Source organism: Equus caballus, chromosome 7 (assembly GCF_041296265.1).
Source record: "Equus caballus isolate H_3958 breed thoroughbred chromosome 7, TB-T2T, whole genome shotgun sequence".
Taxonomy (NCBI): domain Eukaryota; kingdom Metazoa; phylum Chordata; class Mammalia; order Perissodactyla; family Equidae; genus Equus; species Equus caballus.
In genome coordinates, this window is record NC_091690.1 from 77,370,369 (window position 1) to 77,442,457 (window position 72,089).

General features: G+C 35.5%; 3 protein-coding genes and 4 pseudogenes across 3 annotated transcripts; all 7 read left to right on the forward strand.

The window, feature by feature from the left end:
• Nucleotides 1-4,082: 4,082 nt before the first annotated feature.
• OR56A3 (olfactory receptor family 56 subfamily A member 3) lies at nucleotides 4,083-5,030 on the forward strand. Its single transcript, NM_001390917.1, is given in 1 exon segment — nucleotides 4,083-5,030. A coding segment is annotated over 1 exon segment (948 nt).
• Nucleotides 9,523-10,475, forward strand: OR56B2OP (olfactory receptor family 56 subfamily B member 2O, pseudogene; annotated as a pseudogene).
• Nucleotides 19,172-20,105, forward strand: OR56B51P (olfactory receptor family 56 subfamily B member 51, pseudogene; annotated as a pseudogene).
• Nucleotides 26,201-30,402, forward strand: OR56B2 (olfactory receptor family 56 subfamily B member 2). Its single transcript, XM_001504522.2, has 2 exons — nucleotides 26,201-26,208; nucleotides 29,442-30,402. Exons 1-2 carry the CDS (start codon nucleotides 26,201-26,203, stop codon nucleotides 30,400-30,402), a joined length of 969 nt encoding a protein of 322 aa, XP_001504572.2.
• On the forward strand, nucleotides 36,846-37,788 carry OR56B47P (olfactory receptor family 56 subfamily B member 47, pseudogene; annotated as a pseudogene).
• OR56A4F (olfactory receptor family 56 subfamily A member 4F) lies at nucleotides 48,413-49,369 on the forward strand. Its single transcript, NM_001391420.1, has one exon. It carries the CDS (start codon nucleotides 48,413-48,415, stop codon nucleotides 49,367-49,369), a length of 957 nt encoding a protein of 318 aa, NP_001378349.1.
• On the forward strand, nucleotides 58,352-59,290 carry OR52E64P (olfactory receptor family 52 subfamily E member 64, pseudogene; annotated as a pseudogene).

Here is a 72,089-nt window from a genome sequence, read left to right on the forward strand (position 1 = left end):
CTAATTCTTAAAACAGGGTTTACACACTGCTATGCTGTGAGCCTATCCTGTAGACTGGGAAAATATTTGGACTGCAGGATCTTTGCTTTAATCATTGACCTTCAACTTCCATGGTTTCTTCATTCTGTCCCTATCTGGAACCAGCAGGCTTTAGCTCTAGGTCCTCAGCCTTAGTGATGCCATTTGCAAGCTCTGATTGCAAACTGGGATTGAAAAATGAGAGGGGAAGAAGGACAAATGTGTTCTCAGATGCTTTACTTTTAGGGCTGAGTAGGTACTGCAATGTTTATTGAATGAGTTATGGATTGAAGAGTATGTAGGAACATTCCAGAGAAAAGAGGAGAAAGGAAGAGTCAGTGAGTGAAGGAAAGAGGTAAAATATTACTTTTATGCTGTCCTCAGAAATTGCATCTTCATGCTGGAAATAATTATCCCCAAGCTCTTCAGGAAACAAAAAAATAGGCTTCTTCCTCTAGACTTCCCCATGTATACTTGTGTTTGAATCACCAGTTCTTCTATTTGAAATCTTCATTTCAAGATTTTCTTGCTTCCATCCTGGGAACACTTAATTCTCTCCAGGAGTACTTTGAAATCCCTGGAGGGACAAAGCTTCTTGGAGATGGTGAGATTTGTGTCTGTGACATATAAGGGTTAATTGTAAAAATTTTGCAGCGAGTAAGATGAAAGGATGCATGAGCAAAGATTAATGACAAAGCCTAGATAATGAAAGTGGTTTTTAGGGGAGATATTTGGAATTTGGCAACCTGAGGTTAAACGTGCTGTGAAGACAAGCAAAGTTAATAGCGGTTGGGTTGTTCTGACAAGTTCTTGGTTTAGGAGTTGCTGTTAGCTTATGCCTCAAACTTACAAGTGAATGTGTCCAAAGAGAAAGGGAGAGAAAGCCAGAGTTAAATGAACATGGTGCCCAGGACATGGAGAAGGTCCTTTAGTCACCACCTCAGATTGGATGTTATTTTCCTATGGGTTATTATCTTAAAGACATCCTACACTTCCAGCATCTCTTACTCTGTGGGCCCCTCCACCAAGGCAAAGCACTGAACTACTAGACAAGAGAAACTGAGTTGTGGTGGAAGATAAGGGGTTGTAAAGAAATCGAAAAATAAAGAATATGGCTATGGAAATTATTTTAAAATCTTTATCGAATCTTAGGGGGTTGCCACTTGGAGGACAAACCCAGGTGAACAATAATAAGAGACACAATACAAAAGCAGGCTAAGAAGACAATTGGACCCTCTGAGCAGTGGATGCAGGAGTCAGAGATGCAAGTGGAAGGAAAATCAAGTTTCCAGACTGCTATAAAATTGTCATTAGGACTGTGTGGGAATGTGGGGTGGGAGTAGACAAGAGGAACCTAAAAACATGTAAAACAAAATGCCAAATAAGATATGCATTTCTACATCACTGTGGTGTCACAGGATACAGTCGTATTCGTATACAGTCATGTGTCGCTTAACAAAGGGGAAATGTTCTGATAAATGTGTCATTAGATGATTTCGGCAGTGTGTGAACATCAGAGAGTACACTCACACAAACCAAGATGGTAGAGCCTACTGCATACCTAGACTATATGGTACTAATCTAATGGGACTACCATCGTATGTGCAGCCCATTGTTGTCTAAAATATCATTATGTGGCGCATGACTGTATTCATTGGCTTTGGACCTGACCTTTTCTTCCACATTGGAATCCTACTAGTTAAACTGTAGAAAAGACATATAATACCACGAATTCTCAATTTGCCCATCCGAAGAGATAAATTGTCAAAATAGTTAACTTATCCTACCTTCTTTAGAATATCGTGTCACAAATGAAATATGTTTAAAATTCATTCCCAAATTGCCAAAGTCACTACAAATGTTCTATTATTAGCAAGAGAAATAAAACTGGAAGGTCATCTAAATCTCTTCTACATAGAGATGGGAAGGCCATGCCTGGCAGTAACCAGCTGGACAGAACCCATTCCTAAGGAGGCAGAGAATCAGGAAGAGTGAAGAGGGCAGGCTTGAGAAGAAATGCCTCTCCTCTCTCCTCTCTCTTCTGAGAGCAAGCCCCAGTTACTAACAGGGTCCCTCTGATGAGGAGAATCTGAGAGGAGCCAGCTGAGAATGATCGGTACTGCAGTTGGGTAATAGAAAATCATAACTGAAAACAAAAGTACTATTTGAATCACTACCCCCCATCCAAAAATTATGTTTCTAATAGTATGAAAATATTGTTCAATTCTGAGTTCACAGTTTTATTAAAACTTCTTTCACCTTACCACTCTGCCCACTCTCTGAAACTATTTTTCTTATATTAGAGTCCACTTTCAAAACTATTAGTTTTATCATGAGTGAAGTTTGCTTTCTTTTTTATAGAATCGATGGGGCAAGTACATTATCATAGAATTATTTATTAGGTCCAGAGGGATCCTAGAAACTATTCCAATGCAACCCACTGTATTAGGCAGAATTAGAATTAACATAACACAATGTGGGTAGCTAAGATTTTGAGATATCCGTCTCCTTGTTTATAATGTGATAATAAAACATACCTCATAGGATGTTGAATGATTAAATGGGATAAAGCCCTAGAATATTTGAGTGCAGTTCTCAGCAGTGGTAAGAGTTCCAAAATTAACTAATATATAATTTTATGTTATATTAATGAGCCTAATGAGTAATGAACAGGGCAGTTTTAAACTCCTGATGAAAAAGAATTTCTAAACCCATCAAATAACACCTTAAAAGAGACCTCTGTCTGAGCAGACAGATTTAGGTACAATGGACTGCATGATTTGAAGGACACCAGAAAGACGTAACATACAAAACTTTTGCCAAGCAGCAGCCTTCTTTGAACTCTCTTTCAGAATTCAGAGGGAGGAGAACCTTAGAGTCTCTTATCTTTAATGTAAATGAGGGCACCACATCACTTTATTTACAATTCTTTTTCTCCAGCCTACTCCTCATGTCAGAGTTAGTCAGGCCTCCTCTACGCTTCCTGCTAGTTTGTGCAAGACTCTGTCATTGCTCATACCATTTGTTATTACCATCCATTATCACCAAGAGAGTTTTAATTTTACCTCCTTGAGGGTAAGGACAGTTTTTTATTCAATTTTATAACCCTCGTACCTAACAGAATGCTTGGGGAAAGGTTAAACGATAAGAGAACAATAATAACATTGAACTTGTGGCCAGAATAGGGGATTGTGTACCTGGATCATTACACTGAAAATGGAAAAAGGAAATAGAAATAAAATGGACGAGTTTTCAAGATGGGCTTTATCAACCTTATACCACTACAATCAGAAGAATCAATTTTCTTCTTGTTTAATGACACATATTGGTCTCGCATAGCTATGTGGCATTTCTCATTCTCCTTTGAAGCTTGTTTCTTCCAGAAGTTAGGAATCCTACAAATATAAAGATCTAAGAAATAGACAGAAAAAAGTATTTAGCAGGATCCATACCTACCAAATTAAAATGACTTTTTAGATCAAATGTAAATTAATTTTCTTTTCAGTGTATAATTTTTAAATTCTCTAAAGCAAAATAAAAACAACTGAAAAGTCAGAATAGGAGTAGCATGGAGGACTAGGGACATTTATCTAAGTCCCTACTTTGTGCCAGGCTCTGCTACTTATTTTGATGTATTGTTATAGCTAAATTGTAGACATGGTAGTCTACGGGGTTATTAAAATAAAAAGAAGAGGAAACTTACAAGTACAAATTTAGAGACTCATCTGTCACAAAATAGTTTTCTAAGTAATTTTCTCATTATCTTTAGTTGCTGTAAAAACATAACAATTCTATTAAAAATAAATCTGGAACAAATCAAACATGTATAAATAAATCATATTACCTCAGTCTTCTATACTGTGTAAAATGATAGGAATATTCCAATAGCGTTACACAAAGGATAAACAGATAACTTCACTTGGCTCTGGATAACCTGCTAGGATCCACAAGTTTCACATAAGTAAAGCAATTGTTCTACCTTCATATATCTTGAGTCAGTAGCTAATTTTTATCCTAATTTCACAGGTCACTAAAAGAAAGCTGTCAAAATACATGGAAAAAATATGACGGCACACCAAAATGCCACTATCTCCATTGAGGTTTCAGATTTCCTCTTGAACTGTTTTGTCAGGTCCCCCAACTGGCAGCTCTGGCTGTCTCTGCCCCTCAGCCTCCTCTTCCTCCTGGCCATGGGGGCCAATGGCATTCTCCTCATCACCATCCAGCTGGAGGCCTCCCTGCATGAGCCCATGTACTACCTGCTCAGCCTTCTTTCCCTATTAGACATGGTGCTCTGCCTCACCGTCATCCCCAAGGTCCTGACCATCTTCTGGTTTGACTTCAAGTCCATCAGCTTCTATGCCTGCTTCCTTCAGATGTACATCATGAATTGCTTCCTTGCCATGGAGTCTTGTACATTCATGGTCATGGCCTATGACCGCTATATAGCCATCTGCCATCCACTGAGGTACTCATCCATCATCACTGATCAATTTATAGCTAAGGCTGCCATTTTTATTTTGGCCAGGAATGTCCTTTTTACAGTTCCCATCCCCATTCTCTCAGCACAACTCTCTTATTGTGGGAGAAATGTCATTGAGAACTGCATCTGCGCCAATATGTCTGTCTCCAGGCTCTCCTGTGATGACAACACCATCAATCGTCTCTACCAATTTGCTGCAGGCTGGACTCTGCTAGGATCTGACCTCATTCTCATCTTCCTCTCCTACACCCTCATACTGCGAGCTGTGCTGAGACTCAAGGCAGAGGGTGCTGTGGCCAAGGCCCTAAGCACATGTGGCTCCCACTTCATCCTTATCCTCTTCTTCAGTACCATCCTTCTGGTCTTCATCCTCACTCATGTGGCAAAGAAGAAGGTTTCCCCTTATGTGCCAGTCTTGCTCAATGTCCTCCACCATGTCATCCCTGCAGCCATTAACCCCATTGTTTATGGAGTGCGAACCCAGGAGATCAAGCAAGGAATCCAGAGGCTACTGAAGAAAGGGTGGTAATAGGGACAAACGGATCTCTGAATTCCTAAAATAAGATGACTTTGGATCAATAATGGGTGAGCGGGCTGAAATTCATACCTATGCTTTATAATCTCATACTGGGTAAACTAGATTTTGTATCTTCTTTAATAAAACTTCAGTTTCATTTTGTTTCCCTTTATCTCACTCCTCTTTCAAGAATCTCCTTGACAATTTCTCCTTTTTCCCCACACATATAATCCTGTTTTGTCTAAAATACTGAGATTCCTTGGAGCAGATTCTAAATTGAGAAATTTATGTTCCTAATTATACAGCTGTTAATATGTCATGACTTTTATATTCTTGAATTTACAATTGGGGATATTTTGTAGGTAGTGTCATATAATGTGTAATGTTTCTTATTCCCACAGAAGGGAAAATATTGGAGAGGAAATCATAAGAGTGAAATTTCAGTCCTGAGTGATAGAAGGTTGCTGTTGCTCTGGGATTTGGCCCCTTTCTCTCAGCCTTCAACTACATCATCATCTTTCTTTGTCTCTCAGTTTTTGCCTCTGTCTCTCTCTCTTTCTCTCCTTCTCTAGCAGACAAGGTGATGTTTTGTAACATTCATTGCAAAATGATAGGGTTCTTGCATAGATTGCTCATGTGAGTAAAAATTATCAATGAGTTTCATTAGATTTAAGAGACTCCTAAATTCTCCTTCCCAGTGGGTCTGTGCTTTGGACACATCTTTTGGATTCAGGATGTCACAGTTCATGATATGCAAACATAGCTCTGCCAATGAGTTAAAGGGTTATAATATATGTTCCAACAGTAATACTGAAATATAAAAGACTATCTGGGGGCCAGCTTGGTGGTGTAGCAGTCAAGTTCACGCACTCTGCTTCAGCAGACCCAAGGTTCACTGACCCGAATCCCAGGAGTGAACCTACACAACTCTTATCAAGCCATGCTGTGACAGGTGTCCCACATGTAAAATGGAGGAGGATGGGCATATATGTTAGTTCAGGGACAATCTTCCTCAGCAAAAATTGGAGAATGGATGACAGATGTTAGCTTAGGGCTGATCTTCCACAAAAAAACAAAAAAAAGATTTTGTAAAAAAAAAAAATAGACTATCTGAACATTGTTTTCTTATTAATTGAAGTTTACAAGCACACTTTGTATCCTGGAAATTCTGCTGCCTATTAAATTACAAAAGTAAATAGAAAATTGTTGTTGCTTTCAGGAGCTCTTTTTTTTTTTTTTTTTTTTGAGGAAGATTAGCCCTGAGCTAACATCTGCTGCCAATCCTCCTCTTTTCCTCAGGAAGACTGGCCCTGAGCTAACATCCATGCACATCTTCCTCTATTTTATATGTGGGATGCCTACCACAACATGGCTTGCCAAGTGGTGCCATGTCCACACGCAGGACCAGAAATGGTGAACCCCAGGCTGCTGAAGTGGAACGTGCACACTTAACCGCTGTGCCACCAGGCCACCCCAGGAGCTCAAATTTTGGTTAAGAGGAATATAAATTAGAGTTCCAGAAATATATTTTTCTCAACTGGAAAGGGTACCAATGGAATAAGGTACCTGTGTGATACTTGGCAACATGAGGAAGCACAAGATAGAGAGTTAGAAGGTCTCAGTTGTAAGCCTTGAACAACCACAAAAAAAAGTAGAGTCCCTGGGAACAAATGGGGTTGTCTCACTGCGTTTCACGTTAGTCATCTACTACCTGAGAATAGTGAACAATTTGTTTTAGAAGATCCTTTCTAGATATAAGCCTTTATGCCTCAATGAAAACTTATAAGTGTGTTACTTTGTTTTGACCATGGAAGGAAAATTTCTAAATAGTCCAATACCAGTACTGTCTCCAAAATCCGGGACTTTCAGTCTTAACTGAAAGCACCTGGGATATGTCATTGGCCTGCTTAAACTTTCATTCTGCAAAGCTCCGCCCATTTCTTTTTCTTCTTTATCTTGCAGTGAAGAACAGTAAATTTGCATTTCATTTCTCTGCTCCAGAATAACACCATGAGCTACTATTTGAAAAATGAACATGCATTCACATAATAAAAAGCAATAACTAAAAGCATGTAATCAACACTTTAATTGGGAATAATGCATTTCTCAAAAGTAAAAAACAATCTCTCAAGATCCAGCTAGGTTCACACCATAGATAACCTTTTTCTTTGTTACTTGAAGAAAAAATCTCAAAAGTCTCATTCTCTCAAACATTTCAGCATAAGAAGTATGACTTGGTTTAAAATGTGCATTACTGGATACCAACAAGAGGGTCTTACAAATATAAAGACACAATATGCTTCTAAGGTAAATTTAAGCTACTATCCCCTAGGAATAATAAAGGTCTACCAGTTTAAACAGTATATTAAGTATATTAACATCTACTCATGAAGGGATGATAAATAGAGGTTAACCCCCTAAAACTTTGGGGATTAATCTGTACCAGGGGCACATTGTTTGTATAATAAAGCCAGATCTCTCCAATAATCTATTATAAAAGAACATTCAATGAAAGAAAAGGGCTACATTGTGGGATTTAGAGCAATATCACCCCAGGATTGAGAAAATTTTACATAAACCTTTCCAAAATAGACTGGTAAGATCTTTATATTTAAAAACTACGTTTCAAAGATTTGTGTTGTTTTGTTTATATGCAGCGTTTACATGTTTGTGGTCCATACCAAAACAATATGACAGATTCATTTGATAAACAAGGTGAACAGACTAACAATGGCTTTATTTCACTAAAATATTTGATAGTAATGAGGATTTCATCTAGAACAGGGCTGTTCAATGTGAGCTATATATTTAATTTTAAACATTTTAGTAGCCAAATTAAAAAAATAAAAAGAAAAAGTTAAATTAATTTTACTAATGATTTGGTCCAATATATCTAAAATATTATCATTTCAAGAGAATTTAATAATAAGATATTTTACATTATTTTTTCTGTGTGCCTGGTCTTTAAAATTCAATATGTATTTTACATTTGCAGCATATTTCATTGGGAATACTCACACTTTGAGTGCTTAGTAGCCACATGCGGCTAGTGGCTACTATATTGATCAGTGCAGCACTAGAAATTTGGCTTTAAAAGGCAAATGAAAAATGGATAGGAGATCAACCCAATTGGAGAAAAATGTCTCCTTCTTGGAAAAGAGTTACAGCTATATTCTTTCTTCTTTGCTGTGATTTTTCTCTCTTTTTTATGTTTTGCCAAATGGAGTAATGGAAACCAGGATTTGAGAGGATGAGTGATGACATCTTTGTCTTAAAATGCTGCATGACATGAGCACTAAATCCTAGAGACCAAAGTGAGAAGATTAAAATAAGAGAAGTTTCATTGATTGGCATATCAAAGTCACGGCTCAAGAAAATGCCCCAAGAAAAGGGAAACCGGAGGCATATAGTCAGGAGAAAGGGCCGTCTAAAGTTTGGAGCTAGCCATCTTGGTCTCTGGTTGGCTGTTTTTTTGTCTAATAGGCAATTTCGGAACCATATTTGTTGATGCAACTTGTAGAGGAGATGTGGGTTGTGCTGATAGTTAGATTTGTGGTGGAGCTTGCTCCCCATGCCTCATGGGGCTTGGTTGTTTGTTTGCCATGTGAGTCTCTGTCCTGTTTTCTGACCTAATCTCTAATATTCTAGAACACCCACCACTATTGCTTGACTTCTGGCTCACTTCTTGATCAAAGAATGTATGTTGAAAGCAATAGACCTGCCTGGCTACTCCTAATTCACTGACTAACCACCAGTTTGATTTTCTCATGGCCCCCTCCTTCTCTTAGTATCAGACATTTCTCAGTCTGAATCCATATTTTTTTATAGCAATGCTTTCTTTGCACCTTTTGAGCTTCCATTCTTCCGTAATTCCATCATGGTTACCTTTCATCTTTGGAGTTCCCCCATTTTCTTTCTGTTTCATCAGTGGCTCTCCATTTGTTCGTTTGTTTTTTATCATGTTATAGATTGATTTACTATTGAATATCTTGTCAGTATTGCTAATCGCTTATTTTTCCTTTTTGTGTATTTCTACATTCTAATTTTTTTACAAGAGTACCTGAGTTGTATCATACAAATCTTGAAGTTCACGTTTTAGAATCACATGTATATTCAAGTGAACTTCATTGTTAATCCAGGTTATTTTTTAAAGGTTCTCTTCAATGTGTGTGGTAAACCACTTGTTAAGTCAAAGGAAGTATGATAGAATAGTAATATTGACCATTCGCTTGCTCACATTATTCCTCAATTATGAGAGGTAGAAATAATGTGACCTACCTTATGTAGTTTTTGTGATGACTAACTGAATGAATGCATAGAGTGTGACACCACAGTTCCCGTTCCATTAGGAATGTCCAATAATGTTAATGATGGGATGACAATAATAATGATGAATCCCTCCCTTCAATATCATGAAACTGGGAAACTCTTTTTCAATACTGTCGGAGAGATTAGTAAGATTAGGACTCTTGAATACTTTTCCTCTTAGTGGAGGATGTTCCAAGATCTTACAGATTCCAACAGTTCTAAGTTCCAGGTCTCTGAGTTCATTCTGATGGGATTCCCAGGTATTCACAGTTGGCAGCACTGGTTCTCCCTGCCCCTGACTCTGCTCTGCTTCTTAGCTCTCAGTGCCAACATCCTTGTCCTGATCATCATAAATCAAGAAGCAACCTTGCACCAGCTCATGTACCATTTCCTAGGCATTTTGGCTATGGCGGACATGGGCCTAGCTACTACCATCATGCCCATGATTTTAGCTATCTTATGGCTTAATGCTGAAGCCATCAGTCTCCCTGAGTGCTTTGCTCTTATGTATATCATACATTGTTTTGTGGGCATGAAATCAGGCATTTTTGTCTGCATGGCTATAGATGGATATATAACCATGTGCTGACCCATACATTATCTATCAATAGTTACTGAATCATTTGTGGTCAAAGCAACTGTGTTCATAGCACTCAGAAACAGCCTAACTACCACCCGAGTGCCTGTATTTGCTACTCAGAGACAATACTGCTCCCAGAACGAAATTGGGCTCTGTCTTTGCTCTAATGTTGGAGTCACTAGCCTATCCTGTGATGATGACAGGACAGTCAAGAGTATCTATCTGTTTCTTCTGGCCTGGACACTCATGGGAAATGACCTAGGTTTGATTATTTGGTCATATATTTTGATACTTTACTCTGTGCTTAAGCTGGCCTCAGCAGAAGCTGCATCCCAGGCCCTAAGTACCTGCAATTCCCACCTCATCCTAATCCTTTTCTTCTACACAGTCATCATGGTCATTTCTATCACACACAGTAGAGCAATTGCAGTTCCTCTCGACATGTTCTATTCAATGTTGTACCCAATGTCATTCTTCCTGTCCTCAACCGCATGGTACACGCACTCAAGAACAAGGAGCTCAGTCAGTGCTTATATAAACTTCTTAAGCTGGACATCAAGGGCAGATAATATGGAGAAGGTGTTTGCTTTGTTGTATTATTATGGTGAGAACATTAAAGTTCTATTCTTACAGTAACTTTCAAGTATACAATACAGTATTAACTATTGTCACCGTGCTGTACATTAGATCCCCAGAACTCATTCATATTTATAATTGCAGGTTTTTACCCTTTGACTGACATGTCCCAATTTTCTCCACCTCTTGACTCCTGACGACTACCATTCTAATCTCTGTGTATATGAGTCTGATGTTTTTAGATTCCATGTGTAAGTGATATCATACAGTATTTGTTTTTCTCTGTCTGACTTAAACTCATTTAGCATACTGCCCTCAAGATCCATTAATGTTTTTACAAATGAGAGGATTTCCTTCTTCCTCATGGCTGAATAACATTCCATTGTACGTATATGCCACATTTTCTTTATCCATTCATCCATCAGCAGACACTTCAGTTGTTTCCATATCCTGGCCTATTGTGAACAGTGCTGCAATGAACATGGAGTGTAGATTTCTCTTTGAGGTAGTAATTTCATCTCCTTTGGATCTATACCCAGAAGTAAAACTTCCAGATCATGTGGTAGTTGTGTTTTTAATTTTTTGAAGAATCTCCACATTGTTTTCCATAGTGACTGTACCAGTTTACATTCCCACTAACAGTGCACCAGGGTTCCCTTTTGTCCCCATTCTCACCAGAACTTGCAATCTATTGTGTTTTTTTTGAAAAATAGTCATTCTAACAGGTTTTAGGTGATACCTCATTGTAGATTTCATTTGCATTTCCCCATTGATTAATGATACTGAGCACTTTCCAGGTACTTGTTGGCTATTTGTATGTCTTCTTTGAAAAATATCTATTCAAGTCCTCTGCATATTATTAATAAAATGGTTAGATTTTTTGCTAGAATAGTATGAGATGCTTGTATATTTTGGATATTAACCCCTTATCAGATATATGGTTTGAAAATATCTTTTCCCAGTCTGATACTTGCCTTTTCATTTTGTTGATTGCTGCACAGAAATTTTTAATTTGATGTAGTCCCACTTGATTTTTGTTTTTGCTCTGGTACCTTTGGTGTCATATTCAAAAAAAATCATTGCCAAGACCCATATCAAGGAGCTTTTTCCCCTATGTTTTCTTCTAGGAGTTTTATGGTTTCAGATCTTACATTCAAACCTATAATCCATTTTGAGTTAATTTTTGTGAGTGGTGTAAGATAGGGGTCTATTTTCAGTCTTTTGCATGTGGATATCCAGTTTTCCTGGAACCACTTATTGAAAAGACTATCCTTTCTTCATCGAGTATTTTTGACTCCCTTGTCAAATATTAGTTGACCATATATACATGGGTTTATTCATGGGCTCTTGATTCTGTTCCATTGGTCTATGTGTCTGTTTTTATGCCAATGACATACTGTTTTTATTACTATAGCTTTGTAATATAGTTTGAAATCAGGAAGTGTGATGCCTTCAGCTTTGTTCTTTCTAATAATTGCTTTGGCTATTTGGGGTCATTTGTGGTTCCACACAAATTTTAGCATTATTTTATTCTATTTCTGTGAAAAATCCCATTGGAATTTTGATAGAGATTGCATTGAATCTACAGAAGAACTTGGGTGGTACAGATATTTTAACAAAATTCACTCTTCTGATCCATGAGCATGGAATATCTCTCCATTTATTTGTGTTTTCTTCAAATTCTTTTATCAATGTCTAATAATTTTGGTGTATATATCTTCTCTTCCTTGGTTAAATTTATTCCTAAGTTTTTACCGTTTCTGACACTATTGTAAATTTGAATGTTTTCTTTATTTCTCTTTCAGATAGTTAATTGTTAGTATATAGAAACACAACTGGTTTTTGTATGCTGATGTTGTATCCTGAAACTTTTCTGAATTTGTTTATGATATCTAACTGTTTTTTGGTGGAGTCCAGAGGATTTTCAAGCTACAAGGTCTTGTTATCAGCAAACAGAGATAATTTTCTTTTCCAATTTTGATGTCTTTTATTTCCTTTTCTTGCTTAATTGCTCTGGATAAGACTTTCTGCATTATGTTAAATAAGAGGGGTGAAAGTGGGCATCCAAGTCTTGTTCCTGATCTTAGAATGAAAGCTTTTGGCCTTTCACTGTTGAATAATGTGTGGCTATATATGGGTTTGTCATATATGACCTGTATTATGTTCACATACATTCCTTCTATACCCACCTTGTTAGGAGTTTTTATCACAAAAGGATGTTGAATTTTGTCGATGCTTTTTCTGCATCTATTGAGATGATCACATGATTGTCGTCTGTCATTCAATTAATGTGGTGTATCAAACTTATTGATTTGCATACACTGAAACATCCTTGTGTGCCAGAGATGAATCCACTTGATCATAGTGCATCATCCTTTTAATGTGTTGTTGAATTCAGTCTGTTAATATTTTGTTGGGACTGTTTGAATTTACATTTATCAGAGGTATTGGCCTGTAGTTTTCTTTCCTTGTAGTGTTCTTGTCTGGCTTTAGTATCTTAGTAATGCTGGCCTCATGAAATGAGTTTGGGAGAGTTCAAGTGGTGATGTCTCTTGAATACATACCCTAAATCAACTGAAAGATAATTCTTTTCTGTTCCAAGATCAGTTAGTTTTTTTCTTAAGCATTTTGAGTGTTATAATATTATTAATTTGCATCTGTTGGGGTGATCATATGCTTAATCTTCACTTTATTGATAACATATTGATTTATGTTGCTGAGTTTTATCTCAACTTTATAATGTATAATTCACATACATTAAAATGCACATATTGTAAAGATACTATTTAAGAAGTTTTGACAGATATATACACCTGTGCACCAACTATATAATTATGTTATAAAAATTTTTATTACCCCTCAAAATTTCCTTGTGCTCCTTTCAGTCAATCGTCAACCACATTTCAAGTCCCAAATACCTCCCGATCTGCTTTGTAACATTACATATTAAATTAGTGACCCTAAATATTAGTATACATGGGGTAATATAGTATGTTCCTTTCTGTCTGGTTTCTTTCACCCAGCATAATATTTGTAAGATTCATTCATGTAATTTTGAGTATTAGTAGTTCATTCTTTTTAAATTGCTTCTAGTATGCCATAGTATGGATTTACTACAATTTGTTTGCTCCCTCACCTGTATTATCAGATATTCATTTGTTCCTGATTGGGGCTATTATGAATAACTAACTGTAGCCCTTCATGAGCAAGTCTTTTTATAGGCACATATTTTTAGTTTTCTTAGGTAGATATCTAGGAGTGGAATTGTTGAGTCATATAATAGGTATATGTTTAAGTTTTCATGAAACTGGCAAAGTGTTTTGCAAAGTGATTTTACCATTTACATTCCCAACAACAGTATATGGAAGTCCAGGTGGTGCACGTTCTTACCAACACTTGATATGGTCAGTCTTTTTAATTTCAAACATGCTACTGTGTTTATCGTGATATCTCATTGTGATTTTGCTTTGAGTTTCCCAGATGACTAACGATACTAAGCCTTTTTTGTTTTCTTTTCTCTTACACATCCTCCTTGGTGAAATGTCTGTTCAAACATTTTGTCATTTTTATTTGGGTTATATGTAGTATTATTATTGAATTGAAAATATTCATTATATATTACAAATAAAGGTCATTATTAAGATAGATTTATGGTAAATCTTTTCTCTCTCATTTTCTAATTTGTCTTTTCATGTTGGATATTATTAATAGTGTCTTTCAAAGAGGAGAAGTTTTTAATTTTAGTCATGTACATCTCACCAAATTTTTATTTTGTAGTTTAAACTTTTTGTTTCCTAGCTAAGAAACATTGCCTAGCTCAAAGTCATTAAGACAGCCTTTAAATTTTCATCTAGAGGATCTGTAATTTTATCTTCTAGTTTAACTGTGTGCTCCATGTTCAGGTAATTTTTTTGTATGCAGTGAGGTAAGGGCAGTGATTCATTTGTCCCCAGGGACACACAATTGTTCCAGCACCCTGTGGAAAATCTATTCCTCTTATTACATATTTTCATTCCTTTGTTGAAAATCAGTAGACCATATATGTATGAGTCTTTTCCTGGACTCACTTTTCTGTTTCATTTATTTTTATTTCTATCCTTATATTATCACTATATTATCATGATCACTGTAGCCTTGTAAGTCTTTAAATTAGTTAGTGTAAGCCCTCTATATTTGTTCCTTCTTTTTAAAGATTGCTTTATATATTCTTTGTCCTTTCCAAGTCCATAGATATTTTAGCTTAATTTTTTAGAGTTATAAAGGTCTTTCCTGGATTTTTATGAGGATCCTATTGAACCTGTAGATCAATTTTAGAAAAATGATATTTTAACACTCTCCAGTATTCCAATCCTTGAGCATATTAAATTTATTTATTTAGACCTTCTTTGAACTCTCTTAGCAATGTTCTGTAGTATAGTGTAAAGGTCTTGCAATATCTTACTAAATAGATACCTAAGTGTTTTATCAATGTTGAAACCTATGATAAATCATTTTTGTTTTCTTACACTTTCAATTTTGTATTGTTTATTGCTGTTAAATATAAATAAAGTTAATTTTAGTGTTATTGCTTATTTTTCTTATTTTGGTTTTTATTCAATCCTCTTTTTTTCTAGATTTTAAGGTGAAACTTCAGATAACTGATTTTAAATACTATTATAGGTATTTAAATCTGCTAATTTCTCTCTAAAAAATGCTTTTCTGTTTCCCTCAAATTTTGATAGACTGAAATGTGTTCACTTTCTGCACGAGTTCTTTGACATGATTATTCAGATTTTTAATTCACATATATCTTGGAAGTATTTGGCATTTTAGTATTATTAATTAGTAATTTAGTTATTTTTAGTTAGAGAGCATATTCTCTATGATTCCTATGCTATTAAATTTATCCTCCCATGTTTTATGACCCATATGCACTTGAAAAGAATGTGTATTCTGCTATTTGGGGCATAGAGCATGGACAAGCAGGAAACGACCTTTATCTCTGTGTCTGTCTTCCACCACATTTAACACGACGACCCTCCGAGAACAATGAATACTGCTTTACTTCTTTCTACCTTCCAAATCTTACACAAATTCCCCTTTTGGACAACTCCAATCCACCAACAAAGAAGAAGAAGATTCTGGGAAGTGTAATTCCATCTTAACCAAATTGACACTGTACAAATCACCACTGAGTTATTTTCCCTTCTAACAAAACAAATAAGATAAAAAATTCATTTCTCCATGTTGAAGAATTCAAGCTGTAATTATTTCTTACCAAAAGACAGGATTGTGTGGATATGAAGTCATGAGGAAAGAAGAAAAGATATTCATTTTTAGATTCATATGAGTATACATCCAAGAAACTGAGTGAAAGGAATAGTCCTTTTCAGGAAAAGATATTTTGTAAAAGCTGCTTGCATTTGCTGCTAACTTGTAAGAAATTAAGTTTAATTTTTCCCCCATATATTGGTATTTTCTTTTAATTATGAGTTAAAGTGTTTGAGTTGCTTCTTTATGTTTTATAAAGAGAATTCTTATAAGAGTAATGACTGTGTGTCTGTGACTCTCAATAATCAGAGTAGTTTTTATTCCACTTTTTGCATTTCTATTTTTGAGAGCATAATTTTTACAAATTAACTAAAAGTGAACAATAAATTTGACAAGATAGATGAAATGGAAATTCCTTGAAATATCCAATCACCAAAACTGACAGAAAAAGATAGAAAAAATCTAAATAAGCCCATATCTGTTAGAGAAATAGAATCTGTAATTAAATCCTTTCCATAAAAGTAACTCCAGGCTCAGATGACGTTAATGGTGAATTTATTCAAATATTTAAATAAGAACTAAATCCTTGCAGAGAACATTGAATGATGTAACACTTCCAAACTTGTTTCATGAAGACACACAACTTCAATATCAAAACCTTACGAAGACATTATAAGAAAGAAAATTGATGGGCCAATGTGTCTTAGGAATGCAGATGTAAAAAATCTTAAAGTATTAAGAGTAAAAATTGAACCTATTAATGCATGAAAAACATAATAACTAGTAACCAATTGGAGTTTATCTCAGAAATATAAGGTTGAATTAATACTTAAACATCAATCAATGTTGTTTAGATATTAATAGAATAATCTCATAGAATCAAATAGAATTATCTCATTTAAAACTTGAAACATTACTTTGAGATTGATATTATTATTGCAATCTTATAGAGATTAAAATGATTTAGTACCAATAGAAGTCTATACATGATAACAAACTTAATTGATACGACTATTAAATGGAATACGAGAATACAAGTTCAGGTCTATCATTTGCCAAAGATTATTATTCACTACTACATTGTACTCACTGTTACACAATAACTTTCTGTCTGCAGTTATGCCATAACTAATACTGAACCCTACTGTCAATCCTACATCTATGACCTTAGTAGTTTCATGTATCATCAGAATCTTAAGAGAATCTCTTGGTAATTTCATGTGTCAGGCAGTAGTTGAGGCCAAGCTTAACTCAGGGAGGCTTTCTCAAAGAGAGCAGTATTAACATAAATTTCTGAGCCCTGTCACATCCATTTTATCTTGTTTACCTAATACTAAACCTGTGTTCAGTTATATGACAGAAAAAAAAGAACTTTCTAATTGCCTCTTACCAATTGGAAATTTTGTACATTTCTTCCCTTCAATAAACCCACCCATAAACATAAAGGTATGGCCTTTACTAGACATCTTGGCATGTGTTGTCACATATGCCAAGTATATTTCCAAATAATGTACATATTAGAAGACATATATACATAAACAGAATTTGTCAACCTTTCACACCCTTGCATTATTTATACATATGTAACATATGCATAATATTTATGAGCATGTATATTTGCTTAATATAGTTTTTAATAAGAAATATTGGCACAAAACAAAAGAGATTTTAGGAAGTATATTGCCATTCAAAGATTTTCTACGGTGAAAAATTTCCTAGCAGAGCAGAAGCCTGGGGGCATATCTGCCATCTGTTAGTTTGCTATTCAGTTTATTTAACTATTATTTTACCTAATGCTGTTAATATTGTAACTCAGGATACTTTAAAAGGAAGGCTTGCCTTTGGGCTTTTCCTTTATCGTAACTATCTTCTCTGGAATGAAGATATAACACATGAGATTTATAATAATTGAAGTCTCTCACGCTAGGAAGAAGCTCTGTAGTATAGAGCTTGTTTTGTATAAGGATGTAGATTGGTGGATTCTTTTCTGGAAAAATTGAAAGACCTTGAAAAGAGACCTACAAACACTGATAAACAAGAACATGAACATGAAGCAAAGAGGTCCCTACAAGAGCAGTAAAGTTAAATACCACCAATTGAGACTCACTCATCACCTGGAGTTTCAAATCAGCTTTCTAAAGACTATTAAGTCTGAAGTAATAGACAAAGATGGCAAGACATTTGAGAAATAGTTCCAAAATTAAAGATAAAAAACAAAGCAAGCTATAAAAATAAAATACTGAATTTCAAAAGTTATGAAAACAGTCTATATGAAGCAAACGGATGTATTTATTTCAATATATATCTTCCTTAACTTACCTTTGTTTGTTATGTTGTAGGTACAATGGAATGATATTGGGTGAAGATGAATATATCCAGCAAGTCTATAGCCACATTTTTCTTCTGTAAATACTGTAATTTTGAACCACAATATTTTCCAAATGTTCTATGTTTTTATACTATGTATTTAACTGCGAAATGTTGAAAGGAAACAAATAATAAACAGCACACATTTGGTAGAAAGAGATCATGAAAATCTGTTTCAGTTTTTACCTTAAAATGAATACATGATTAAAAACAGGAAGCTTCTTACACATAGAGTGATTTAATTTTAGTATTTTGATTTTGAAAACATTTACCTGAAACTCATTTTTTAACATCTGCTTTATTCCTTACAGTGTGTCTATCTGCAGTGCTCCAAGAAGCAAAAAAGTGTCCGAGTAGGAGAGAGGTACTCAAAACCAGAATCAACTGGATTTAAAGAATATTGAGATTCCTAAACCGAATTTTTCTCTGATAGTTACATGGCTTTGAACAGGTCATTAGCAATTTTAGACATCAGTTTCCTCACTAAAACATGGATATACAACGTTACCTCATACATCTTAATTAAAATTAAATAATATTCTTGAGTATTTCAAGAACTCTCAAGTCCTTGAATAAAAAGAGTTCTTTTCCATATCCCATACTCTAATCTCTCACCTAAATGTCTCCACACATACAAGTCTCTACACTTATTCTGTACATTAAGTTTCTAAAGAAACCAATGCGTTAGCAAAATGAAACTTAAAAGGCCAGGCTGGGATACCAGACGGCTTTCCTCTTGTCCAGCTTCCATGACTTACCAGGCAGAAGATAATGACCAAGTTCTTGGTATTCTCTAATGTTGTATTCCTCAATAATGTGGAAAATATATGACCTGCCTTATGGAGTTTTTGTGGTGATTAACTGAGTTAGCATCCAGAATGTACAACCATAGTTCTGTTTCATTAGAAATGTCCAATAATGTTAACGGTGGATTGAGACTATGTAAAGATGATAATTTCCCCTCTTCAATATCATGAAGTTGGGTTATTTCTTTTGAAGTACTGTAAGAGATATTATTAAGATTAATAACCTTGAATACTTTTCCTCTTAGTGAAGGATGTTCCAGGATTTCAGAGATTCCAACAGCTCTGCGTTCCAGGTCTCTGAGTTCATTCTGATGGGATTCCCAGGCATTCACAGCTGGCAGCACTGGCTCTCCATGCCCCTGGCTCTGCTCTACCTCTTAGCTCTCAGTGCCAACATCCTTATCCTGATCATCATCAATCAAGAAGCAACCCTGCACCAGCCTATGTACCATTTCCTGGACATTCTGGCCATGGTGGACATGGTTTGGCTACCACTATCATGTCCAAGATTTTGGCTATCTTCTGGTTTAACGTTAAGGTCATCAATCTCTGTGAGTGCTTTGTTCAGATGCAACACATACCTTGTTTTGTGGGCATGGAGTCAGGCATCTTAGTCTTCATGTCTATAGAAAGATATATAGTCATTTGCTGACACCTATGCTATCCTTCAATAATTACTAAACCTTTTGTGATCAAAGCAACTGTGTTCATGGTACTCAGAACCATTTGTCTACCATCCCAGTACCTGTGTTGGCTGCTTAGAGACAGTTCTGATCCCAGAACCAAATTGAGCACTATCTGTGCTCTAATCTTGGAGTCACTAACATATGCTGTGATTATGACAGGACAGTCGAGAATATCTACCAGCTACTTTTGGCCTGGACACTCATGGGAAGTAACCTGGGTTTGATTATTTTGTCATATGCTTTCATACTTCACTCTCTGTTGAAGCTGAACTCAGAAGAAGCTGCATCCAAGGCCCTAAGTACCTGTGCTTTCCACTTCATCCTAACCCTCTTCTCCTATACAGTCATCATTGTCATTTCCATCACCAATAGTAGAGCAACGACTGTTCCTCTCATCCAAGTTCTGCTCGGTATACTACCCAATGTCATTACTCCTGTCCTTAACCCTATGATGTCTGCACTCAAGAGCAATGAGCTCAGGCAGGGCTTAAAAAATGTTCTTATGCTGGACCTCAAGGTCAACTAACATGGAGAAGGTGCTCACTTTTGTAATTTCCCCACATATATACCCATTATATTCTCCAAGATTTCCAGAAAGCTGTAGAATTACAAAACACAGGCACTTTTCAGTTACTATAAGAAATCAGTCACATTTAATGAAACTTCAAGAAAAAGTGATGAAAGTAATATTTGAATTCTTGATGATCAGGAAAGATCTTCATTCAAAAGAACGGTACAATGATGCTGATTGTGTCTAGGAATCCAAGAGAAAGACAAGTGAAACACATTTCATTTTCTTACCTAGTTGCCATTGCCAGAACATCTAGATTCTGTCAAATAGAGGCAGTAGAATAAACATCTGCCAATTTCTTTTCTTTATCTGTTAGAAATTTTAGTAAGATTTTCAACATGGCACACCATAATTTTTATTCCATATTTTTCGTAATGGAAGGTTCATACCCAAAACAGAAAATTTCCTTTAATTGATGAGTTTAATTCATGTACATTGATGTATTTACTGATAGCAGAGAACTTACTCCTGTTGTTTGTCTATTTGCCTTCTAACAAGCCTTATATGTTTCAAATGGACAAAGGACTTGAATAAACATTTCTCTAACAAAAATGTATAATGGCCAAAAAAACCACGAAATGATGGTCAACATAATCAGTCATTAGACAAACTCAAACCAAAACCACAATAAGACACCTCAATGTTCCCTAAAATGGTTACTATATTTTTTATAAAAAGAAATTTGAAATTATTGGTGATTTTGTGAATACACTGGAATCCTTGTACTTTTCTGGTAGGAATGTAAAATCATAAAGGATCTGTGGAAAACAGTACTGATAAATAGACCAAAAGTTAAATGCAATTATCAATTGACTCAGGAATTCAACTCCTAAGTAAATACCCAAAATAATTGCAAACAGATCTTACAATGAAAACCTGCACATGATATTCATAGTGGCATTATTAACCAAAAAATTAAAATAACCCAAATATCCATCAGCTGTTGAGCTGATGTTGAGATGTTGAGATGATGAGCTGATATATTGATACAAGGAATTATTAATAACCCATGAGAAGGGAGAAGTACTGATACATGCTGTTAGACAGATAAACTTTGAAAAAATTATGCTAAATGAAAACAGCCAGACGCAAAAGGCTACATGTTGTATGATTCCATTTATATGGAATGTCCAGAATAAGTAAGTCCACTGAATCTGAAAGCAAATTAATGGTTCTTGGAAGATGGTAGCATAAGAGGACTCTGAACTCACCTCCTTCCAGGGATATAACAAATCTACAACTACCTGTGGAAAAATTGCCTCTGAGAGAGATTTGGAAACTGGATAAAAAGAACCCTTCAACAAGGAACAACACTGACAGGGGTGGAAGAGGAAGAAATATACCTCTGCTGGAGAAAAATGAAAAGTAAAATCTTAAAAGATTACACGTGATGATCAAGTGAGTTTAGTTCATGGATGTAAGGATGGTTCAACACCCACAAATCAATCAACATAATACACCACATTTAAAAAAATAAAGAATAAAAATCACATGATCATCTCAATAGATTCAGAGAAAGTATTCAACAAGATACAACATACATTTATGATAAAAAAAAAACCTCTGAATAAAAGGGCCAATAGACAAAGTACCTCAACATAATAAAGACCAAGTATGACAAACCCATAGCTAACATCATATTCAAAGGTGAAAAACTGAAAGTTATTCCTTTAAGAACAGGAATCAGATAAGAATACAAGGGTGCTCACCTTCACTGCTCTTATTGAACACGGTATTGGAAGTCCTATCCAGAGCAAGCAGTCAAGAAAAAGAAATAAAAAGGATCCAAATTGGAAAAGAAATAAAACTGTCTCTATTAGCAGATGAGATTATTTTATATGTAGAAAACCCTAAAGAATCCACCAAAAAACTAAGAGAAATAATAAACGAATACAGTAAAGCTGCAGGATACAAAACTAACACACAAAAATCATTTGTCTTTATAATAAAACCAAAGTAGCAGAAAGAGAAATTAAGAATACAATCCCATTTCCAATTGCAACAAAAAGAATTAAATACTTAGGAATAAACTTAATGAAAGAAGTGAAAGACCTTCTTGTTGAAAACTATAAAACATTATTGAAAGAAATCGAGGAACACACAAAGAAATGGAAAGATATTCCGTGCTCATGGATTGGAAAAATTAGCATAGCCAAAATGTCCATAATTCCTTAAGAAATCTACAGATTCAATGCAATCTCTATCAAAGTTCTGATGACATTTTTCACAGAAATAGAACAAAAATTCTAAAATTTATGTGGAAACAAAAGACCCCAAACAGCTAAAGCAATTCTGAGAAGAAAAAAATGAAGTTGGAGTTATCACACTCCCTGATTTCAAAATATACTGCAAAGCTATAGTAATCACAACAGCATGGTACGGGCACAATAGTAGACACACATATCATTGGAACAGTACACAGAGCCTAGAAATAAACTCACACATCTATGGACACCTAATTTTGACAAGTGAGCTAAGAATATAATGGAGAAAGGAAAGTCTTTTCAATAGATGGTGTTGGGAAAACTGGAGAGCCACATGCAAAAGAATGAAAGTAGGCCATTATCTTATATGATAAAAAAAATCAACTCAAAATGGATTCAAGACTTGAATGTATGGTATAAAGCCACAAAACTTCTAGAATAGAACACAGGCAGTACACTCTGACATCGGTCTTAGCAGTTTCTTTTTGAATAGCATGTCTCACCAAGAAAGGGAAACTGAAGAAGAAATAAACAAATGGGACTACATCAAACCAAAACTCCTCTGCACAGCAAAGGAAACCATCGACAAAACAAAAAGACAACCTAACAATTGGGAGAAGATATTTGCAAACCATATATCTGATAAGGGGTTAACATCCAAAATATATAAATAATTTGTGCAACTCAACATCAAAAAAACAAACCCAGTTAAAAAATGGTCAAAGGATCTGAAAAGGCATTTTTCCAAAGAAGATATGCAGATGGCCAATAGGCACATGCAAAGATGCTCAACATCACTAACTGTTAGGTAAGTGCAAATTAAAACTTCAGTGAGATATTACTTCATGTCTGTCAAAATGGTATAATTAACAGACAAAAAATAACAAGTGTTGGAGAAGATGTGGAGAAAAGGGAACCCTCATACACTGATGGTGGTAATGTAAACTGGTGCAGCCGCTGTAGAAAACAGTATGGAGATTCCTCAAAAAATTAAGAACTACCATTCAGACTAGCCATTTCACTTATGGGTATTTAGCCAAAGAATAAGAAAACATGAATGTGTAAAGACATTTGCATCCGATGTTCATTGAGCATTATTCACAGCCAAGACCTAGAGACATCCTCAGTGCCCATCAATGGATGAATGCTTACAAAGGTGGTGTGTATATATATGTATACACAATGGAGTACTACTCAGCCATAAAAAATGTGAAATCTTGCCATTTGTGACAACATGAACCGACCTTGAGGGTATTATGCTAAGCAAAATAAGTCAGACAGAGGAAGCCAAATACCATATGATTTCACTCATAAATGGAATGTAAAAGCAACAACAATAACAAAAAACAAACACATAGATACAGAGTTTAGACTGGTGGTTACCACAGGGGAAAGGGGGAAGGAGGAGGCGAAAAGGGGTAATAAGGCACATCTGTAAGGTAATTGATGGCAATTAGTCTCTGGGTGGTGAACACGCTGCAGTCTACACAGAAATTGAAATATAATGATGTACACCTAACATTTATATAATGTTGTAAACCAATGCTGCCCCAATTAAAAAACAAATTAGTTATTGTCAGGTGCTGGAGAGACAGAGCAAATTGTGGTGACTAATTAATGGCTATGGAATTTCCTTTTGAGTTAATGAAAATTTTCTGGAATTATATAGTGTTGATGGTTGCACAGCACTGTGAATATACTAAAGCCACTCAATTTACATTTCGAAGAATAAAATCATTAATTTTATGTAATATGAATTTCATCTTAAAAAAAATGATAAGGTGAAAAACACTGTACTATAAGCATTCTCTAAATATATACTTGTCTCATTTCCTATCGAACATATACGTCTAAGAATATATGTCTAGGAAAATAAATGTAATGTGTAAAGATGTGTGAATACTTATGATGCACTTTTATTTAATCGTAATATCACCAATTAATTCTGTTTTCAGTGTGCTTAATATATAATCAATGGAAAATTCCAGAAATTATGTTTTAATATTGTACTATACAAATATTTCCTCAAAAACATATATAGCAAATGTATACTAAGAAATTAATTGCAGCCTCCTCCCGTGGCTGAGGAGTTGGAGTTCTGTGCACTCCGCTTTGGCAGCCCAGGGTTCTCCACCCATCAGCATGCTGTGGAGGCATCCCACAGAGTAGAGGAAGATTGGTACAGATGTTAACTCAGAGCTAATCTTCCTCGTAAAAATAAAATAAGTAAATTACAAAAACAAAAAAAGAGAAAGGAATTAGGGGGCTGGCCCTGTGGCTGAGTGGTTAAATTTCTTCACCCTCTGCTTGGGCGGCCTGTGTTCGCAGGTTCGGACTCGGGTCGCAGAACTGCTCCACTTGTCCACCTTGCTGTGGAGGCATCCCACATACAAAATAGAGGAACAGATGCTAGCTCAGGGCTAATCTTCCTCAAGGAAAAGGAAAGAATCAGAGATTATTTCTTTTAATTCAAGGGTTCAAATTCTCTCCTTCAAAGTTGATTTTTCTTTTTCCAATTAATAAAAATACGTAGGCATTACTTTTATTACCTAGTTAAAGGAATGTAAAACTAGAATCATTTATTATTCCTATTATGACTATCATCATTACTAAATCATAATTTGGACACCTAAGTATTCTTAACTTAATATGCACACATAGTAAGCCTGAACTTTTGATGAAACTCTATAATTCCATAACATTCATCATCATCCTTGCTTGAAATAAAAAATAATCCAGTAAAAGAACACATGAATGTGTGTGAGAGTGATTGAAAGATTCTGAAACATTGTAAGCGCCTCCAACTTGTGTCCTAAAGGGTGTTACACACAAAGAAACAAAACCCTGTAAAAGTGTTATAAATTGCTGTTATTCATTAAAATTGCATTGTGTTCATTTTCATTGCTGAATCATCTTATAGGTAGTAGGAATAGAAAGCTTCCAATAATTTCCTTCTCTGATAGGGATTAGCTGAATTCCCGTAGCAGCACCTGTGTCTACTGTTGTATAATATTCCCTTGAGATATATAACACATATTTTTTTAAGGAATTAGTTCAATAGTACAGATATCAAGGGATTCAGAGGGACAGAGCAGTGAGTGTATACATATAGTAAAAGCATGATATTGTTGCTCAATACCCTGAACACCTGGACCAGATTGCATTCAACTCGTTTTGCTATTCAGAAACTAAGGTATTAAGGACATACCAAAGTGAAACTAATGATAGGATTGTTGTTGTTGCTAGTACTAAGATGAATTGGAGGGAGGCTTTTAAGTATATATGAACTGACCACTATACTATCGGAAACTGGTTTGATTCCATCTAACCTTTTGCCGGCAAAAATGCTGTAAAATGTTGGGTTTTCTTGAAAGTGTTTATTTCCAAAATTCTCAGATTGCAATTCAGGATAACTATCCATCATGATTATGAATATCTTTGTTATTTTCCTAACCAAATAGGAATCAATGGTTCTGTTGTGGTGGAAGTCAGGTATGAATCACCCACATGACAAGAATAATGAAGGAAGAGCTAGAGAACAGTTCTCTATCATAGTCAGCACACTCTTACTTCTTCCTGCCCTCCTCTTGTTCCTAAGAATGAGAGTCTAATTTATTGCTTCAGATATAGAAAGGCTTATTTGTGACTGTGTTTCGTCCACTTTAGGTAGCAAAACCTACTTGGAGGAACCCACTGTTATATTGAGGGGAGAACGTGGGTTTTAAAATTGACGAATGTCTAATGAGGAAACAAATTTATTTTCTATGCAGTTTAGAAATGAGAAGAGACAACAGAGGATTAAAAAACTTCTATTTTATAAGTAGCCACAGTCATATGTTAATGTTACTACTTTAATATACCTGTCAACCCACAGCATAATATGAATCCATTTTCCTTGCAGAAAAATTAAGCTGTAACATTTTGTAGTCATTTTAAGTTTGATTTGGAAAAACGCTAGTATAATTTGTGATTAATACTATATTACCTGGTATAAGCTGGGATCATTCACTGAGAGTTTTGCAAAGATATTGAAAATGGGACCTAAACTTCTCATATAACAGTAAAACCAGTGCTAGTGATCAACACTAGAAGTATAAAAAGAATCATGAAGAACAGAAACATGATATTGATTTCGTATTTAGGAAATGTGTTCTTAAGACTACGACACAAGGAATCTCAGAGATATAATTACTAGTCACAATTTATGGGTATCTATGCTTTCCCTAATTTTTCTACCTGCTTCTGCTGCATGCACACAAAGAATTCAGAGTTGACTGTTCAAATGTATTGAGAGAGAGAAATGAGTAATCCTATTTGTTCAACCACTCCGACAATTTGTACACACTACTCAGATATTTATCAATAATACATTTCAAAGCCTATCATATTTCCACAGTAATCAACTACATATGCATGTGAATACATATGTATATATACACATATATGAATTTTTACAATTTTGGTTTTTAATGAAAATTTCTAAAAAAGTGTGCAAAACAAAGTTGCTTGCAGACATTGAATACAAATTTATAAGTCTGAAGGAAAGAAACTTGATGGCAATTTTAGAACGTAAGGAAACAGGTTCTTATAAACCAATATTATTTTTATTTATACTGCAAATTACAGGGCTTTTGTTAGCCTTGCAATCGTGAGGTTAAATCCCTTCCAGTGCCTCAAAACAGGAAATTGAAGATCAGCTAAGTTGTGACTGATTGAAATGAATTTGTCATTTTTAAATTTTCTGCCATACACAAACTGAAAATGATACTTTCAGTATTTTCTATTTCCTTGCAGAAACTGTATCAGATCTGCACATGAAACAATTTGATACATTCAGCTTAAATTGTTCTGTGTCAAGCATGTTGTCTACCATTTCTCAAAGGTTATGACCCAACATTTATTGTTTGGGTCTCTATTTTGTCTGATAGTAATATTTCCTCTCAAATTCTGGAGTATGTGTTTGGTATGTTAATATGATTTCCATTTCCAAAAACATCATGTGTAGACTTTATTTACTGTTTTCTTGGCACTTCCCCTTCAATGTTCATATATATGTGTATATATCTTATTGCATAAATTTTTATATAACTGTAAATTATGACCAATTTGTAGTATAATTTAACTAATTAATCTTTGTTTCCCAATCCACAATCTTTGGTTTTTTCTGCCATCTTATTTTTTTCCTTGCTCTAAGAATTTGTGATGACACAAGAGAGGTCTTTGAAGAGCACTCTTATTAAACACTTCATATGTTACTTTGAAATTTATAAAGTTGCTTTTTATAGTATCTAAGCTGTCACCTTTTGTTGCAGACACATAAATATTAAACAGGGATGTAGGTCTAAAAATGGAATAAGGAACAGCTTGATATCTCTGATTATTCCACTCTTCTAAACAATCTTAACCATTCTCTTATTATGCCTGTAAATTTACTCTGGGAAGAAATTTTAGCTAATATTATGAATGCAAATATATCAGGTGTGATGAACACCAAGGAGGAGGCATCATAATAAATGAGAGGGTTGAACCCAATATTCACATTGAAGTGAAAGACCCACAGTGTCCTTCTACTACTCAAAGCCAAGACCACTGGCAGCCAGTCACATATTGCTCCTGATGGAGAATGCTGAATTCTTTTTGGAGAAATTGAAAGTCCATGAGAAAAGATCTATAAATACTAATAAGTAAGGATGCCAACAATGAAATAAAGAGGTTCCTACTAGAGCACTAAAGGTAAATCCTACCAATTAATATGACTCATTCATCATATCAGTTCAAATCAGCTTTCTAAAGACTTCTTTATTAAGTCTGAATTAAGAGCCAAAGATCGCAAAACATTTGAGAAATAGTTCCAAAATTAAAGAGAAAGAACAAAGTGAGTTATAAATATAAACTATAAGATTCAGAGGTTATTAAAATAATATATGTGAAGCAGAATAGAGGTATTTATACAAATACATATCTTCTTTAGTTTACCTTTCTTCATTATGTTTTAAGTACTATGGAATGCCTTTGGATTAAGATGAATATATCCACCAAGTCTATATGTACATTGCACTTCTGTAGAAACCATAATTTTAAACCACAATATTTTCCAAAAATTCAGTGCTTTTATACTACGTACTTAATATTTGAAATATTGAAAGGAAACAAACAGTAAATAGCACACATTTGGTAGAAACAAACCATGAATATCTATTTCAGTTTTTACCTTAAAATGAATACATGATTAAGTCAAGGAAGTTTCTTAGATAGAGCAATTTGATTTTACTAATTTAATTTTTAAAACATTTACCTGAAACTCATTTTTTCAAACATCTGCTTTAGGCTTTATAGTGTGGCTCTCTGGAGTGCTCCAAAAAGGAAAAAGTGTGTCCAAGTAGGGGAAATGTACTCAAAACCACAGTCAACTGGATTAAAACAATACTGAGATTCCTAAACCACATTTTCATCTTGTAGTTACTTGGCTTTCAACAGATCATTAGCAATACTAGACAGCAGTTTCCTCACTAAAACATTGGTGTGCAAATTTACCTCATAACCTTAATTAAAATTAAATGATATTCATGGGTATTTCACAAATTTGCAAGTCCCTGAATAAAAAGATTTCTTTTCCATATCCTATACTCTAATCTCTTACCTAAATGTCTCCATGCAAACAAATCTCTACACTTATTCTGTACAATAAGTTTTTAAAGAAAACAGTGATTTAGCAAAATGAAACCTAAGAGGCCAGGCTGGGATATCAGATAGCTTTCTTCCTGTCCAGTTTCTATGCCTTAAGAGACAGAAGATAATAACCAAGGTCCTGATATTCTCTAATGTTCTATTTCTCAATAAGATGGAAAATAGTGACCTGCCTTGCGGAGTTTTTGTGATGATTAACTGAATTAACATCCAGAATGTGTGACTCCTGTTCCTGTTTCATTGGAAATGTCCAATAATGTTAGCAGTGAGATGAGAATATTTAAAGATGATAATTTCCCCTCTTCAATATCACGAACTTGGGTTACTTCTTTTGAAGTACTGTTAGAGAGATTATTAATAAGTTTGAATACCTTTCCTTTCAGTGAAGGATGTTCCAGGATCTCAGAGATTCCAACAGCTCTAAGTTCCAGGTCTCTGAGTTCATTCTGATGGGATTCCCAGGCATTCACAGCTGGCAGCACTGGCTCTCCCTGCCCCTGGCTCTGCTCTACCTCTTAGCTCTCAGTGCCAACATCCTTATCCTGATCATCATCAATCAAGAAGCAACCCTGCACCAGCCTATGTACTATTTCCTTGGCATCCTGGCTGTGGTGGACATGGGCCTGGCTACCACTATCATGCCCAAGATTCTGGCCATCTTATGGTTTAATGCTAAAGCCATCAGTCTCCCTGAGTGCTTTGCTCAGATGTATGTCATACATTGTTTTGTGGGCATGGAGTCAGGGATCTTTCTTTGCATGGCTATAGATAGATATATAGCCATTTGTCAACCACTACGTTATCCTTCAATAATTACTGAATCTTTTCTGCTCAAAGCAACTATGTTCATGGCACTCAGGAACAGTCTGTCTACCATCCCAGTGCCTATCTTTGCTGCTCAGAGACATTACTGCTCCCAGAACCAAATTGATCACTGTCTGTGCACTACTCTTGGTGTCACTAGCCTAGCCTGTGATGACAGTAAAATCAACAGCATCTACCAGCTGTTTCTGGCCTGGACACTCATGGGAAGTGACCTGGGTTTGATTATTTTGTCATATGCTTTGATACTTCGCTCTGTGCTGAAGCTGAACTCAGCAGAAGCTGCATCCAAGGCTCTAAATACCTGCACTTCCCACCTCATCCTAATCTTTTTCTTCTACACAGTCCTTATTGTCATTTCCATCACCCACAGTACAGAAATGACAGTTCCCTTCATTCCAGTTCTACTCAATGTTCTGCACAATGTCATTCCTCCTGCCCTCAACCCCATGGTGTATGCACTCAAGAACAAGGAGCTCAGGCAGGGCTTATATAAAGTTCTCAAGCTGGACATCAAGGGCAAGTAATATGTAGAAGGTACTTACTTTTGGAATATCTCCACATATATATGCATTATATTTTGCAAGTTTTGCAAATGGCAGAAGAATCAAGAAACATTGTCACTGCAGCAAGTTTTCAGTTAGTATAAGGAATCACTGGCTATTAAAAAATTCAGAAAAAGTGGTGAAACTTATATTTGAAATCTCAGTTGTCAAGAAAATCTTCATCCCAAAGAATAACACAGTGTTGTCGATTGTCTCAAGGAACCCAAGTGAAATATACATTTCATTTTCTTACCTAGATTCCCTGGCTAGAATGTCCAGACAATGCTGAATAGAGATGGTTAGAGAAGATATCTGCCAATCTCTTCTTTATAACTAGAAAGATTAATCCATATACTTTTGATGTAATTACTGATCAGATAGGAATTATTTCTGCCATTTCTCTATTGGCCTTCCAATGTGTCTTATATCTTTTTTAAATGGGCCAAGAATTTGAACAGACATTTCTCTAAAGAACACAGGCAATGACCAAAAAGCACATGAAAAGATGTTCAAAATCACTAAATTCAAATCAAAACCACAATAAGATACCATTATATAACCTAAAAATGCTACGATATTTAAAAAAGAAAATTGGCAGATGTTGGCAATTTTCTGGAAACACATTAGAGTCCTCATACATGGCTTAAGGGTATTAAAATCACACCGGAGCTGTTTAAACCAGTTTGGTAATTAGTCAAAAAGTTAAAATAAACTAGCATATGACTTAGCAATTCAACTCCTAAGAATATGATCAAAATAATTGAATTCAGGTGTAACAACAAAACTTGTACACAAATGTTCAGAGACCCATTGTTAGCTAAAAAATGGAAGAGATCCAAATGTCCATCAGTTGTTGCATGGATAAACAAATTGAGACATATATGTACAAGAGATTATTATTCACCCTTAAAAAGGATGAAGTACTGATATACGCTCCTACAGAAGCGAACTTTGAAAACATCATGCTAAGTGAAAAAAGTAACCAAAGATTAAGTGTCGCGTGATTCCAATTTTATGGAATCTTCAGAATAGGTAATCCATTGAATCAGAAGGAAAATTAGTTGTTGGCAAGGGCTGGCGGGACAGTTCCAAAAGCAGTGACTGCTTAATGGTTATGGAGTTTCCCTATGAGCCAATGGATACGTACTGGAATTATGTAGCACAGCATGGTTGCACAGCATTGTGCATGCGCTAAAGTGACTTGATTGTACATTGTTAAATGATTATCTGATGGCATGTGAATTTTGATCAAAACATGATAAAGTAGAAAAAAGACTGTGCTAAAACTGTTCTCTGTATGAATATTTGTTGCATCATTTCTTGCAATATGAAAGAACATGTATATCTAAGATTAGGAAAAGGATCAAAGAAATTATATAAACACATCCGATGTACTTTTAACTAATGATAATATCGCTGAATAATCCTCCTTTAAAGTGCTCATCCTATAATGTCATTAAAATGGGACAATTTATGTTTTAATAGGATATTATCCAAACATTTTTCTAAAACATGTATAACAAAAGTATATTGAAAATATTAATTGTCAATCTTATCACCGTCTTCATTATTATCTCATCATTTGGGCATCTAAATATTCCTAATTTAAGATATATCCATGATAAGCCTAAACTTTGTATGAATTTCTACAGTGCCAGAATATTAATCCTCAACTTTACTTGACAGAAAAATTAAGATGATAAAAGAACATATGAATGTGTGTGACAGTGATTGTAACATTCTGAAACATTGTAATGGCTTCCAACTTGTCTCCTAGAAGACTTTACACATAAAGAAATAAATCCTTTTAAAAATGTTAAAATTCCTAGTATTCATTAAAATTAGATTGTGGTCATTCTCATTCCCCATATATCTTGTACACATACAAGCACACAGATACATGCATGACTATGAAATTATTTTGTTTGGGGGCATGATCTTATAAGTGATAGGAATGGAAATATTTTCCTTCTCTGATAGGGGTTAGCTGAATTCCCACAGCAACACCAGCATCTGATGTTGTACAATATACCCTAGGGATATATAATGCACATGTTTCCTTTAAAAATTAGTTCAACAGTACACATATCAAGGGGGTCAGAGGAAGAGGACAGTGAATGTACATATATTATAGAATCATAATTTTTTTTGCCTAAGACCCTGAACACCTGGACCAGACTGCATTTAGCTCATTGTTTTGTTATCCAGAACCTAAGGTATTAAGGATATACTAAAGTGAAACTAATAATAGAGTTGTTGTTGCTGCTAGTACTAAGATAAATTGAAGAGAGGACTTCTGAGTCTATATGAATTTATCGTTATACTATCAGAAATGCTGGTTTGATTCCATGTACCCATTTGAAGGCAAAAATGCAGTAAAAGATTGATTTTCTTGGGGCCTGCCCTGTGGCATACTGGCTAAGTTTGTGCATTCCACTTCAGCAGCCCAGCGTTTGTGGGTTCAAATCCCAAGCTCAGACCTACATCCTGAGATGTTAGCTCAGGGACAATCTTCCTCAGCAAAAAGAACATTGTGTTTTTCTTTAAAACTTTTATTTCCCCAATTCTCAGATTGCAATTCAGGATAAGTGTCCATCATAATTATGAATACCTATGTTATTTCTCTAACCAAATAGGAATAATTGGTTCTTTTGTGGTGGAAGTCAGGTATGAATCATCCCTATGACAAGAAGTAATGGGGGGAGACCTAGAGATTAGTTCTTGGTCACAGTTAGCACACTCTTGCTTCTTACCTGTCCTCCACTTGTTCTCAGAAGGAGAGTCTAACTTCCTTGCTTCAGTTCTACAGAGATTTATTTTTGACAGTTTTTCATCCATTTTAGATAGCAAACCTACTTGGAGGGACCCACTGTCATATTGAGAGAAGAACATAGGTTGTAAAACTGAGGACTGTTTAGTGAGGAAACAGGTTTATTTTCTATGCAGTTTGGAAACGAGAATACACAACAGGCAATATAACAATTGCGTTTTATAAGTTACCACATTTGTATTGTAATGGTACTACTACAATATACCTGCCCACCCACAGCATAATATGAATCCATTTTACTTGCAGAAAAATTAAACTAGAATGTATCAAAATCATTTTTAATTTTTTTTGTAATTTTTTGGTAAAATTTTGTAAACATTTTTGTAAAATTTAAATTTTTTTTGTAATGCAATTTGTGATTAATAACTGTATTACTTGGTATAAGCTGGGATCATTCACTGAGAGTTTTTCAAATATATTGGAGATGGGAGCTAAACTTCTCAGGTAAAAATAAAATCAATGTTATTAATCAACACTAGAAGTACATAAAGGAATCATGAGGAACATAAATATGATATTTATCTCATATTTGAAATTTGCATAATAAAAAAGGAATAATATGAGTTTACAAGAATCTATTTTCTTATATTTCAATATATTTTATTTTATATTCAATAAAATGTGTATTCAATATGCAATATATTTTATTTCATATATGCAAGTATATGAAATCACTGTAAAATAAGACCAATTAATAGTGTAGTTCCTTTAATTAATCTTTATTATGCTTTCCAAAATATTTGTTCTGTCTTCCACCTTTTCTTTCTCCTTTTTTGAGATTTTCTTTGTTTTCTCTAACTTATGATGTGTAAATTTTGTTTTTCTGAATTTAAGTTTTCTGTTAATTTATGAGGTAAACATTATAGTTCTGTTTCTTCTAGTGGTTCTTCTTATGCTGTCCAAAGAATAATATTTAGACTATGGTGTAACAATTCTTAAACTCTATTATGAACTTTGATTCATTTACTCCTCATCTATTCATTCACCCAAAAACGTTTATAATGTCTAATATGTGCATGATGTCTTGCTAGACACTGCAAATATAAATACAATATGTTCAAATATTAAGGGTTTGGTTAAATTGTGGTTGAATCAAAGATATAAATTTTTATAATACCATGATGTTAAAATTAAAAAATATATATTGATCAATGGACAAATATATTTCTTACCTAGGAAGACTACCACTTTTCCAATTACGTCATATTAAGACGATTTAAAGGGTGGGTCTAAATGCTCTCTGAGAGAAAGCAGAGTCTTCAAGAAGAAGGTGGTGATTGAAGCTAAGTTTGGTCATAGGTGGGCACAAAATAGAAGAGGGGATTGCAAAATCACAAAGCTAAAATTAGTAGTGTGATATGAGTAGGAATTAGCAAACAGTAACGGAATGGAACACTGATCTGGCAGAATCCTAATCTTGCTTCAGGTATATAAGAGCATTTGTTTTTTACTCTTTGAAAAATTTCCTAAACTTTGCCAAAATTTTGCTTAGTTTCTATTTCTGTCTACTCTTGTATGACTCTAAGAGTTTATGATGATACAAGAGATGTTTTCGAAAAACACTTTTATAAATAGCTTGCCTTATGTTGCTTTGTTACTTTCAACAGGGCACTTTTTGTAGTATCTATTTTATCATTCTCTTGTCTGAATACATAAAGATAAAATAGGGATATAGGCAGAAAAACTGAATAAGGAACCACTTGATATCTTTGATTTATCCAGTACCCTAAACAATGTTAACTACACTGTTATGATGACTAAAAATTTATTCTGGAAAGAAACTTTAGCAAATACTATGAAGACGTATATGTGATAAAGGCCAAGGATGAAGCATCATAAAATATGAGAGAGTTGAATCCAATATTCACATTTAAGTGTGAGATCCCTATTTTCCTTCTGCTACTCAATACCAAGAACACTGGCCACCCATCATATTTTCCTCCAGGGTGAAGATTGTTGGATTCTTTTCTGGAAAAACTAGACCCTGAGAAAAGACCTACAAAACACTGAGGGTTATAAGGATAAGGATTTCTTATATTGAAGGAAAGAGGTCCCTACCAGAACAGTAAAGGTAAATCCTGCCAATTGATGACACTCACTCACCACCAGACTTTCAAATCGACTTTCAAATCGACTTTCTAAATACTCTTTATTAAGTATGAATTAATGATCAGAGATTGCAAGACATTTGAGAAATAGTTCCAAAATTAAAGTTGGAAAACAAAGCAAGTTACCAATGTAAATGATTGAACTTCAGAATTTATAAAAATAATATATATTAAGTAGAATTTATATATTCATATAAATATATAACTTCTTTACTTTTCTTCGTTATATTGTAAGTATAATGGAAAGTCATTACTTGGTTAGGATGAATACATCCACCAAGTCTACATAGGTACTGCCTCATAATTTTGAACCACTAAATTATTAACTTTGTGTTGTTATATTACATCCTTAATATTTTAAATATTGAAAGCACACATTTGGTAAAACATCATGAAAATCTGCTTTCAGTTTTTATATTGAAATATTAATAAATGATTAAATCAAGAATGCCTTAATGTTACATTATTTGATTTTAGCAGGACTTGTGTCAAAACATTTATATCAAACTCATTGTTTTTATTTTTTTCATGTCTGCTTTAGTCATTGTATTGTAGCTATCTGGACTATTCCAAGAAGCAAAACTATATCTAAGCGTGGGAAAGTTACTCAAAACCAGAATCAACTGGACTCAAAGAACACTGAGATTTCCCAATCATATTTCTCTCTTTTATTCTAGCTGAGCTTTAGACATATCATTAACATTTTTCAACATCAGTTTCCTCACTAAAAAAAAAAGGGTGTACAAACTTAGTTCACATATTTTAGTGAAAATTAAGTACTATTCATAAGCATTTCACAAATTCTCAAGTACTTGAATCAAAAAAAAGTTATTTTCTTATATTCTATTATCTACACTCTTACCTAAATGTTTCCATGCATGAAAATCTCTAATCTTTAGTGTCTAAAGAAGTCAACCATTAGCAAGGTGGTTAGGGGCACAAAAGCAGTAAAGAGGCACATATGTACGGGGACAGATAAAAATTAGTCTATTAGTGGTGAACACAATGAAATCTATACGGAAACTGAAATATAACACTGTACATCTGAAATTTACACAAGGTTATAAGCTAATATGACCTAAATTTAAAGAAAAACCAAAAACGAAATTTAAGAGGCCAGCCTGTGAAATCAGAGTGTTTTCCTCTTGTCAAGCTCCATGACTTACAAGATGGAAGATAATGACCAAGGTCCTGATTTTCTCTAATGCCCCTCTCCTTATTTATGTGAAGGTGGAGATAATGTGACCTGCCTCATGGTATTTGTAATGATTAACTAAGTTAAAACATAACTAAGTAGGTGCTATCACAGTTCCTGTTTCATTAGAAATATAGAATAATGTTAGTGATGGAATGAGAAAAATAAAGGTGATGAATCCTCCCACTTCAATATCATGAACTCAGGTTGCTCCTATTCAACTATTTTCAGAAAGATTATTAAAAATTGTAACCTTGAAGACTAGTCCTCTTAGTGAAGGATGTTGCAGGATCTCAGAGATTCCAACAGCTCTAAGTTCCAGGTCTCTGAGTTCATTCTGAGGGGATTGCCAGGCATTCACAGCTGGCAGCACTGGCTCTCCCTGCCCCTGGCTCTGCTCTACTTCTTAGCTCTCAGTGCCAACATCCATATCCTGATTGTCATCAGTCAAGAAGCAACCCTGCACCTGCCTATGTACAATTTCCTGGGCATCCTGGCTGTGGTGGACATGGGCCCGGCTACCACCATCATGCCCAAGATTCTGGCCATCTTATGGTTTAACACTAAAGCCATCAGTCTCCCTGAGTGCTTTTCTCAGTTGTATGAAACACATATTTTGTGGTCATGGAGTTAGGTATCTTTCTCTTCATGGCTATAGATAGATATTTAGCCATTTGCCAAGGCTTCTGCTATCCTTCAACAATTACTGAATCTTTTATGGTCAAAGTGACTGTGTACATGGTACTCAGGAACAGTCTGTCTACCATCCCAGGGCCTGTGTTGACTGCTCAGAGACATTACTGCTCCCAGAACCAAACTGAGTACTGTCTGTGCTCTAATCTTGGAGTCACTAGCCTATCTTGTGATGACAGGAAAATCAACAGCATCTGCCAGCTATTTTTGGCCTGGATACTCCATGGGAAGTGACCTGGGTTTGATTATTTTGTCGTATGCTTTGATACTCTGTGCGAAAGCTGAACTCAGCAGAAGCTCCATCCAAACCCTTAAGTTCTTGCACTTCCCACTTCATCTTAATCCTTTTCTTCTACACAGTCCTCGTTGTCATTTCTATCACCCATAGTGTAGAAATGATAGTTCTCCTCATCCCTGTTCTACTCAGTGTACTACCCAATGTCATTCCTCCTGCCTGCACCCCAATGGTATATGTACTCAAGATCAAGGAGCTCAGGCAGGACTTCTGTAGAATTCTTAAGCTGGACATCACAAGCAACTAATGGAGAGAGGATATTCACTTTTCTAATTTCTCCAGATATCTACCCAATATAATATCCAATGTGTCCTTAATTGCAGAAAAACTAAGGAAAAGGGGCACTTCATAGATTGTTGGTTATTATAAGGAATCAATGGCAATAATTGAAACAAAGAAAAAGTGAAACACATTTCAAATGTTTGGGCTGCAAGCAACAATCGTAATCAAAAAGAGTAATGTTATGATTCTTATTGTCTCAAGGAATCCAAGAGAAATGCAAGAATATACCTGTATTTTCTCAGACCTCTCTTTTTTCATGTCTTCTTTGTACGCATGTTCTGCACTCTTTTTTCTTGCTTCAGAATGTCTTTCTCTATTTCTCAGTTCACAAATAAGATAGTACTTGTTGCCAAAATTTATCATATTCATTAGTCCAAGACATTTCAGATTGACTTGGAATATTTTTTTCTTATTACAAGTGTCCAGTGTAGCATTCTCATTGTCCATGTCTGGTTTGGCAATTCTTTTATGGAATACTTAATCATTGTCCAAGAGCCATATCTTTCAAATGTCACTCAATAAGTGAACTGAATAATGTCCTTAGGATACCAGAAAGCAAAAACTAAAAATCATGAGACTAGTACACTTTTATTGGACTAGTAAATATTGCAATCAGAATATCTAGAAAAGAAGTTTATGAATGTCAGCATAAATTGATGTCTCTATAAGATGATAAAACTTTTAAAATTGTATATGATTAGAGAACTTTTGTATCTTCATATTTTTAATTCAAGGCTTCTAGAATCATTAAGATTCTTTGGGGCTAGTGTACTACTAAGTTGACTTCCACAGGTTCCATGTTGATAAATTGGGAAGGAATGAAAGGGCAGTTTTCAGACAGAGGAGGCATGCTACTGGGGACAATGGGCCCTAAGGAAGCAAAACAAACAAAACATTCAATATAATTTATATTGGGGTGGGGACACACTCTTATAATTCCCAGTATATAAAATAGATAGCGAACACTGTGAATGAAAAAGTTATTGTCATGGACTAATTGCCCCAAAGAACTCAAAGGTGGATTTGGAAGCATTTAACTGTTTAAGGGATGAAATCTCCAACCACCCTGAACCAGAGCAAGCCCCACCAGGAGAGCAAGGCCTATGACATTTGACTCATTTTAAATGCTAAAGATCTCCTCTCTTGGAGGAGCTTAGGCTTTATTACCCTAACTGGAAGTTTATGTGGAAGCACGTTTTCTGACTGAGCATGTGCAAGCAAATACCCACCTATCCCTTTTCATTCCCCACCTGAAATAAAAGGCCCTTGCTTTCCTTTGTTCAGGAACACCACGACTTTGGAAATGATTCCACGTGGGCTCTTATTTGCTGCAAAAGAACCCTACTTTGTGGGACAACTACTTCTGGTGGAGAGTCTTATTTAAATCACTAGGAAGTGAATTCACTTTGGTTTCCATAACATTAGGAGGACTGTTTTTCATATTGCCAATGTTAATGTTACATTATTCTTAAATAATTCTCAATGATTATAAACAAAAGACTTTGATCATGTCCAGGATAGTTTTTTGCCGTTTTTTAAATATTTTGTTCTTCTATTCCAGACTGCTCAGTTTTTTAGAGGAGGCTTCATCTTCTCAAAGTCACCCTCCCTAGCCAATCAAGCATTATTTGGGGGCTTCTCTAAGTTATCTTAGAGTCAACTCAGCTCTGTTTTTATTTACTGTTCATTGTCTATTGACTTTCCACGCCACTCATTTAAGTGTTGAATTGACATAGATTGGTAAAAATACTGGTGATAAGATAGGATAAAAAGAGAAATTAGTGGAAATAAGGCCTATGCAAAATATGAATAAGAAAATATAATCTAATTACAAAATTTGCAGAGAAATTCATAACAAGTTTCTTAAAAATTACAACACAGTATTTCAAATTTTCCTTCAACCATTTTGGCTACAAAAAGAAAGAATTCTAAATTATAAGTTTTCTATAAGCTTAATTAAAACCAGTTGTTCTGGGGAGACCCCACATTCCTGATACTGAGATGGAAGACATGCTATTTTGCATGAGTCCAAATAAAAATTACACATTTTTATAATTTATGGCATTCCCAATAACATCCCTGTAATAAAAATAATTGATGTTTCTTCTTGTTTCATATAGTGTACCTCATAAGACCAATGAAATAGCAAGACACAAAGTTTCAGTAAAATAAATTTTATAGGGGTACAATATTTACATCATTGTGGCCCTGGCATAAAGTTTTCTATTATCTTTTCTCATTTAAGTGTAAAGTTGTGAATATATAGATGAATGCAAAGATTCTATTTCCTTCAGTCAATCCTGTATTAATAGCACACCCATATGGACATTTTTATATATTCATGTTTATCAATACTCGTATAAATTAGGGAGCATCATGGTGGAATTAATTGTTCCCTTTGTCTCTCCTCTCCATGTTACAACCAGTAGAGCATCCATTGATCAACAAAGGACTCCCTGAATAGCACACCAGAATGCCTGAAAAAATCCTCAAATTTAACAACTGAAGGTGGGTGGACTTGACCTCTGGAAGGCAGTGGAACTAGGGGATCAACCTATGACCTGAGGCTTCAGGAGACACGGAAGTACCCATGATGCAGCCCCCAGTGGCAGCATACCCAGCATAACACTTACCAGCAGCAAGGGCTGCATACAAGACCCTGGGCTTCTGGTAGTGGCAGCAACACCAATGAACCAACTTCCCCTGGCAGTGGTACTGTCAGCACCCCCAGATAATGGAGGAGAAACAATGCACGTGGTGCATGGGACAGCAGCATCCAAGCCCATGGAGAACCAGTGGGGGAACATGAGACCCAGACAACCCCAGAAGCAGCAGAGATGCTCATAGCCAGGTGATCCCAGTCACAAGACCCATGACTGCAGGGACATTGTAAGCAGCAAGGCACCAGCAACCTTGGAGGCACTGAATGATGCCTCTGGCAGAGGCAGTGGATGGTAGAACATGTAGGCTCTCAACTACAATCAGAAGCAGCTCATAATCAAAATAACAAAATCTTTACCCAAATAGGAAAGTTGTTTACCACCACAACTGTGTTGGCAGAGGAACAATTCATCAGGCACTATGAAGAACTACAGTAACATGGTAACACAGAAAGAAAATGATGACTCTCCAAAGACCAAACTTGAAGTCACAGAAAATTGTGAACTGATAGAGAATTCAAAATAGCTGTCCTGAAGAAGCTAAAGAAGTTACAATAAAACTCAGAAACAGTTCAATGAGCTCAGGAATAAAAATGAACAGAAGGAGTACTTCACCAAAGACATTGAAACTCTAAAAGAAACCAAACAGAAATCCTGTAGTGAAACACAATTAATGAGATGAAAAATAAAGTAGAAAGAATTGGAAATAAAGCAGACCAAAAGGAAGAGAGAATTAGTGAGATCAAATGGAAATCTAGAAATGATTCAGGTGGAAGAGGAGAGAGAACTAAGATTTTAAAAAGTGAAGAAAGTCCAAGAAAAATATCTGACTCAAGGAAGAAAAGCAACACAAAGATAATGGGTATCACAGAAGGAGAAAAGATGCAGAAAGGAGCAGAGAGCTTATTCAAAGAAGTAATAGCTGAGAACTTCCCAAACTTGTGGAAGGAACTGGATATATAAGAACTTAAAGCTAATAAAACTCCTAATTATCACAACACAAAAAGACCTTCTCCAAGGTACATTATACTAAAACTGTCAAAAGTCAATGACAAAGAAAAATATTAAAGGTGCCCAGAGAGAAGAAAATAACTCACAAAGGAACTCCCGTCAGACTATCAGTTGATTTCTCAGCAGAAACTTTACAGACTAGGAGGAAATGGAATGATATATTCAAAATATTGAAAGATAAAAACAGTCAGCCAAAAATATTCTATCTAGCAAAGTTATCCTTCAGATATGAAGGAGAAATAAAAGTGTTCCCCAACAAACAAAAACTGAGGAAGTTCATTGTCTAGATATGTCTTACAAGAAATGTGGAGAGGAGCCCTCCTACCTGAAACAAAAAGACAAGGTACACAAAGCCCTGAGCAAGATGATGAATAAGCAGAATTTGAAAATTGCACCTCTATATCAGAACAAGTTAATAAATGCTTAATTATAACATCAAGGCTAAACGGAAATAAAGCATCAAAAATAACCATAACCACTTCAATTTGGTGACAAACTCACAATACAGAAATAATAATTTGTGACAACAAAAACATAGAAGAGGAAGAGGAAAGGGGTAGAACCTGCACAGACTAATAGAGATAAGATGCTATCAGCAGAAAAAAGAAAGAAGCACTATCTTATCTATGAATTCTTTTGTGCAAACCTCATGGTAACTACAAAAAAAAAATCAAAGGAGAGTCACTAAGCTTAAATAAAGAGGGAACTGAGACAAACATCACAGAAAATCAAAAAACTGAAATGGTAGACAGAAATACAATGAAATAAACAATGGAAATATAAAACAGCCAGAAAACAAAAGACAAAATGGCAGTAGTAAGCCCTCATATATCAATAATCACTCTAAATGTAAATGAATTGAACTCACAAATCAAAAGACAGAGAGTGGAGGCTGGTCCAGTAGCATAGCATTTAAACTTGCACGTTCCACTTTGGTGGCCATGTTCACTGGTTCAGATTCTGGGGGCAGATCTACACACTGCTTGTCAAGCCAAGCTGTGGCAGGTGTCCCAAATATAACGTAGAGGAAGATGGGCACAGATGTTAGCTCAGGGCTAATCTTTCTCAAAAAAGACACAGAGTGGCTGGATGGATTAAAACACAAGACCCAACAATAGGCTGCATACCTGAGACCTATCTCAGCTCTGAAGATAAACATAGGCTTAGAGGGAAGGGATGGAAAATTATACTCCAAGCAAATGGCAACCAAAAGAAACCAGGTGTACCTGTACTTACATCAGGAAAAATAGACTTCAAGCCAAAAAAGATAACAAGAGAAAAAGATGGACATTATATAATGATTAAAAGGATATTCCACCAAGAAGACATACCACTTATTAATATATAAGCATCTAGCAGAGGAGCACCAAAGTATATAAAGCAACTATTAGCAGACCTAAAGGGAGAAATTGAAAGCAACACAATAATAGTAGCAGACTTTGACACCCCACTTACATCAATGGAAAGATCATCCAGACAGAATGTGAAAGAAACAGTGGCCTTAAATGAAATATTAGTCCAGATGGACTTAATAGATATGTATAGAACATTCCATCCAAAACCAACAGAGTACATAATCTTCTCGAGTGCACATGGAACGTCCTCAAAGATAAACCATATGTTGGGAAGCAAAATAAGCCTCAATAAATTTAAGATTGAAATCATATGAAGTAACTTTTCCAACCACAATGCTATGAAACTAGAAATTAACTACAAGAAGGAAGCCGGAAATGACACAAATATGTGGAGACTAAACCACATGCTACTAAAGAACTATTGGGTCAAAGGAGAAAGCAAAGGATAAATCAAAAAGTATCTGGAAAGAGATGAAAATGTAAACACAAATAGAAAATTTACAAGATGCAGCAAAAGCAGTACGAAGAGGGAAGTACATAGCAATACAGGTATACCTCAAACAGAAGAAAAATCTCAATTAAACAGGATAATACTATACCTAAAAACTATAAAAAAAAAAAAGAACAAATAAAGCCCTACATCAGTAGAAGGCAATAAATAATAAAAATCAGAGCAGAAATAAATGCAATAGACACTAAAAAGACAATAGAAAAAAAGCAACCAAACTAAGAGCTGATTCTTTGAAAAGATAAACCAAATTGACAATTCCTTAGCCAGACTACCCAAGAAAAAAAGAGAGGAAGTCTCAAACAAATAAAATCAGAAATGAAAGAGGAGAAATTGCAGCAGATACAACAGAAATACAAAGGATTATAAGAGCATACTATGAAAAACTATACAGCAACAAATTGGATAACCTAGAAGAAATGGATAAATTCTTAGAATTATACAACCTCCTAGAAATGAATAAAGAAGAAATAGAGAATCTGAATAGGCCAACCACAAAGAAAGAAATTGAAACAGTAATAAAAAAAATCTCCCACAAAACAAAAGTCCAGGACCAGATGGTTTCTTTAGTGAATTCTACCAAATATTCAGAGAAGATTTAATACCTATCCTTCTCAAACCTTTCCAAAAAATTGAAGAGGATGGGACACTTCCCAACGCATTTTGTGAGGCCAACATTACCCTGATACCGAAACCAGACAAGGGAAACAGAGAAAAGGAAAAGTAAAGAACAGTGTTGCTGATGAACACAGAAATAAAAATCCTCAACAAAATATTAGCAAATCAAATACAACAATACATTAAAAGAATCATACACCACAATCAAGTGGGATTTAGTCCAGGGATGCAGGGATAGCTCAACATCCACAAATCAATCAATATGATACACTACATTAACAAAATGAAGAATAAATATCACTTTATCATTTCAATAGAAGCAGAAAAACCATCTGAAAGTGTTCAACACCCATTTATCGTGAAAACTCTTAATAAAAAGAGTATAGAAAGTAACTCAACATAATAAAGACCATATATAACAAACCCACAGCTGGCATCATTCTCAATGGTGAAAAACTGAAAGCTATTCCTCTAAGAATAGGAACACGACAAGGATATCCACTCTCACTATTCTTATTCAACATAGTATTAGAAGTCCTTGCCAGAGCAATTAGGCAAGAAAAAGATATAAAAGGGATCAAAATTGGAAAAGAAGAAGTAAAATGGTCCCTATTTGTGGATGACATGATTCTATATAAAGAAAACCCTAAAAATCCCACCAAAACTATTAGAAATAATCAATAAATACAGTAAATTTGCAGGGTACAAAGTCAACATACAAAATCAGTTTCATTTCTATAAACTTACAATGAATTAGCAGAAAGATAAATCAAGGATACAATCCAATTTACAATTACAACAAAAAGAATAAAATATCTAGGAATAAGTTTAGCCAAAGAGGTAAAAGACCTCTACACTGAAAACTGTTAAGATATTATTGAAAGAAATGGAAGAATGCATAAAGAAATGGAAAAATAGTCTTATAATCTATGCCCATGGATTATAAGAATAAACATAGCAAAAAATATCTGTATTACCTAAAGTAACCTAAAGAGTCAATGTAAACCAAATCAGAATTCCAGTGATATTTTTCATGGAAAGAGAACAAACAATCCTAAAGTTTATATGGTACAACAAAAGATTCTGAATAGCCAAAGCAATCCAGATAAAAAAGAACTAAGCTGGAGATGTCACACTTCCTGGGTCAAAATGTACTACAAAACTATAGTAACCCAAACAGCATGGTACTGGCAGAAAAACAGGCACACACAGATCAATGGAGCAGAATTGAAGGCCCAGAAATAAAACTAGACATCTATGGACAACTAATCTTGAATAAAGAAGCCAAGAAGATACAATGGAGAAAGGAAAGCCTCTTCAATAAATAGTGTTGGGAAAACTGGACAGCCACATGCAAAAGAATGAAAGTAGACCATTATCTTATCCCATAAACAAAAATTAACTCAAAATGGATTAGACCTGAATGTAAAACCTGAAACCATAAAACTCCTAGATGAAAACATAAGCAGTATGCCCTTTGACATCGGTCTTAGCAGTATCTTTTTGAATACTATCTCCTCAGGCAAGGGAAACAAAAGAAAAAATAAGCAAATGGAACTACATCAAACTCAAATGCTTCTGCGCAGCAAAGGAAACCATCAACAAAATGAAAAGACAATCTACTAACTGAGAGAAAATATTTGCAAGTCATACCTGACAAGGGTTAATATCCAAAATATATAAAAGAATCCATACAACTCAACAACAAGGAAATTAAAAATGTGAACACAAAATGGACAAAGGGTCTGAACATTTTTTCAAGGCAGAAATTCAGATAGCCAACAGGCGCATGAAAAGATGTTCAACATCACTAATTATTATGGAAATGCAAACCAAAACTACAAGGAGATATTGCCTCACATCTATCTGAATAGCTATTATTAAACAGAAGAGAATTAACAAGTGTTGAGGAGCATGTGGAGAAAAAGAAACCTCATACACTGCTATGGGAATGTAAATCGGTGCAGCCACAACGCAAAACAGTATGGAGTTTTTTCAAGAAATTAAGAATAGAACTACCACATGTTCCAGCTATTCCACTTAGGGGTATTTGTCTAAAGAACATTAAAACACTACCTCAAAAAGATATATGCACGGGCTGACATAGTGATGTAGTGGTTAAGTTTGCATGCTCTGCTTTGGCAGCCCAGGGTTCTCAGGTTTGAATCCTGGGTGCAGACACAACACCTCTTGTCAAGCCACACTGTAGCAACCTCCCACATAAAATAGAGAAAGATTGGCACAGATATTATCTCAGTAACAATCTTCCTCAACTGAAAACAGGAAGACTGGCAACAGATGTTAGATCATGGCCAATCTTCCTCACCAAAAAAAAATATATATATATATGCACCCCTATGTTCATTGCAGTATTATGCACAATGGCCAAGACCTGGAAGCAAACTAAGTGCCCATCAACAGATGAATGGATAAAGAAGGTGTGCCATATAAATAATGGAATACTATTCAGCCATATAAATATGAAATTGTGCCATTTGCAACAAGAAGGATGGACCTCGAGGGTATGAAGCTAAGTAAAATAATTCAGACAGAGAAAGACAATTACCATGTAATTTCACTCATATGTAGAAGATAAACAAGTAAATAATCACATAGATAGGGAGAACAGATTGGTGGTTACCAGAGGGGAAGGGGGTGGAGGGAGGGTGATGGGGTAAAGAGGCATATATGTATGGTGACAGATGGAAACTAGAATTTTGGTGGTGAACAGGATGCAGCCTATACAGAAATCAAAATATACTAATGTGCACATGAAATTTACATAATGTAAGCCAATGTGACCTCGATAAAATAAAATTAATTAATTAATTAATTTTAAAAAGGAATTAGGGATATGGCTACTATAAAGTGTTCTTAATTAAGGGATAATTCACATTTATTTTAAAAGTCATTGATTTATAATATATATCACAGTTAGCATGGTACCTAGCTCACTGTGAAGTTTTAGATAAGTAGCTTCTCCAGGGGATACACATATTACAGAAGAATTTTGAGATTTGCAGAAATAAATCTAAGATATTCACTGAACCACATAGAACCACCTGGAGAAGTTTCAAGTCTACCTCTAGATCCTGTCTAATTCATACAGAGCTGTGGAATTGTGTCCAACTTCTGTGAGGGAGATGTACTACAAAGAGCAAGGGTCACTACTATGCAAATCAAGACCATGAGTTGCTAGTAGCAATGCTCTGTGTTTTAACTTGCTGGAATCTCTGGATAATGGAAATCAAAAAAAAGAAAATTGGTGTATGTCTGATAGGATGTGGCTCATGTTTCTCATCCAAGTATAAAATAAAGCATACCCTGTTCATTTCAGGCAATTTTTTGTTAATGTTATTCTTTTGATTTGAGCTCTTTTAAATTCATTCATTAGCAACAAGCTAGGGGTCAGCCGGTCTTTCTTCTTGAGAGTTGATCCGTATTTGTGGCAATGGTAAGCTTGAATTATAGACCTTACTTGCACTAGATAAGGATAAAAGTTCTCATTTGCATTGACGTACAAACTAAAATATGTCTCTAAAAGGATCTTTAAAACACTATGTGATAAGTCTCTTTACATGACTCTCTTCACCTCTAGGTTTGAACTTTCCCTTGAAAAAGACTATAAAACTTTCAAAGACATAAAGTTACCACATTGTATAATGCCAAGTACCTTTTCAACATATATATTTGAGTAATAGAATAAGTTTTCACTATAAATTTACTCCAAAATTAGTGTATCACCTAGCCCATTGTTGCAATGGGCTAAATTTTGAGATAGATACAAATATTAAATTAAGTTAAAAAATCAAACACTCCAATTTATTTTTAAATAATATTTTAATTAAGGTAGAATAAACATGCAGAGGAGAACAAAAGTCATGACTACACAGCTTGATGAATTATCATGAAGAGAACACAAACCAGGACAAGAAATGCATTTTCTCAACATCTGAATCGCTCCACTTATGCCCCCTCCCCTTCAATAACCTGAAACTAACCATTCTTTCCACTTCTAGCTTCATCGATTAGTTATGCTTTTTTTGAACCTTATAAATGCCACCTTAGTAATTAAATTGCCTATAAATAATTTTGTTAATTCTTATACTGTAATGAATGACATTATCCATAATTTCTGAAATTACTATATGATTCTCATATTCTTTGTGGCTTCTTTTCTATTCTTTCCTTAGCAGCAATTTAGAGAAAAGTAAAGGATTGAAGCAATATTTCCCAATTACTACTTGAGTAATATAAATTGTTTCTGTTCATTTTACTTCTTCACAGCAGGTATTTATTCAAGATAAAGAAAGAGTGTACCAGTTAAAAACTTTGGTTCTGGGATCAGACAGACTGGGTTTTAAATCCTGAATTGGCCTTTTAATATTTGTAAGACTCTAAAACAATTATTCAGTCTCTTTGAACTTCATCACTAAAATGTGGATAATAATTTTCCCTTTTATCCAACTTGTTAGTATTGGTACATACTATAAATATGTTACAGTCTCCGAATTCTTCCTCATCTGCTTCTCTTACTACAAAGGTTGGCAGCACTGGCTGTCCCTGTCCCTCAGCCTGCTCTTCCTCCTGGCCATGGGAGCCAACACCACCCTTCTGATCACCATCTGGCTGGAGGCCTCTCTGCACGAGCCCATGTACTACCTGCTCAGCCTCCTCTCTCTCCTAGACATGGTGCTCTGCCTCACTGTCATCCCCAAGGTCCTGGCCATCTTCTGGTTTGACCTCAGGTCCATCAGCTTCTCAGTCTGCTTCCTCCAGATGTTCATCATAAACAGTTTCTTGACCATGGAGTCCTATATGTTCACGGTCACGGCCTACGAACACTATTCAGCCATCTGTCGCCCATTACAATATCCATCCATCATCTCTGACCAATTTGTGGCTCGGGCTGTCATATTTGTTGTGGCCCGCAATCACCTCTTTTTTCTTCCTGTTCCAATTCTTTCTGCCAGGCTCAGATACTGTGCAGAGAACATCATCAAGAACTGCATCTGCACTAACCTGTCTGTGCCCAAACTCTCCTGTGATGACATCAGCTTCAATCAGCTCTACCAGTTTGTGGTAGGTTGGACCACACTGGGCTCTGACTTCATCCTTATTGTTCTCTCCTACTCCTTTATCCTGAAAGCTGTGCTAAGGATCAAGGCTAAGGGTGCTGTGGCCAAGGCCCTGAGCACATGTGGTTCCCGCTTCATCCTCATCCTCTTCTTCAGCACAGTCCTGCTGGTTCTGGTCATCACTAACAAGAGAATTCTCCCTGATGTCCCCATCCTGCTCAACATCCTGCACCACCTCATCCCCCCAGCTCTGAACCCCATTGTTTATGGTGTGAGAACCAAGGAGATCAAGCAGGGAATCCAGAAGCTACTGTGAAGATTGTAAGAGGTAAAAAGGATCAGTTCCACCTTTGTAGTTGTTAATAAAAGTCAGGAATTATTTTTACATTGGAAATGAAATTTCACTATTTAATCCTGGAATGACTTCTGATTCTCCTTTTTCTTCATACCTCAGACAACAATGAAAACATTCTTCTGTGAATCCTTCTTTTTTATTGCTTCAAAGGAAGCACCCCTTTCCTAGATTCTGTGGTCACTTGGAAAATTTCCCTAACCAAATCCTTGACTGAAGGTCTTGCCAAGCCTTAGTCAAATGGAGCTGGATTAGAGTGGGAGTGTTTGACCACTAAAGAAACAAGCTTTATACTTAAAAAGATCTACCTGTTCCCTGGTTTGCAAAAGATATAGCTGTCGCTCTTGTCTCCTGTTTTAGTCATGGCTTTTGTGGTGTGAATGGTTGATTGGGCTGAAGTACAGATGCTTACCACAGAACTTTGGCTCTTGGGGTTGAACGCTTTACCTTGAACATCTCTGACACTTTTCTTTGACACCTGTGGCACATGTGCCATCTGCTGGCTCCTCAGATCCTCCTAGATCCTGTTTAGATTTTTCAGTCTATGCAACCTCTCTGGGTACAGCATTTCCTATTCACCTTTTTGGCTAAGATTCTTTCGTCAGTTTTGTTGTGGGTTTTTTTTTTTTTTTTTTTTTGTAATGGAGAATAACAACTCTTTAGGGTTTTTATGTGTGTGGGGGCAAGTTTGAAGTATTGTATGTTCTTTTCTTCATTATCTTCAACTTCATGACTTTATAATCTTCACTTTATCCCATATACTTGCCTATAAGGAATTTAGAACTTTCAATCAAATTTCAGACACGACCCCTATCCCACTCTGACCTTCCCTCCTAGGCACAGATCAGCTGTCCTATTCATTCCTTCTATTAGCCTGTTTGCTTCAGCTTCCATCCTGATACAGCTGTGGCTGATACAGCCGTGTACAGTTTTCCAGGCATGGAAGCTCTAGGGTTTGATTTTCACAGATTAGTGTGCTCCATTATTTTGCAATCCCCTTCTGAATGATGCCACACATTAATCCAGTATTTCCAAGCAATATTGGACAGTAGCAAACTTTCTCTTTTGAGGAAGAAAATTTTCAACGCCATCATTTTTCCAAGCATCATTTGAATAATTTTCCCAGTTAGACCTCCCTACTTTCTTTTATATTGAAACTTTGTTTGCTGAATGACTTGTATTCAAATTTAATATTTCTACAGTATTTTTTCCTTGTGTATCATTTTATTTTTTTCACTTTTAGTGAGATATAATTGACACATAACATTCTATTAGTTCAAGGTGTACAATGTAATGATTTTGTATATGTGTGTATTGCAAAATGATTACTACAACACATTTCATTAACATCCATCAACTCACATAGCTACAATTTTTGTCCTTGAGATGAGAGCTTTTTTTTTGGAGAATGTTTTTCTTTGACACCTTGCTGTCCTGTGCCTTTGGGAGGTATAAATGCCTCTGCATGCATGCATTTTTTAAATGCTGGGTTTTAAAACAGTTTTGTTTATGATCTATTACGTCACATTTCATAACATTGGTTTCATCAAGGTATCAAGAGATTGAGTTGGCTAAGTTCTCTTTTTCTTTCATCCCTTCTATTCTCTCTTTTACATGGAGTTACTATCCATTTAAGGTATCCATTGAATACCTATTTACCTACACATTTGCACTGAGAGGATTTTTATTGGCCCTAGATGAAGAAACTGATGCTCAGAGAATTAAAATGATTCCCAAGGTCAGAGCAATTGAGCCAGGATAAATCCATGTCACTTGGGTTCTTAAAGCCTGAACTCTTTCCACAAGACTATTGGTCCCAACCTTGCTGTGCAACAGGATAACCTGGTGAGTTACAAAACCACCCTTAAGTTACATCCCAAGCTTCTCATATCCCCAGCCCAATCTGGGTGTCTGGCACTTAGTAGGTACATTATAAATAGTAATTTGATGCTCATAAACTTATGGCAGGTAGGAAGCAATCTATGATGTTTGAATCATAGAATGATCATACACTTATAATCAAGTCTCAATATGGTTGTTGAAAGGAGATATGTCATTACTCTATGTATTACTACAACTTTTTAAAATCACTTTACTACTTTTATTATGTATTTATTTTATTTAAAAATTTTTCCAGTTTCATTGAGATATAATTGACATATAACATTGTATTAGTTTAAAGTATACAGCATAATGATTTGATATACATATATGGTGAAATGATTACCACAATAAATTTAGTTGACTTCTCTCACCTCATATAGTTACAATTTTTTTCTTGTAAGGACAAATTTTAAGATCTGCTGTCTTAGCAACCTTGAAATACACAATACAATATTGTTAGCTATAATTACCATGCTGTATATTACATCCCCAGAACTTATCATATAACTGGAAGTTTGTAGATTTTGACCACCTTTGCCCATTTCTGCCACCTCCTAGCCTCCCACTCTGGCAAGAACCAATCTGTTTTCTGTATCTGTGAGTTCAGTTTTTTTAGGTTCCATATGTAAATGAGATCATACAGTATTTGCCTTTCTCTGTCTGGCATATTTCACTTAGCATAATGCTCTCAAGGTCCATCTATGTTGTCACAAATGGCAGAAAGTCCTTCTTTCTCATGGCTGAATAATATTCCATTGCATATATATACCACATCTTCTCTATCCACTCACTCACTGATGGATACTTAGGTTGGTTCCACGTCTTCACTATTGTCAACAATGCTGCCATGAACAAGGGAGTGCAAATATCTCATTAGTATCTTGTTTTCATTTCCTTTGCATATATACCAAGAAGTGGAATTGCTGGATCATATGATAGTTCTATTTTTAAATTTTTGAAAGATCTCCATACCATTTTCTGTAGTGGCTGAACCAATTGACATTCCCACCAACAGTGCACAGGTATTCTCTTTTCTTCATATCTTTTCCAATACTTGTTATCCCTTGTCTTCTTGATGATAATCATTCTAAAAGGCTTGAGGTAATATCTCATTGTGGTTTTGATTTGTATTTCCTGATGATTAATAATTTTAAGCATCTTTTCATGTATCTATTGGCCATTTGTCTTCTTTGGAAAAATGTCTATTCAAGTTCTCTACCTATTTTATAATTGGATTGTTTGTTTTTTCTGTTATTAAATTGCATGATTTTTTATATATATTTTGGATATTAACCTCTTATCAGATATATGATTTGCAAATATTTTCTCTGATTCTGCGGCTTGCCTTTTCTTTTTGTTAATGTTTTTCTTTGCCATGCAGAAGCTTTCTGGCTAAATGTATCCCACTTGTTTATTATTGCTTTTGTTGTCTTCACTTTTCGTGTCAAATCCAAAAAATCATTGCCAAAACCAATACCAAGGAGCTTACCTCTCATGTTTCCTCCTAGGAGTTTTATGGTTTCAGCCCTTACTTTCAAGTCATTAATCTATTTTGAGTTGATTTTTGTTTATGGTGTAATACAGGGGTCTAGTCTCATTTGTTTGCACATGGCTGTCCAGCTTTCCCAACATCATTTATTGAAAAGGCTACATCATATCTGTGTAATATATCTGATGTAGGTAGATAGATAGATAGATAGACAGACAGACAGATAGATAGAGCCTCAGATGAGATTAGAGTCTTGGCCAATAACTTGATTTCAATCTGGGGAGACCCTGAAGCAGAAAACCAAACTATTCCAGGCCTGGACTTCTGACCTACAGAGCTAAGCTTCCAACTGAAACAACTAAAACACAAATCAGAAAATTAAACCCAAAGAAAGTAGAAGACAAGAAATAATACAAAGAAAGCAGAGCATGTTAAAACAGAACAAATATGTATAATAGAAAATAACAAAGCCAAAAGTTTTGTTTTGAAAATCAATAATAAAAAGGATAATCTTTTAGCAAAAATGAAAGAAAACACAAATTTAAATTATCTAGAATTTTAAAAACACTATTGAAATTAAAGATACTTTAAAAGATAGTAAAACTATAGTATGACAATTAATTTGACAATGATACAATACAAAAATTACTTGACAAACACTACTTTCCAAAAATGACAGAGAAAATATAGCAAAAATTTGCCTTGCTCCATATCTGTTAAAGACGATGAAATCATAATCAAAAAGGTTTCCAGAGAGAAGATTCTTGGCCCAGGTACCCACGTGATGAAAGCTTCTAAGAAAGCTTCTAAGAAAGAATACTTGAGTGAGAAATTCACTAGACTTTCAGTTTTTTCTCTGGCATTGATTAGCTATGACCCCATTCTCTCTCTTGAATTTTCTGAGTCTCATTTTCTATTAAATAAAATAGTAAGTAGTTTCTATTCTTGATACCCCAGAGTCCATTGCAGGGACTTGTCAAAATTATGAAATGATTTATAAAAGTGAGAATTTATCTCTTTTTATTCTATTCTGACCACTATTGTGTTGCTCGCATAAAGTGACCTTTTCTGAAGCCATCTTGATCAGTACAAAGCCCACATACAATCTCTCTCTCTTTCACACGCACACACACACACAATCCAAATGGAGTTGAATTGCTAACTATATTCTTGTACAGTTTTTCATCATCACATGGGGAACCATAATATATTGAACACCACCTCCAGAGGAACAATAAATTAGAATACTCATTGTCACTTCTTGTTTTATAGTTTTTCCTCTTCATTCTTCCATCCATATGTACAATGCAGATGGCATATGTCAAACACATCATACGCTGATGACTCCCAAATTTATATAATCAACCATGTCCTTTTCCTGAGGTTCAAGCATATATGTATAATTGTCTACTTAACATATCCACTAGATGTTAATTCTCTTTGGTAAATATCTAGGTGTGGAGTTGTTGAATAATAGTAAAGATGTATTGCGAACTTCATAAGAAATATGCCAAAGAGTTTTTCGAAGTAGTTGTACATTTCACATATGTACTTGCAATGCATGAGAGTTTCAGTTATTCCACATATTCTTCAATAAATTCTAATGGGAATCACTTTCTCTTTCACCATTCAAAGAGTATTAAATGGAATCACTTTGGGATATTAATTTTCATTTCCCTGATGACTAATGGTGGGGAAAACCTTTTCATCTGCTATTGAACATTTGTTTGTCTTCTATTAGAAGTGTCTCTTCAGTCTTTTTCCCTTTTTTAATTGGTTTGTCCCTATTCTTATTGTTAACTTTTAATTCTATTTCATTTTATTCTCATCACACTTGTCATTATCTGGGATAATTCTTTTTAAAGATTGGCACCTGAGCTAACACCTGTTGTCAGTGTTCCTTTTTTTTGCCTTCTTCCTGAAGCCCCCTAGTATGTAGTTGCATATTCTAGATATAGGTCCATCTGGTTGAGCTGGGATAATTTAGTTGTGTTTTGCATGCTTATTGTCTTTCTTCCTAATGTAGAATGTAAGCATTATGAATAAAAGAACAGTATTTTTTTTTTAAAGATTTTTTTTATTTTTTCCTTTTTCTCCCCAAAGCCCCCGGTACATAGTTGTATATTCTTCGTTGTGGGTTCTTCTAGTTGTGGCATGTGGGACACTGCCTCAGCGTGGTTTGATGAGCAGTGCCATGTCCGCGCCCAGGATTCGAACGAATGAAACACTGGGCCGCCTGCAGCAGAGCGCGCGAACTTAACCACTCGGCCACGGGGCCAGCCCCAAAAGAACAGTATTTTTAATCATCACCATATACTTTAGTTATGCCCATATCTAACACCACCTACAAAGTAAATGATAAATGTTAAATAAATATTTGAAACATTTATGTATCAGAAAAACTTAAAGGACCCAAGACATCCAGCCTTTCCAGTAGAAAAGCATTGTGTTCTTCTAAGAACTAAATTTTACCTGTCTAATTAAATGGATATCTTGTTATCATAACTTAAGTATATGCTGCAAACTCATTTCAATTATTTTAATATTTAATTTTTTATTTAATATTTTAGTTGTAAAAATGTTATTTCTTAGAATCTGAATGTTCACATTTGTATATTTAAAGGCTATAATAGACCTATAGAAAAAGTATTTTGATTTTGTTCACTCTACTCCTTCGAAATATGTTTAACATCCAGAAAATTCAATTTTGCTTTCATCCATTAACAATTTCTACTATTTGAGAACTTTCCTGCTGCACTATAGATTTTCATTTCTAAGACTTTGCTAAATGTCTCTTAGCCGGGAAAGTGAGTACTCCAAATGGAAATGAGTGTCAGAGTGATGTCACCACGGCTGTAGTTTTTAAGTAGCATAGCAGAAAATACATAAGAAAACCGCATTTATCACCAAGTGCATGTTCTGGGGGCTGTAACATGAGGGGCATGACTGGAAACAGCAGGCTGTGCTGACAGACATCCCAAGAAAGCTAAATTTCTTGGAAATTTCATCAATCTCTAGAGCTGTTAACAAAAGAGTTTATACAAAGTTATCAACACTGCAAGACTCAAAAGGAGTAGCTCTGCTGCTTTGTGCTAATTGCTGTGTTAAGCATTAGACATTGATCACTTGGGCTGAGATCCCTGTCTGTGAAGTATTAGCATGCTTCAAGCCAATCTAAAAGGATGCAACTAGGTTATTGTTTCAAAATATTGGGGCTACTAAAAAGTGGGTCTTGGCACATAGTCCCCATTTTTGCTAGCTGAATATTTTCATCAGGGGCAACTCTCATGCTCACTAAGTATTTGTATGAGAATAAGATTCTCAATAATTTCACTTCAGAACATAGCTAAATGAGCAGAATCCACATCAGCATACCTGCATTAAGTGGAGTGCTTCTTTAGCACAAAGAAAATATACTCTCAATATCCGAGCATAGGCTGATATGTGATCTGTTGCTCTTTTTCTTGTGTTTATGTGATTACCCAATCCTTCCCCAACTGTGTGACTTTATTTTTGTAGCTAGGTGCAATTAAATAACACTCAAGTCCTACTTTGCTGATGGTTGTTATACCCCATTTAGATGTCTTCAAATATCCCTCTTCTAAACATGGAATTCATTGGATTATTTAATCTCAAATGAGAATATTATTTCCCCTTTTCAAATGCTGTGCTTTTATGAGAGTAGAACCTATAAAAGAGATTTCTTAAAGTGAATTTGGGGTTCATTTCCTACTAAAAGTAAGAAAATAAAAGCAACAATGTGTTCATAAATAGCAAATAAACACTGAAAAAAAGGGAAGTGAAATGAACAAATTTGCCTTGGACAATCTTTAATGATCATCTAAAAGTTTTAAATTTCAATGTGATTAAATTTTACTTTCACAAATAAAACAAAGCATTTATGCCTTTAAGAATTATATTGTCTTTAATGTAAATTGATTTTAGGACTCTGTATGTCAATGAGAAGTAAACTCCTGCTTCTGACGTGGAAACCTTAGGAGAGAGAATCTAATGAGAAGCAAATTCCCATCCATGGTGGCAAGAGAGCAGGAAGAGCAGCACATAAGGAGTTTAACACTTCTGTCATCTTATGTTCTGCTTATCCAGATGACACTTAGGGTCTGAGTGTGACTTCTCAGATTTTCCACTGATACCTGAACTGCTGGAATTGAGGGAAAACAGCCAAGCCATGATCTAAGAGTAAACATAAGCATAATTTGTGAATAATGACCGCTATCCCAAGAGAGAACATTTACACATTGAAACCAAGGGAGGAATTTAGAGGACGTGAGTAATATGGGTAGTTGACATCACTACACTTTTCTTTGTACTGTGTGGGCCCAATAAAACCAGGCTCTTTTAAAAGCGCAATGTTGAGTCCTTATTTAGATCTCAGCCTAGAATGGTAGCTTAGAAAGGAAAGGAATATAACAGGTGTGCTAGACAGAATAATGCACACCCTAAAATATGTCCATGCCCTAGTCTCATAGACCATATCCAACCTGCATATTTTGTTTGAACTGCTTAATATTTTATAATAAATTTTAACACCACTGGACAGGCAAGAGTGTAAACAAGTAGAGAGTATTCATAACTCCCTGTATAACACATTTGTGAGATTTTCTTTTCCCTGAAGACATTTGATTTGTCATCTCTGAGATAGGCTCCTTTCTCTACCTCTTACTTCTTTATTTCCCTGAGGATCCTTTGAGAAGATACAGAGATTCATTCACTGCTGTGATATTCATCCCAGTATAGCTCTCTAGAGGTTGTAAATATTTTGAACATGGAAAAGAACAAAATGATATTGTCTTAATCCCAGTAGAGATCCTGTGGTTCCTAAAGTCATGTGCATAGAATTTTTAGTGCTTTATAAACTCCTTGATGCCAAAAGTACTAGTCTTCAAGAACAATGGGAGCTTCACTAATATTCTGCCTGATGATAATCTCTACTTGATTCAATAGGAACTTTATATTCACATATTTCAGAACTGATGTCAACACCTACACTCTTCAACTAAAATAAACAAACTCTCTCTTGCTATATTCCACATCTCAGCGAATAGCCCCAATATTCACCCATTTCCCCAAGATAGAATCCTAAAAGTTAAACATTACTTATTACTCCATTTCATCCCTCAAATCACATCAGTCTTCTCTGCCAATTCAGTTTATATGCCATCACTTCACCATCTCCATTACCACTTGTTTAAATCAGGCTAGCATCATCTCTCACTCAGCTTACTTCAAACCCTAACCTGCCCCTTCAATACATTCTTCATTGTGACATTACAAAAGTTCCTCTAAAATGTAAGCACATATTACACCATTCCTAGGACTGTAGCAGAGCATCAAGTTTGGGATGTATCTTGGTCAGAAAAACAAGATATCAAGAAGGTGGTGTGTTCTGCATTTGGGAGCTCTTAAAATCTTTTATCACTTTCCATCCCAGGGACTTCTGCTGAGTTTTAAGGCAGAGAATTGATGCCATGTCTCTCCATGACCTGAAAGAATGGCATGAATGAGATTGGAGTCTTAACACAGTGTGAGAAAATTGGCCAGAAATCATGAAGATGTCCCATCACAACACCAATCAATTCCATGCTTCCTCCCTTGCCTTTCTTGGGATTCCAGGCCTGGAAAATTTTCACATCTTGATTGGTTTCCCCTTTTGTGCTGTATATCTGATTGCCCTCCCGGGGGACATTATAATCCTCTTTATAATTCAGTCCAAGCCTAGTCTCCACCATCCCATGTTTTACTTCCTGGGAATATTGGCCTGTTTTGATCTAAGCCTGTCCATTGGCACTATCCCCAAGATGCTGGGCATTGTCTGGCTCAATGTCAAGAAAATACTGTTAGGTTCCTGCCTTGCACAAATGTTTATGATTCATCTGTGCACAGGCCAGAGTCTGGGGTCCTGAAAGTCATGGCCTTTGACTGCTATGTTGCCATCTGCAATCCCCTAAGATATACCATGATCCTCATTGACAAGGTGGTGGCCATTCTAGGTACAGTCATTATAGTGAAATCTTTTATCTCTGTTATCTCTTTTGTGTTTCTCATCTTGCTTTTGTCATCTGTGGTGCCTATATCATCCCTCACACCTGCTGTGAGCATATGGGCATTGCCCGTCTTTCCTATGCCAGTATCAGGGTCAATTATTTATTTGGGATGGTTGGCTTTTCTGTAGGATTCTTGACCTCACTGTAATTGCTTTCTCCTATGTGAAGATACTCTACGCAGTGCTCCACTTACCATGATGGAATACCTGATTCAAAGCTCTCAATACCTGTGGTTCCCATGTCTGTGTCATGTTCATCTTCTACATCCCAACATTTTTCTCTTTTCTGACACACTCGTTTGGTCATAGCATCCCTGGCTATATTCATATATTTCTGGCCAATCTCTCTATGCTCATTCCACCTGCACTCAACCCTATTATCCATGGGGTCAAGGCAAAGCAGATCTGGGAACAAGTCCTAAGAATTATTAACCCTAAAGATATTTGATCCTCAACTGCCCCAATCATGATACTATATGTGACATTATGATACATATATAAATATACATATGTTTGTGTATATATATATATATATATATATACATACATACATACATACATACATATGTGTGTTTGTGTGTGTATTTGTGTTTAGATTCAGCTAGAAGGAGAAACCAAGGTCCAATGAAGAGCTTCTAGTCTAAACACTCTCAGACACTATTGCATTACACCTGTGCTTTAGCCCTACTGACTTTCTGAACCAACCTGAAAAAAACTGTACTAGAGACATCAGTCATTATATTCCTGCCCTCACCATATGTCCATAGTCATTGCTCCACTATACAGCTTTGTTGTGTGTACATGATTCAATCTTACTTTTCACAAGTGACTAAAGTTCCCAAAGGTGACCATAGGTTGGCTTGATTTAATAAGCTTTGTTGTGTTATTAAATTTCTATGAGACCATTTTGAATTTGAAATCTAAGAGAATTAATTAATCAGTTCGCTAAGGAAGCTGAAACATTAAATGGAAACTTTACTGCCAGAAGATGAATCGTGTGTACTAGTTATGTTCTGTCTTATTTATATATATAAAAATTTCCGTTGAAGTAGCTTAAGGAGTTGTATGCAACTGTCTAAAAGAAAATAACTAGAAAGATAACCTCATTTCCTCAGCAAGTCATATCTAAAATTAAGATTATTCTCTTTAGCCTGGCCTCTGGTGTTTCTGGGGTACTCTCTAGTGATTCTCATATCTCAATAGCCATAGAGATAAATTTTGACCAATGAGATCTCAGTAATATCTCAGGTATCTCTCCAGCATATACGCAGGGATCTTATGCAACATAATCTGCTTCTAGCATGATCATTAAAGCAATGACCACGAGAATGAATCAGGACAGAACTGTGGTAGAAGACAGATCCAAGTGGTGATCAAAAGAACTGGAAAAATATTGCCATAACTTCTATCCATCATTATTTCAAAACTACTTCTCTAGGCTTTAATCCCCTGACATTTCGGTCCTGCCCAAAGTGTAGCATACTTCCACAGGCAGAGGACACTCCTGGGCAGAGTTCCAGGTGTGTGCAATAGAAATATGTTGATGCATAATGAAAGCACAGAAAGGACAAGGACAGGGCACAGAAGACATCTGCTACAGCCTACGCCTATACTGGTCAGAACTTCTCATTCTCTATGTTAGTGTTAGCTCTGTCTTGTCACTAGTTCTTCAAGATATTAGCCTGCCACAATGACTAAAGAAGGATTTAAAATAGGAAGAGATATTCCTGTCACTGCAGTTGGTCCAGAGGCTGCAAATAGTGTTCTTCCCCTCCCTCCTTTACCCACCCATTCTAGATTTTGCTCACACGCAATCAGCACTTTTAGAAGTCGCTACTTCCAGCTGCCTTGTGGTTCATTGCCTCCCCTTTCTTGACACACGCTCCGAGATGGGCATTAATGTGAACCATTAAGATCTGCATGCTTTGTGCCAAATCTCAAGGGCGTATTCAAGTATTTCTTCCCCAGACCTCTTTGTCTCTGATTTTCGAGTCTTGCTAATTCTCTCTTTGCGCAAAGTTGATGGCCGGATGCACTGCTCAGAACTGTCTCAGTCTTTGTTTCTCCCATAACTAAGGCTGTAATGTGGCAACGGTGCATTTTTAATTTTCACATAGTAAGCTGATTAATTCATTACTTAGGAAGAGCTTTTTCCTCTCCCTTTTAGCTGGTCATAGAGATTCTCCTTGACACCATAAATGTGCGACGAAGGAAAAACATTCATGCAAATGAAGTAGGCAAAAATGAGGTCTGGGACAACTGATTATGTAACTTGTACCCTCTGTAGTTGCTCTAGGCAACTCCAAAAATACTATTCTCTTGTTAAGATGGGTTGCTTCTATGCCTGTACGACCTTCTTATGTCTTGATTCAGATGATTGGAGCTGTGTTTTGAATGGTGGCTGGTGCTCTGCTTCATTCTTTACTGCAGACTTCATGGATTTATGCTTAGACTCACAATTTATCAGAGAAAATTATCCAGTTTCTTTATCTACTATTAATACCAGGAGTAGCATTGTATCTCCCAAATCCTATAGTTTGAGAATCAGGGCTGCCTGAAATTCAGCTTAAACTTGTGGCAGAGTTCTATCTTGATCTTGGTCCCAAACAAACCTGTCAGCCTTCCTTGTCACCTAGTGAATGGATCAAACTAGAATTCTTAAGGGTATTATATGCTGTTTCCAAAATCCAAAGAAGCTCCTTTCTTAGTGGCAGGAGGTGCAAGGAAGAATATTTTGTCCTTTAACATGGGGATGATGTCTGAACATGCTCCAAACCATTGGAAATGTGAAAACGTCCTTAATGTGACAAACTCCTGAATCTTTGTGGTATTTATCTTCCACCATGTCATGTGCACGTGTTCTGTGAGAGAATCCGGGGCACTTGACACTTTCTGTTTAACCACTCTGATTACTATATGGAGTGTCAAAGTGCTCTAAGTTCTTTCAGTCTATATTGTGACAAAGAGCAAAAAAGTTAATATAGCCTAGAGAAAGTTCTTGAATGTGCACTGGTGCTCACTTCAGTTGACAAAAATCATTCACTGTAATTCTTCACATTAACTAAAACAATTTTGGGAAACCAAATAAAGTCCAATTAACCCTACCAGATATTAATATATTTCATAAAGCAATTGTAACAAAAACATTGTAGAACTGATTCAAAAATGATCAGATACACCAACTTAGATAATGATTTGGACAACAACAGATTTTTGTGCATGAAAATGTACAGGATGTCTTAGTTGACAAAACAAATCAGTACTGTAAATATCCATGATTTAGTAAATTGTGGTGATAAAATGGGCTCCCCATTTTCAGAAAATAAAGTTGGCTGCATATTTTAGAATATCCATAGATATAATATCCAAAATATTTAACAACTACTATAGCATACACACTAAGTGATCAGAGTAAATCAGTATCTTCCTAATTAAAGGCATCTGCCTGCCAAAAATTTAACCATTAATTGCTTATCTTAAATAGTTAGGAGACATCAGGGCAATGATGGGGATAGTCACCCACAGATATCAGAACAGCAGCTTTTTATCAACTTCAATATCTTAATGACTAAAATGACTATACCAGAGTAAACAAATGAATATCAGCCCCACGATATACAACATAAACCATAAATAAAGACATAAAAATAAAAGATAAGATTCAAGAGCTCATATAAAATACAGAATAATTACTTTCTGACCTTGAGGTGGGGAAAGAGTTCTTGAACAAAAGTCCAACAGTAGAAACTATTAGGAGAGATCTGCCTGGAGCTGTCTACATAAAAGTTGCAGATTTCTATTTAACGAAAACATTATTTTCAAAAATAGCCAAATGTGTAACAGATTGGAAGAGGATATTAACAATGTCTAAAATAGAATTAAATGTTCTAAAACTTAAATTTGAAAATATACAAGGCTCTGATGTGAGTCATCAAGAAAAAAGAAGAGCAAGAATGGATAAAAAGTATAAGTAGGTAACTCAGAGAAAGGAAAACCAGAATGAATAAAAAGTTTATTTAAGAAACATTCAGCAATCAGGAAAACTAAATTAAAACAATGAGGACTATTTTTAACCAGTATATCTGTAAAAAAAAAAAAAGCTGTATAATATCTAATGCTGCTGTGCATATAAGAAATCAAGAAACTTAACGTAATTCTGTTAGGAGTGCATAGGTATCCTAGAGAAATCTAGTGTAGTTAGTGAAAAGTAAGTTTGTACTCTGTGATTCAGTAATCCTGCTCCTAGGCAAATACCATAGAGAAACGTTCACACAACCATTTTAAAAAATGACAAATGACAGTATTCTTTCTAATGTATTAACAGAAAGATCCCAAACTAAATGTTGCCTGTATTAATAAAAAATTATATATATACAATAGAATACTATTCAGAGTTAAAAGAATAAATTAGATTTAGATGTTGTACCCTGGATAGATTTTTTTTAGAGAGTGCTTAAGGAACAAGATGAGATTTATAATATAATACACTATATAAAAATTACTGTATGATTTCACCCATATGTGAAAGATAAACAAACACATAGATATGGCTAACAGAATGGTGGTTACCAGAGGGGAAGGGAGCAGGAGATGGGTAAAAGGGGTAAAGGGGCAATATGTATGATGACAGATGGGAACTAGACTTTTGGTGGTAAACACAATGCAGTCTATACAGAAGCTGAAATATAATGATGTACATCTGAAATTTACACAATGATATAAACCAATGAGATCCAATAAAACAATAAAAACTAAAAAAAATACTGTTCAATACTGAGAAAAACTCTTTCTTATGGATAACCTAGAGATGAATAAACATATTGACAGAGGTGATGTCAGCATCATGATAGAGAGTTGTTTCCTTTGTCTCTCCCCTCCAAATTACAACCAATCAGGCATTCATTGACCAACGCAAATCCCTCCACAGCACAACGGGATGCATAAGAGAGCCATGCACCTAGTCATCTGAAGGTGGGTGGCCTGGACCCCAAGAAGGCAGCGGAGCATCCTTTTCCACCTCCCCAGGTGGCAACAATCCAGTGGGTCACATGACCATGAGGGGAGGCCACAGGAACAGAAAAAAACAGTCCCTTCTCCCCCCTAAGTTGTGGCAGATGGAACCTGTGACAAGAGGCTTCAGGAACCACAGCAGAACCAGTGACACAGCCCCCAGTGGTGGCACCCCTACACCAACTCAACCTGCAGTGGGGGCTGCATACAAGTCCCTAGGTCCCCAGGCCTCTGGCAGTGACAGGGTCATCCATGAGCCCAGCACCATTGGCAGCTGTGCTACTAGCACCCCCAGACAACCTGGGAGCAGTAACACATGAGGTAACAGCATCTGCCTATGGAGAGCTCAGAGAGAGTCAGTGGAGGAACACAAGACCCAGGTGACCCCATAAGCAGCAGAAGTGTTTGCAGCCTGGTGATATCTGAGACTGCAGCAATATCATAAGCAGCAAAGCACCAGCAAACTCAGAGGCACAAGGCAGCACAAGGGGGGTGCTGACAGTGCCTCTAACAGAGGCAGTGGAAGGTGGAAAGCATAGGCTCTCAAATACAACCAGAAGCAGACCAGAACCAAGTAACCAAAGCTATACCCAAATAAGAGAAGGTGATTACTACCACACATACACTGGCAGAAGATCAGTTCTTCAAACACTGTGAAGAACCAAAGTAACATGGCAGAACAGAATGAGAATGATGACAATCCTCAAGAAACAAGACTTGAAGTCACAGAACATTACAATCTAACTGACAGAGAATTCAAAAGATCTGTCATAAAGAAACTCAATGAGTTACAAGAAAACTCAGAAAGACAGTTCAACGAGCTCAGGAATAAAATTAATGAACAGAAGGAGTACATCATTGAAGAGACTGAAACTCTAAAAAAAAAAAATCCCAGAAATTCGGGAGATGAAGAGCAAGATTAATGAGATGAAAAATAAAGTAGAAAGCATTGAAAATAGAGTAGACCATATAGAGGAGAACATTAGCGAGCCAGAAGATAGAAACCTAGAAAGGATTCAGATGGAGGAGAGAGAACTAAGATTTTTTAAAAATTAAGAAATTCCTTGAGAAATCTCCCACTCAATTAGGAAAAACAACATAAAGATTATAGGTGTCCTAGAAGGAGAAACACGAGACAAAGGAACAGAGACTTTTTCAAGCAAATAATAGTGGAGAACTTCCCAAACCTGGGGAAGGAACTGAACATGCAAGTACATTAAGCCAATAGAACTCCTAATTACCTCAATGAAAAAAAGACCTTCTCCAAGGCATATAATATTAAAACTGCCAAAAGTCAATGTAAAAGAAAAAATATTAAGGATAGCAAGAGAGAAGAAAATAACCTACAAAGCAACTCCTGTCAAGTTTTGAGCAAATTTCTCAGCAGAAACTCTACAGACTAATAGAAAGTAGAATGATATATTCAAAATGCTGAAAGACAGAAACTATAAGCCAAGAATACTTTATCCAGTAAAGTTATCCTTCAGATATGATGGAGAAATAAAAAACTTTCCCAGACAAACTAAAGCTGAGGGAATTCATCACCACTAGACAAGCCTTACAAGAAATGTTGAAAGGAGTCCTCCTACCCAAAACAACAAGGTAAAAGTTTACAAAGCTTGCCACAAGGAGATAAATAAATGGACAGAATTGCAGCACTATATCACAATAGATTAGTAAGCATTTAAATATAACATAAAAGTTAAAGGGAAAGAAAGTATCAAAAAACAATAACAACTTCAATTTGCTCAGAAACTCACAACACAAAAAAGAATAACTTGTGAAAGCAATAGCATAGAAGGGGAAGAGGAAAAAGGCAGAACCTTCATATGCTAATGGAGATAAGAGGATATCAGAAAAATGGCTATCTCACCTATGAGATATTTTATACAAACCTCATGGTAACCACAAAGAAAAAATCAGAGCAGTCACAAATCATAAAGAGAAAACTGAGAAAAACATCACAGAAAACAACCAAACTGAAATGGCTGACAGAAATACAAGGAAAAAGAAAAACTAGAAATATAGAACACCAGAAAAAACAAAAGATAAAATAGAAGTATTAAGCCCTCAAAAATCATAATCACTCTAAATGTAAATGGATTGAATTCGCCAATCAAAAGACACAAAGTGACTGCTTGGATAAAAAAACAAGACCCAATATGCTGCCTCCAGGAAATATATCTCAGCTCTAAAGACAAATATAGGTTCAGAGTGAAGGTATGGAAGATGATACTTCAAGAAAATGGCAAGCAAAGGAAAGCAGGTGTAGCCATATTTATATCAGACAAAGCACTTTAAGACAAAAAAGAAAATAAGAGACAAAGATGGGCATTATATAATGATAAAAAGGACTTTCCATCAAGAAGGCACAATACTTACTAATATATATGCACCTTACACAGCAGAACCAAGGTATACAAAACAACTATTAACAGCCCTAAAGGGAGAAATTGACAACAACCTAATAACAGTAGGGGACTTTAACACACCACTTGCATCAATGGATAGATCATTCAGACTAAGTCAACAAGGAACAGTGGCCTTAAATGAAACACTAGACCTGATGGACTTAATAGTTACATATAGAACATTCCATCCCAAAATAGCAGAATACACATTCCTCTCAAATGCACATGGAACATTCTCAAAGATAGACCACATGTTTGGAAACAAAGAAATTCTCAATAAGTTTAAGAAGATCTAAAGCATGTCAAATATCTTTTCTGACCACAGTGATATGAAACTACAAACCAACTACAAGAAAAAAGCTGGAAAATTCGCAAATATGTAGAGACTAAACAACATGCTACTGAACAACTATTGATCAATGAAGAAATCAAAGGAGAAATCAAAAAATACCTGGAGACAAATGCTTGAAAACACATACCAAAATGTATGGAATGCAGCTAAAGTGGTACTAAGAGGGAAATTTATAGCAATACAGGCCTCCCTCAAAAAACAAGAAAAATTTCAAACAAACAATCTTACTCTATGCCTAAAATAACTAGAAAAAGAACAACAAACAGAGCCCAAAGTCAGTAGAAGGAAGGAAATAATAAGAATCAGAGCAGAAATAAATGAAAAAAAGACTGAAAAAAAAACAATAGAAAGGATCAATGAAACTAAGAGCTGATTCTCTGAGAAGATAAACAAAATTGATAAACCACTAGCCAGACTCACTAAGAAAAAGAGAAGACTCAAATAAATAAATTTAGATAAGAGAGAGGAGAAATTACAAGACACACCACAGAAATACAAAGGATTATAAGAGAATACCATGAAAAGCTATGTCAAACAATTGGATGATGTAGAAGAAATGGATAAATTCTTAGAGTCATACAACTTCCCAAAACAGAATCAAGAAGAAATAGAAAATCTGAATACACCAATCATAAGTAAAGAGAGTGAAGGAGTAATCAAAACCTACCAAAAAACGAAAGTCCAGGACCAAATAGCTTATCTGCTGAATTCTACCAAACTTTCAAAGAAGATTTAATACCGATCCTTCTCAAACTCTTCTGAAAAATTGAAGAGGATGAGTTGCTTTGTAACTCATTTTACAAAGCCAATATCTCCCTGATATGAAAAGCAGACAAGGACAACACATAAAACAAAAATTACAGGCCAATATTGCTGATGAACATAGATGTAAAAATCCTCAAGAAAATATTCACAAATAAAATACAGTAATACATTAAAAGGATCATATACTGCTATCAAGTGAGATTTATTCCAAAGATGCAGGAATGGTTCAACATCTGCAAATCAGTCAATGTAATACACCACCTTAACAAAATGAAGAATAAAAATTACATGATCATCTCAAGAGATGCAGAGAAAGCATTTGAAAAGATACAGCATTCATTTATGATAAAAACTCTCAGTAAAATGGGTTTAAAAGGAAAGTACCTCAACATAATAAAAGCTATATGTGGCAAATCCACAACTAAAATCATACACAACGGTGAAAAACTGAAAGATATTTCTCTGAGAAGAGGAAAAAGACAAGGATGCCCACTGTCACCACCCTTATTCAACATAGTACTGGAGGTTTTAGCAGAGCAATTAGTCAAGAAAAAGAAATAAAAGGTATCCAAACTGGAAAGGAAGAAGTAAAACTGTCACTATTGGTGGATGATATGATTCTATATAGAGAAAATCCTAAAGGATGCACCAGGAAACTATTAGAAATAATCAAGAAATACAGTGAAAAGTTTCAGAGTACAAAAGAAACATATAAAAATCATTTGCATTTCTATATACTAAAAATGAACTAGGAGAAAAAAATCAAGAATACAATCCTATTTGCATTCACAATAAAAAAAATAAAATACTTAGGAATAAGTTTAACCAAGGAGGTGAAAGACCTATACACTGAAAACTAGAAGACATTGTTGAAAGAAATTGAAGAAGACATAATGAAATAGAAAGACATTCCATGCTCATACCTCAGAATAATAAACATAGATAAAATGTCCATATTATCTAAAGCAATCTACAGATTCAATGCAATCTCATTCAGAATCCCAATGACATTCTTCACAGAAATAGAACAAAGAATCCTAAAATTTATATGGAACAACAAAAGACCCCGAATAGCCAAAGCAATCTTGAGAAAAAACGACAAAGCTAGAAGTATCACACTCCCCGACGTCAATATACCACAAAACTATAGCAATCAAAACAGCACGGTACTGGCAGAAAAATGAACACTTAGATCAATGGAGCAGAATTGAAAGACCAAAAATAAAACCACTCATCTGTGTACAGCTAATCTTCTACAAAGGAGCCAAGAACATATAATGGAGAAAGGAAAGTCTCTTCAATAAATGGCATTGGGAAAACCGAATAGCCACATGCAAAAGAATGAAAGTAGATCATTATCTCACACCATACACAAAAATTAACTCAAAATGGATTAAATATCTGAATGTAAGACCTGAAATCATAAAACCCCTAGAAGAAAATACAAGCACTGTACTCTTTGACATTGGTCTTTGCAGTATCTTTTTGAATACCATATCTACTCAGGCAAGGAAACAAAAGAAAAAATAAACAAATAGGTGTACATCACACTAAAAAGCTCTGTCTGGCAAAGGAAACCATCAACAAAATAAAAAGACAACCCATCATCTGGAAGAAAATATTTGTGAATTATATATCTAGTAAGGAGTTAACCTCCAAATTATATAAAGAATTCACAGAACTCAACAACAGAAAAAATGAAAACCCCAATCAAAAAATGGGCAGACGATATGAACAGACATTTTTCCAAAGAAGGCATGCAAGTAACCAACAGGCACTTGAAAAGATGTCCAACATTGCTGATTATTAGGGAAATGCAAATCGAAACCACAAAAAAACATCCTACAATGAGATATCACCTCACATCAGAATGGCTGTAACTAACAAGACAAGAAATAACAAGAGTCAGAGAAGACGTGGAGAAAAGGGAAGCCTCATACACTGCTGGTGGGAATGCAAACTAGTGCAGCCACTATGGAAAACAACATGGAGATTTCTTTAAAAATTAAAAATAGAAATACCATATGATCTAGCTATTCACTACAGTGTATTTATCGAAAGAGCATGAAATCAATAACTCCAAAAGATTTATGCACTCCTATGTTCATTGCAGCATTATTCACAATAGCCAAGACATGGAAGCAACCCAAGTCCCCATCAACGGATGAATAGATAAATAAGATGTGGTACATATATACAATGAAACACTACTCAGCCATAAAAAAGACAAAATCATGCCATTTGTGACAACACAGATGGATCTTGAGTGTATTATGCTAAATTAAATAAGTCATACAGAGACAAATAAACACCATATGATTTCACTCATTTGTGCAAGATAAACAAACAAATAGATAAGGATAATGGATTGGTGGTTACCAGAGGGGGTGGGGGTCAGGGGAGGTTGAAGGGGTAAAGGGGTGCATACATATGGTATGGATAAAAACTAGAGTATTGGTTAACATGAGCAGTCTATACAGAAATGGAGATATAATAACATACAACTGAAATTTGCACAATGATATAAACCAAAATGACTTCAATAAAATAATTTGAAAAAATAAAAAAGGCAAACATATTAAAAGTGAGTCAGGAAGGACATCTATTAATTAAATCAGTTCTGTGCCTTTTGGAGGGGGCAGGAATTGGGATTGAGGTTGGGTGACGAAAGCAAAGTAAAATTAAATTTTGTTATTGTTATTAATAAATAAAAACATTAGCATAAGGCTAAACCAAGGTCATGATATTAGTGTACTATAATGTGAAGAGTGTGGGTACCTCAATTCAGGGCACCTGAGGTCCCAAAGGAAAATAAATAAAGAAATACTCCATTTTCCATAGAAATTATCAAGTTAAGATCAAATTACATTTTGATCAAATTTTTAAGACCAAATTTTTCCTGTAACAAAATTTTCTTTACATGGATATCATCTCTGGAAAACGGGTTTCATTGCTCTGTAAGTAAGAATTTTTGTTTCATTTCACTTTTATCACTATAATGTGATGGTTGAAAGTATGATAAGTGGTCATCTATCCATTGAACAAGGATAGAAAATACCTATCCACCACTAAGCATGTGCTTGAAGTCCTCAAGAACTTGTGAATGAACTTACTGCATCCTTGGAGGAAGATGCGAGTATACCTGCACATAAATGTGTGAACATACGGGTGTATATGGAAGTCCTTGATGTCCAGAGAAATGACTCACTGCAGATCATATAAACAATATAGTGTCTCATAGGGCTGGGCTCCCAAAGACGTCTTTTCTCGGGCTGAGAAGCAACCATTCTCTTCTTTAACCTCATGCCTATATGTCCCAGGAGAGCCTTGGGAGCTTGCCATTCTTGATTTCCACCTCCCTCTCAAGGGAATAGAAAAGGACAGGTTCCCCCATGGAAGGGTCCTTGAGGCCACTCAGGTTAAAACAGTCTCAGCTATATTAGTCAGAGCTCCAACATCAGTGGAGCCAGAACCCATGCTACTGCATCCTCTGAAAGTGAGTCTGAGAAGGAAAACCTGGAGAGGGACCTGAGGGCCATGAATACCAAGATGTGCCAAAAGGCAGGGGACCCTATCTCTTAAGGCCTGATGTGTATCCCAGTCCTTTCCTGGGTCAAGGGTGCTTAAGTGGTCTGAACAGGGGTAGTAGAGACTGTGTCCTCTGTAACAAGAGGACCCTTCTTAACTGCCTTGACCATGTCTGGGGTCTTTATGTACCAGGGATATACCTAAGCTGGAGCTTGTCTGTGGAAAATTAACTAATGTCTTGGGATAGCTGAAAAGTAGAACCCAGTAGAATAAATTAGGTGTTTTTAGTCTGAGGTCTGGAAATCTAGAAACCCAGATCTAGAACAAATCTATATATAAATACCTGATTCATTGGGGGAGGAATTAACTCACTCTATGTAGCGACAGAGATCGGAAAACAAAGATGTGTATGAGGGTGAGGAGAGAAAGAATAACATATCTCAACCTAAAGAATTTCTAAAAGCTGAAATGCTAATATTAGAAGATCTGCCAAAAAAAGTAATTTCCTTTATGTCTCTGGATTCAGTCCATAAGATTGAAGGATAGACTGGTGGGAATGTTTCACAAGTGTATCCAAACACCATGAGGCTAAGCTATCCTTTTCATCCACTCCAAATTTCAAATTCTCTGCTCCCTGGGTGCTGTGACATAGTTCCATCCTGGAGCACAGGAACAGGGGGAGTTAGTTCTCTGCATTGGTCTCCAGCTTCAATTGCCTTCCTCAGCCTGCCCCTGATGGGGGCAAGAAATTATTAGCTTTGGGACCTTGGTCCTACTCTTGTGATAGACTGTCCCTGATTGCTGAGGAAGCTTCAAAAAGGAAGAGAAAAAGATATGTATATATCCAAATACTTTAGCCCTAGAGTTCAGTAGATACTAACTTCTTGTGGAAAAAAGTATTGGTTGAAGGAAAAATAGAAAGAAGGAGGAAAAAAAACCAAGACGGAAAAAAAAAGAAAGAATGGAAAATTCTTCCTTTGTGCTCTCCAGAAATGCTATCCTAGTGCTGGAAATAATCTTTCCAAGACTACTCAGGAAATAAAAAAATATTCTGTTTTTTCTAGATTTCCTTATGGATCCTCTTTTCCTGCAGAAGAGGCACTTCTGTGTGGCTGGATCCTCCAGAAATCAAGCAGGGATCCTTAATCCAGTTTAATTATGGTGCGATTTGGGGCTGTGCT

Excerpts from the sequence above, each read along its gene's own strand:
- OR56A4F (NM_001391420.1), top strand. The coding sequence starts at position 48,413 with ATGTGGATAATAATTTTCCCTTTTATCCAACTTGTTAGTATTGGTACA.